Source organism: Lithobates pipiens, unplaced genomic scaffold (assembly GCF_037356315.1).
Source record: "Lithobates pipiens isolate NorthernLeopardFrog02 unplaced genomic scaffold, aLitPip1_a1.2 Scaffold_8, whole genome shotgun sequence".
Classification (NCBI taxonomy): domain Eukaryota; kingdom Metazoa; phylum Chordata; class Amphibia; order Anura; family Ranidae; genus Lithobates; species Lithobates pipiens.
Window position 1 is genome coordinate 308,520,883 of NW_027507903.1, and position 72,089 is coordinate 308,592,971.

Genomic DNA, 72,089 nt, shown 5'->3' on the forward strand with positions numbered 1-72,089 from the left:
ACACACTACGCTGTGAAGGACTAAAATCCTGCAGTGCACGCAAGGTCCCCCTGCTCAAGAAAGCACATGTACGGGCCCATCTTAAGTTTGCTAATGAATATCTGAATGATTCAGAGGAGAACTAGGTGAAAGTGTTGTGGTCAGATGACACTAAAAATTAAGCTTTTTGGCATCAATTCAACTCGCCGTGTTTAGGGGAGGAGGAATGCTCCTGATCCTGGCCAGGTACACAGGGTGCACTGTGCCCAGGCGCGTGCAATCTGAGGCTGAGGAAGGGCGCCAAAGCTGTCAGTGTTTGCCCTGTCTCCTATCATGAGATCTTCACACTAACAGATCAAGTCTCTGGGAGCTTCAAGCAGCTGTCGGGGGAGGGGCGCTCATGTCATTCAGCAAGAGCCCCTGAGGAAGAAAATCTACCATGCTGCTAAGATGAGGTCAGTAGACAGGGAACATTGTGCAGAAACTGACTTTTGGAGGTGCAAGGAATGATTGCATTCATTGCACCCCCATGTCATGTGCATTGCGGTGCCCACCATGTCATCTGCTGTGCCCACCATGTCATCTGCTGTGCCCACCATGTGATGTACTGTAACTGTGCCCACCATGTCATGTGCTGTGCTCACCATGTACTGTAATGGTGCCCATAGTGTGATGTATTCTGCCCACCATGTACTGCAACTGTGCCCGCCATGTGATGTACTGTGCCCATCATGTACTGCAACTGTGCACACCATGTGATGTACTGTGCCCACCGCATAATGTGCAGTAATGTACAGTGCCAAATGTGTAATGTGCTGTGCCCATTATGTAATGCGGAGTGGTGGCCCTCTGTGTAATGTATTGTGCCCACCATGTCATGTGCAGTGCCCACCATGTCATGTGCTGTGCCCACCATGTCATGTGGAGTGATGTGCCCTCTCTGTAATGTGCTGGGCACACTATGTAATGTGGTGTGGTGTACCCTCTGTGTAATGCGCTGTGCCCACCATGTAATGCGGAATGGTGTGCCCTCTGTGTGTCAGCTGGCAGGGACACCCACACTATTAATTTTTTATTTTATTTTTTTTTCACATCAATACACACTATTAATTGTATGCCATATAATATTAGAAACATGGTGCTGTCTGTTTACTAGTATCTGTTGTGTAAGCTCCTGTTCTACTACATTATGAAAAGTGTCCACGGCAGCATTACGCACATATATGTGATAAAAAAATGTCTAACCCCTTTGAGCAAAGTGCTGGCAATGACACAATGAGAGCCGCCGAAGGACTCAGTATGTAATTGTTCTAAATATAACTGTGAGTACTGAACAAATCATCAGAACAACTCAGTGTTTAACTGTTCCCTCTGTCCATCCTCAATGAAATGTTTACGCAAAAGGAGATTCCCTACAAATCTATTAATATTAACAATGGTAGAGAAAACATTAAAGTGATGTGTTGGAGAGAAATAAAGTCATCAGGAAAGTAGAGAAAGTTCATTATCAGTCAAAGCCATGACGGATATGTTTACCACTTTATGTGGAGAGGGATTGTTTCCTTTCACAGGGCATATGTTCATTCGGCAGCTTCTTCCATGGTTTCCCCCACTACTTGTAAGTTATCTTCTGTGTTCTTTGCTTTGTTTTTTGCTTTTTTTGTGTTTCTTTTTGGGAAAACGATAATAAGAGGGGGGAGGAGTTTTTGATGAGTTTTTTTGTAGAGACTGCATTCTCATCTGTACTCCCTTCCCACAAGAAAACTGATCCTACTGACACTCTAGAGCACTGGTCTCCAAACTGCAGCCCAGGGGCCAGATGACGCCCTTTCCTTACCTTTATCTGGCACTTTTCCTTCAACTGATACAAGACACTATTCCTCCCATAGACACCAACAAGTAAGCAACATTCATACTACTGACACCAACAATGCTTGAACTATTTCTCCCATTGACGCCAATAATGGGGCACCATTCCTGAAATTAATAAAAAAGATGCACTATTTACCCCCACAGACCCCAGGACAATATCTACTCCCAATAACCACAGTCTGGCCCTCCTAAAGTCTGAAGGACAGTAAACTGACCCTTTGTTTGGAAAGTTTGAAAAACCCTGCTCTAGAAGAGGAGGCTCTGGATTCTGAGGTGTCTGACATCTATGATAGAGAATTAGATATCTCCGGGGAGCTGAGATTTTTTCTGTAATATACAATGTGTTCCCTCTCTCCCCATTCATAAACCATATGATTTAGATAATCATGGAAATGTGTAAGGTATTTAGTCATTTTGTCTCAGTAATAGGTAACTCCAAACCCTTAATTGTCTTTAGTAACTTAGTGTTTAATTCTGCAAAAAATGGTAACGTAAAAAATTTGGGAAAAATTTAGCTTTATATACTGTGAACTATACATATGTATTATATCTGTCTATACCAGCAGGTGGCACTGCAGTATTGTAGTGTGTATCTATGATATAATGTAATGGAAGGAAGTACTGTTTTTCCTCTGTGTGTACTCATTTGTATTTAGTTCATGTTCCTTTCTCCGTGCTCTAAAAGATATGTTATGGTATTTCTCCATAAAAGTAAAGCCGTTTGCTGTATTCAAGAAGCTTCCTGTGCATAATTTCAATACTCGGCTAACCATTGTATAACTAAAAATTACCTTCCCCCAACCTTCCCAGTACAGAGCCCCCCACATAGTACAGGATTCTACCCTCTCACACACACACACACACTACAGAGCTTTCCCACAATACAGGCGACACAAACACACACTTATGCCCTGTACACACGAACGGATTTTCCGACAACAAACGTTGAATGTGAGCTCATTGGTGGAAAGTCCAACCATGTTTGTATGCTCCATCCAACATTTGTTGCTGGACTTTCCGCAAACAAACGTTGGCTAGCTGAATCTCACATTTTCCACCAACAAATTTTTGTTGTCTGACTTTCCGATCGTGTGTACACAAGTCTGTCGCACAAAAGTCCACGCATGCTCGGAATCAAGTACGAGCCGGAAGCCCTCGGTCTTGTAAAACAAGCGTTCGTAATGGATATATCACATATGTTTTGTACGTCACTACGGTCATAATTGTTGGCCAACGTTTGTGTGACCGTGTGTATGCAAGACAAGTTGGAGCCAACAACCTTCAAACAAAAATCCACGGTTTTGTTGTCGGGAAGCCCGATTGCGTGTACGGGGCATAACAGTACAGAGCCCTCTCCCCTGAGAGTGCCCTCCTGACTGCTCCCCCCCTTTCTCTATCACAATCTAGGATGTGGGCCTCCCCATCTTCAAGGTCAGATTGTGAGGCTTAAGGGCACAGGCTGTCTTTGTGTGAGGAAAACCCCTAGACATGCATTCAAGCCTAGCAGTGTTTGCAGGCTCACTGGAACATGCACACATCAGATACAAGGATCATTTTCTTTATGTGGACTGGTAGTGAGGCTTTAAAGAAGATCTATAGAAAGATGTAAAATACTATAATTTATGCAGCTCTATAATAATGAATACATCATTTTTTTTAAATGCACGCTTTTAAACAGAAAAATCATGGACAAAGCTGTAACAACAATCTTGGATCTTGTATTGTTTTTCTTTCTCTCCATATTTCAAAGTCTCCTGGGCAACTACTCATTACCAGGGGTGGACTGACAGCTCATGGGGCCCCCTGGCAATAGGATATTATGGGGCCCTCAGGCAATCCAAGATTATGGGGCCACACAGTATACACACACACACAGTATACAATCACACAGTATACACAGACATGTACACACAGTATACACAGACATGTTTTTATTGGCTGAGAAGGTACTGGAGAGGTGGGGCAGCTATAATCTTGGGATTTTTAGACCAAAAGGATGTTGGTAAGGGACATTTCAAAGACAGACGTAAAAACCCCCCAGATTTTTACATACTGTCCCTGGTTTTACCAAGGCTGGCAAGCCTGATGGGGTCCCCTAGTGGCTCGGGGCCTTTGGGCAGTGCCCGAATGGCCCAATGGTCAGTCCGCCCCTGCTCATTACTCAATTTACAACTATAAACTATAAAGGAGTCTCACTTTTCCTGCTATACAAATGAAAAACTCAATGGAAGGATATGGCAATTCAGGCATAGGGACATCAAACATAGGTCCACAGTAAGGAATAAATAAATAATCATGAGAATAATTAACTAACCATCATAAACATAATACAGTATGCAAAAAATGGCATACCTCAAATTCTATTTTACTAAACAGAATTATTTAAAAGGTTGTTTGTAAGATTAAATCTTTGCTGCTTTCATTTGTGGTTTAATATATCACAGCAAAAAGGGGAAGCTCTGGAATGAATTTTGCAATTATTAGAAAGAGAAGAAACTGTCATTGTTAAGAACGCAGCATACCAGAAGTGACTTGCATCAGATATCTGTGCCACACCTTCCTCCTCTTTAGATTATACCTGAATGACAGAAGTATATCAGTTCAGCTGTAACATTTCTGCACAGACGCAAGTTTTCTGCATGCCTGGTGTATGATATTGGTGAGATATACGGTCTTCATACTTATTTTACATATTTTCATCCTGTTTGAGTCCGACTAAATATTAGAGGAGGACATGCATGCCAAAAGGTAAAAGCATTTCATGTAATGTTTTTATTGGTTTGATTGATGTCTTAATGGGCTTAAGATAAATGCTCTGATATGCTGATAAGAATATTCCTGTTACTTAGCATATAGCCGTTGCAGACTTAAACAGGAACTGTTTTGTGGGAAACCTTGGGAACATTTAGCAAACAGATAAATATACAATTGAAATACACACTTTTTAAACTGTCAAAGGATTTGTATTTGTGGTCATACAGTCTTGCACAGCCCTGCCAAGCAGCAGAGGCAGCCTGTGACCTGACATTTTTAAGCTGCAGCTAAAAGAGAAGTATCGCCAAAGATTTTTTGGCCATTCTCTTGTGGGTAACAGAGGTGTACTTACATATTTGTGATCCAGAATCAGCTGACAGCAGGCTTCAGACTCTGGAAAGAGTCTACCATATTGTTGGGATCCATCCAGATGCCTGATTGACAGCTCATCCTGGCTCTCAGCCGTGCGCTACACCCACTTCCGCTCCAGCTTCATTGAGTCTTGGAGTGGCACAGTAGAGAGCGGTGACCCTCCGCTCAAAGCTGACCGAGAACTGAGTGATCAACAGTCATGTGATTAGTCAGTGCTTGGTCTTAGAGCGAGTGGGGACAGCTGCAGCATCACACCAATGTTGCAACATAGAGGCAGGGCGGTACAGCCGTTACACTGTAAGGGGCCCTGGGGCCCGCCTGGACCAGAAGAAGGCAGGACGGGTGAAGGGGATCCATGCTGTGCAGTATAGAAATGATCTCACAGTTTCTGCTGTTCTCATGTCATTGACTCAGACATCAAGCTCTTTACTGCTACCTCTGGCTACTATGTGCATGTGCACCCATTGTGTGACAGTGATCTGCCTGTACTTTGCTTCTCAGAAACATGTCAGCTTTGGAAAACAAGCTGGGACCAGGTAAGAAGCTACAAGTAGGGGCTGTGAAGTAAAGGGAGGGGGGCTGTTTGTTTACAGGGAGGGGCCAGAGGCTTGTGTGTTTCCAGATTTGTGTATGTTTTGAGGGGGACCCCCACGCCATTTTATTTTTTATTTTTTGGTGTGGGTTTCCCCTTAATATCCATACCAAATCTGAAGGGCCTGGTATGGAATTTTGGGCACCCCCACACATTTTTTTTCTTCATTTTTTTTCTTCATTTTTTTTCTTAATGCTAACATGACCTGTGTGCAAATAGCCTTTAGGCTAGGTTCACATTGCTGCGATGCGGGAACGCCGCGAATCCGCGGCGTTTTCCCGCATCGCATACCTCCCGCCGGCAGTTCACACTGCCCTATGCGGACGGCTGGGGGTGTCAATGTTATGTTAATGACACCCCCAGATCCGTCGGCATATCGCAGTGCGATCTGCCGACTCGCACAGGAATCGGATCGCATGGTGTGAACCCCCATGCGATCCGATTCCGTTGCGGACCCAAAAAAGGGTCCCGTGCGAGTTTGCTGCGGGACCGCTGCGAGTTCAGCCATACTATCTGTATGGCTGAACTCGCAGCGCTACGGAGATCGGATGTGATTTGCTGTGCGAATCACATCCGGTTCTCCCCCCGCAGCGGTGTGAACCCAGCCTTAAAAAAAACCCATAGAAGTGAACCAGCGCAAAAAAAAAAAAGTCAAGTTGAAAGGTGCGCCTGTTCAACTTATGCAAATGAATCTACATGGCTTGACATTTACTAAGATTTTGCCGGAAGCACTTGAACGGGCGCAAATGCCGCTTGCGCATGCGCAGTGCATCAATTGACCTAGCACAGTTCCAAGTGCATTTGCAGGCGCAGCAAGCTTGCTCAGAGAAAGTCAATTTTCCGTTCTATTTTGGGCATATTTGTTACTTGGACAGTCATGTCTATACTTCCTCACATCACCCCACATCACCCCCATAATATTGGCACTTCCAGCTTCTTTTAATTCTGAATTGAAGAATGCGGCCGCCCCTTTGCCGATATGCTCATAGTAAATGGGGAATTGCGCTGTGTTACAGGTGCAAATGCTTTGTGAATACGAAAACGTCCGTTGTGCGTCGGCGTGCGCCGCAACTCATGGCGCAAATGCTTTGTAAATCAGCCCCACTGTGTTCTCAGCTCAAACAGAATGTTAGAAGCATGCTGCTTTCCAGCAGATAAATGTATATTTTTTTTTTTCTTTCAATAAATTTTTATTAGTTTATAAAGGATATACAAAGGTGAGTGGTACAGGACATGTTGATATTACAATTGTAATTAACAGTCAATGTAATAGAGGGAGGGAAGAGGGGAAAGGGAAAGAAAGGGTGAAAAAGAAATGGGTAAGTAGGTGGTTACAAAAACAGTAATGCAAATACTGGTTACTACACAGAAAACATCTTATCAGGGTTAAGATCTAGTTCACAGAATTCTTATATTTGTTGGTCCAAATTTTCCATTGCTTATCAAATAGATCGCACTTCAATGCATTTATGGCAAGAGCACGCTCTATAGTGTGGTGTTGGTTCACTCTTCTAATCAGGTCAGAGATGTTTACCGTCATGGCAGTTTTCCAATGTTGTAATATCATGGATCTAGCAGAAAGAAGGATGTTGGAAATAACAATCCGCATATCATGCGGAAATTGGTCAATACCCATATGTAAAATTCCTAGGGATGGATTGGGTCGAGTGACAATACCCGTGAGCTATGTTATAAGTTGGAATACTTGATTCCAGTAACTAACCAAGTTGGGACACTCCCAAAACATGTGCAGTAGATGTCCTAGCTGTCCACAATTTCTCCAACATGTATTTTGGGCAGATGGAAAAAATGTTGCCAGTCTACACGGTGTGTATTGCCACCTATTAATTATTCTAATAGTCATTGCCCAATGATTAATAGAACGGGAGGCTTTTTGGATTTCTCGAAATGTGGTTGTCCACTGATCATCTATAAATGATTTCCCTAAATCCGTCTCCCATTTATCAATCGGTTTTGTTTTCACAAAAGATTGTTTAGCATGTAGAAGGGAGTAAAAAAGTGAAATGCCTTTCCTGGTGGGGCGTTCTCGAGTTAAGAAGTTCCACGCACTGGATGGCATTGTTATAATAGGGGGAGGGTTACGTTTTAGAAAATGTGCCACTTGGATACATGTAGACTGGTACTTATTGGAGAGATTGTATTGAACCATAATCTGTGTGCTGGAAAGAGCTGTACCATTAGACAATAGGTCTTGTATGGTATGTATACCATGGTTGGGGAACTGTTTTAGGGACAGCGTAGGGATTTTATGCTCGAGCAGGCTAAGCGGAAATTTGTATTCCACAGCATTTTGAGAGTTATGGGTATGATGTATGAAGAACCTCCATGCTTGTAGGGAGGCTATAAGGGTGGGAGCCATGGAATGGAGAGCCCAGGGTTTCCAGACATCACTCGCGAGTAATGCCACTAGATCTGGTATTGGGGCCATATGCCTTTCCAGCTCCACCCAAGGTGGTGAATCTATAGTTTTGAACCAGTGTTGGAGTTGGTCCAGTCTAGATGCCCATAAATAATCAGAAACTTCTATCAGTCCTACTCCACCTACTCGGTTATGCGGAATCAGGTTGCTAGGAGAGCAGCGAGCTTTTTTACCATTCCATATGAATTTCCACAGAGTAGTAGACAAGGTTTTAAGGAAATGGGTTGGGATAGGTATAGGTATGGATCTGAACATATACAATATGAGAGGGAGAACTAACATTTTACATGCTGCCAATCTGCCCATCCAGGATAATTCGGTCTTGGCTATACATTTGAGCGTTTCATCTATCTTTAGAAGCAATGACTTAATATTGACGGAGACTAGAGTTTTCGTGGAATTAGTAATTGTTATACCTAAGTAGGGTATGCCATCTTCTTTCCATACATATGGAAGAGTGGTTTGAAGTTGGAGTTTGGTACGTTTGTCAATTCCTAAATCTAGAATCAATGATTTGGCGAAGTTAACTTTATAGTACGAAATCTCACCAAAGTTTTTTAAAGTTTCATGGACTAAGGGGAGAGATCTGGTCGGGTTCGTCAGCATCAGTACAACGTCATCGGCAAACAGGTTAATAACGTGGTTACGAGATCCAAACACGTGTCCAGCTATATCGGCCTGGGATGTAATGGCCTCCGCCAGAGGCTCTATCATAAGATTAAAAATGGTTGGAGATAATGGACACCCCTGACGAGTGCCATTAGAAATAGGGAAAGGTGTAGAAAGCATTCCAGCTGTTAAGACTTGGGCGGAGGGATTGGAATATAAAGCCAACATTGCGTTAGAGATAAAACCTTGAAAGCCAAATTTTTGTAGAACTTCCTTCATATAACACCACTCCACCCTATCAAACGCCTTCTCTGCGTCTATGGAGAGCAGCAGAGAAGGAGTTTTAGTTAAATTAGCATAATGAACAATGTCAATAATACGTCTTGTAGCATCAGAAGTTTGTCTCCCCCTGATGAAGCCCATCTGGTCACTTTTAATTAAAGAAGGCATAAACTCTGATAGTCTAAGGGCGATAAGTTTGGCGTAGATCTTTATATCTGTGTTCAGGAGAGAAATAGGTCTAAAATTACTAGGGGTAGTGGGATCTTTACCAGGTTTGGGTATAGTGGTCACGTATGCTTTTAACATTTCATTTGGAAAGGATGCTGAGTGTGCTGCCTGTGTGAACATCTTTTGGAGATATGTGGAAAGAATAGTGGAAAAGGTTTTAAAATATTCATTATTTAGTCCATCAGGACCTGGGGATTTCCCATGAGGGAGTGAAGTAATGACTGATGTTATTTCATGATTTGTGAACGGTGAATTCAGCAATTCAAGCTGTGATTCGGAGAGTTTAGGGAGATCTAAATCTTTGAGAAAATGCTGTATTTTGGGAACAGTGGGTTGAGGAGTGTGGGGGTCGGTGTTAAGATTGTAAAGCTCACTATAATATTGTGCAAATTGGTTTGCGATTTCTTGAGGATTGATTACTTTATGAAGGGATGTAGGATGTATCAGATGGGAAATCCTAGTTTTGGTGCGTATTGCTCTAATCCTATTGGCAAGGTATTTACCTGCTCTGTTCGCACAGGCATAGGTACGTAACTTCAAACGTCTAAGGTAGAAATCATAGTTTTGGGCCAAGTGATCTCTCAATTTTTCTCTAAGAGAGGTTATTTGGGTAGTCCGCTGGTGAGAGGGAGATGCTTTGTTGAGGGTTTCTAAATTGTGGATATCGGAAGTAATGGAGTCTATGGTTGCAGTATACTTTTTTTTAGCTCTAGCTCCTAGCTGGATAAGGACGCCTCTAATAAACGCTTTGTGGGCGTTCCAGAGTGTGAAGGGACTCTCTACTGAATGTTCATTTTGTTGAAAATATGTTTTAAGGTTTTTAGAAATCAGTTCTTTGGTATCGGGGTCCTGTAGTAATCTAACACTGCAGCGCCAGATGGGTGGAGAGGGAGAGACACCCTTCTCATGAATAGAAAGTGATATGGCAGAATGGTCAGACCACGTAATATCATGTATCTCAGAGGATGAAACATTTTGTAAGGTCCATTGATCCGACAAAAAAAAGTCTATTCTGGAATAAGACCCATGTACATGGGAGAAGAAGGTAAAGTCTTTCTCGTTGCCATGTGTGCATCACCAGACGTCGTATAGTTTTTCAGAGTGCAGGATCGTATTTAGGCAGTTATTGTTGTTGCGTTTAGCATTAGAAGTGTCAAGTTGTGGGTCAACAATGAGGTTAAAATCGCCACAAAGAATGAGACTGCCGTATTGGATAGGTTGTATCTTACGGAGTAGTCTATTTAAAAACCGAATCTGTCGGGTGTTTGGAGCATATAAAGATACAATGGTGTACCGTTTAGAATTAATATCACCCTGAAGAATAATATAGCGACCATTGTCGGCTGTGATGGATTTCTTGAGATGGAAGGAGACCGTGTCACGGATGGCAAGAAGGACACCTCCGCTTTTTTTATTCGGGTTATTTGCCAGGAATATATGTGGGTAGTTTTTATGTGTACATTTAGGATGGTTGTCCTGTTGAAAATGAGTTTCTTGTACACATAAAATATCCGCTTTTAATTTCTGAGCTTCTGTCCACAGCGAGTAGCGTTTCACAGGGTGGTTGAGGCCTTTGGCATTAATGGAAACAAAGGTAATGGTCATTTTTCAGGTAAGAAAAAAAAAGATGTGTAAGTGTACTCACAGAATCCTTCGAGAATTATTAGAGTCATCTGAGCTCCAGGCGATTGACAGAAGAGATGCCGCTATGGTATTTAGAGATGTAGTAGAACAGGGGATGAAGAGTCCATCACGTGTAGGTCCAGTGCTAATGGAACAAAGGGTGTAACCACAAAAATAAACAATAACATATAGAACAATAAAAATAGAATCATATAAGCGATCCATATGCAAACAAAGCTGCAAAAATGACAAATGTCAGGGGTAAGAACAAGGAAAGATGAAGAGATCCTTGTGCCCAGGGAGAGAACATATTTGTCAACGGTGTGTGATTATTTACTGCCATCAGTGACATTTCTGGGGGCTCTTCTGTGTGAAACTACTTGCCACTCATCCGGAATAGAGCGTAGTTGTGTTGTAGGTGGTTCCAGAGGGTTTTGTTGTGGAAGTATGCCCCATTGACGCAGGAGTGCGATACCTTCAGCTAAAGTAGTAACTGTGTGCGTGGTACCATCATGTGAGATGGACAATTTCGCTGGATAACGCCATTTATGTGGTATATTATGGTTGCGTAAGGCCTTAGTGATGGTTGCTAAGTTTCGGCGCAATTGCAGAGTATGTCTTGATAGATCAGGGAGGAGGATCAATTCAGCATATTGAGATATGTTGTTGCCTCGAGTACGAAACGCAGTCATAATTTGTTCCTTGATATGATAGTAATGCATCTTGAGCAAAACATCCCGAGGGGTACCTTCAGGTAGAAATGCTGGCTTGGGGATTCTGTGAATCCTGTCAATGGTCAGATCCTGAGGAGATAATGTGGGGATAATGGTGGAAAATAGCGTGTGTACATACTGTAATAATTGGTTTGGAGGTATGGCTTCAGGAATACCTCTGATTTTAATATTGCACCTCCTAGAGCGGTCCTCAAGGTCTGCTACTTTACTCTTTAGCCATGTTATTTCTTCATCATGGGATTTGTGGGCCTCTACTAAAGTATTGAAAGAAGTTGTGCATTCCCCTATGTTACGTTCCATTTGGTCCACTCTATTACCTAATGCCAATACTTCTCTATGGCAGTTAGTGATTTCTACAGTGAGGTCAGCTTGTATGGAGGCTTTGAGTGACATAAGCATCTCCTTAAGGACCGTATCTGAGACCGGACGATCGGATGTGGGGTAGGCCGCAATCAGGTCGGATGCCGGTGGATGTATAGCGTGGCCTATGGGAGCGGATCCGCTTACCTCCATGTCCGCTCGGTTTACCTCAGGAGAAGATATCCGTTGCCTTTGTTTGGCTGGGCTTCTAGTCGTGGGGTTATTCGTTCCTGAGGAGGAATCGCTGAGGGAAGTCGTTCTGAGGTGAGATTGTTGCGAGGCCTGCTCTTGATTTTCAGTCACGCACGAACCGGTGCCATTTTGTGAGATTCCGTGCGCCTTGAAAAGATTCGGAAGTTTCCGCGGCGGTTGCTGACTCTTTCTATTTTTTGGCATCTTCTGTAGAAGCGAGGGTGTCTACCCTACGTTATGGATAGGTTTATGTGGAAATATGTCACCAATGGAGTCGTTATAGAGTTGTTCTCTCCGGTGGTCGAACGGAGCTCTCAGCTCAAGCGTCCATCTTAGCGCTCGGTCGCCACGCCCCCCCCAGATAAATGTATATTTTTTGCACTCCCAGCTTTAAAAAAATAAAATAAAATGTGCATATATTGCACAGATGCACTGGGAAAAGTGCCATAATTCTAAAGACACACAACAAAACCTAAAGCCCAACTCTAGGAAGAGTAAAATTTTTCCCTTGCAGTGGGGCTGCATTGTGAGTTTTACCTTTGCAATCCTCAGCTACCCTAGTAGATGGCACTGCCCTATGCTCCAACAGAGGACCATTCCTCTGCATCCTCATGGCCAATGTAGGGCTAGGCTTCTGCATAAGTCTTGAAGACACTGGAGAGTATCTGAATGTTGGAGTGTAGATGTCATGAATGTCACGTCTACTTCAATGCAGGTGGTCAGACACTATAGCTAGCTATTGTGTGCTTTACCTATAGCAGCCCCTTTTCCCTTAAGACAAGCAGGCCTACTGGTACTAGGTTGTCCCCAGGACTTATACAAAATGCTATAGTGCCTGGCCACCACACTAGGGCAGACGCAAGCAGAGCAAACAACAGACTACTTGCAGTTTAGCAGACAGATAGCGTGGTTCTAAGATAGTCCAGGTAATAAGGCAGGTTTAGATCAGGGAATAGTCCAAATCTGATTCTGGGTCATCCAACAGCAAAGCAAGGCAGACAAATGGGAGGCTTGAACAGGAAAAATGCAGTTAACTGTCTCTCTATCACAAGCAAGGAATAGAGTGTTCAGTTTGCTTATATCAGGTGACTGATCAGATCAATCACCTTGCAGGTGAACACAGACAGGGGAAAAGCAACAGCCAACACCTGGGTGCCTGAATGAAGAATAGGGGCACTAAGTGATCATGACAATAGGGGAGAAGAGGCTGTGGGGACCAGTCTTGCAGTGCAGAGGAGCCCGAGGGTGCAGAGAATCAGGTAAGTGAAACTGCTTTTCACAATTCCTTAGACATAAATGGCCATGTAACCTTTGCAGTACAAGGGCAGCCCCACTACAAGGAAGAATTTTTACTTTCCCTGAGTTCAGCTTTAACATTTTCTAAGTATTGATTTGAAAGACTAGGTAGCCAGACTTGGCAAATTCATAAAGGAAGGATACAATGCAGCACTAAATCCAAATACAGAATGCATCTCATAGAATCCAGTCACTGTTCAGCCAACAATTTTCTACCGACTCAAATTGACTCTGGTGGTGTTGACAGGGCTCGAACTTCGGTCAAATCAGCATGAATCATCCAAAATTTGAGCTGTGTATGGTCAGCCTAAATCGCTTAATTATCAGCAGATGTGCAATGATAGAGCCTGAAGAATGTGAAATTTGCATAGCTGGATTAGATGATATTGTCTGTAATGGCTAACTGTAGGATATCACAAAAAAAAAAATATATATATATATATATATATATATATATATATACAGTATATATGAAGGTTTGGTACTTTTTGTCAGCCTAATCAAGTTTTATGATCTGTTTTGAAAGCTCTGTACAATCAACTTGGATGATTTTATGTACTATGAGGGGCGTTCAAATAAAACCTGTTCTTTTGAGTTTATATAATAAAAGATTATACCTGTAAAATGAAAAGTCCCAGTATGAATGAATGAATGAATGAATGAATGAATGACTTGTATAGCGCTACCTATACGAACTGAATCGCCTCAGGGCGCTTTTTCTTGCCACCGGTGTTCATCTGCAGCTATTTGTGTGGTCCTTTAACCTGTAGAGTCCCGACACACTTACAACATTGACATACACATACTATGGCCAATTTTTTGGACAGGGTCTAATTAACCTACCAGCATGTCTTTGGAGTGTGGGAGGAAACCGGAGTACCCGGAGGAAACCCACGCAGGCACAGGGAGAACATGCAAACTCCAGGCAGATAGTGTCGTGGTCGGGATTTGAACCAGCAACCCTATTGCTGCTAGGTGAAAGTGCTAACCACTACACCACTGTGCTGCCTATGACTTGAATGCCCCAATTATTAGTGGGTGTGGATCAGTGTTGGTCATCTTACTTTAAAAAAGTAATTAGTTAAGTTACAAATTACTTCTCCCAAAAAGTAACTGAGTTAGTAACTTGGTTACTACATTGAAAAAGTAATTAGTTACTCAGCAAAGTAACTGTGACAGGGGTGGCAGCGGTGGTACTTGAGGGGTGCCAGCGGTGGTACGTGGGGGGGGTGGCAGTGGTGGTGGTGTACAGTTTTTGAGGGGGGCAGCGGTGGTACTTGGGGGGGTGGCAGCGGTGGTGTACTTGGGGGTGGGGGGGAGGTGGCAGGCAGCGGTGGTACTTGGGGGGTGGCAGCGGTGGTGGTGCTATTCTCTTCCCCCACCACCTCTGCCTCTTACTGATACCATCCCCCACCCCCACTGATCTCATCCCTACCCTATCCCCCCATCACCTCTGATGGTGGGTGGGTAGGGATGGGATCAGTAAGAAGCAGAGGTGGTGGAGGACTTGGGATGGATCAATTGCACTGCAATTCGAATCGTCAGACAGTCATTTACTTGAATACCTCCAGGGATGCCTTTCCTCATGGGGAGAGAGAGAGACACTCCCCTTCAATCGATTGGTGTCAGCTGGTCAGCTGACTTCATTTTTCAGTGTCCACCCCGCATCCCTATATTCTCTCTCTCTGGATAGGCGGGTGGGATGGGGCGGTCCAAACAGTCTCTCTGAGCCTCAGCCTCTTCTCAGCTCAGCGGGTGAAAGCCCCCCTCCCCGCGGCGGAACGAACGGCCAGGCAGCGTGGCCACAGTCGGCCTCCCGGGCGGTAGATGTAATTGCGGTAACGCTGCACAAGTAATGGGAATTGAGTTACCATGAGGGGAAGAGTAATCAGTTAGATTATTTGTTACCCTCTAAAGTAACTGCGTTAAGTAACTCTGTTTATTTTAACCACTTGCCGACCGCCGCACGCCGATGTACGTCGGCAGAATGGCACGGGCAGGCATAAGGGCTTACATGTACGTCCCTTGCCTCCCGCGGGTCGGGGGCCCGATCGGGCCCCCGCCCGGTGCCTGCGGCGGTCGGTATTCGTTCGGGAGCGATCCCGGACGAGGGGACGGCCATTCATTCATGGCCACCCCCTCGCGATCGCTCCCGGCGAATGAAATTGTCCGGTGACATCACTTCCTCTCCTGTAATGTAAACACAGGAGAGGAAGTGATGTATTCTCTCCTCCGTGTCGGTAGTTTTCGTTCCGGCACCGAGGAGAGAGCATCGGTGAGTTGCACAAGCACTACACTACACAGTAGAACATGCCAGGCACACTCACACCCCCCCTTTACCCCCCGATCACCCCCCAATTACCCCTGCCCCCCCCAGTCACAGTGACACAAATTGCTTTTTTTTTTTTTTTTTTGCATTGGTGTCATTTGTGACTGTAATAACTGTTAGGGCAGTTAGGGTTAGCCCCCTTTAGTTCTAATGTGCCCCCCTAACCCCCCCAATAAAGGTTTAACCCCGTGATCACCCCCCGTCGCCAGTGTCACTAAGGCAGGGTTCACATTGCAGCGGTTTATGAGAACGAATGTGATTCGCACCGCACTGCAGTGCAAATCACATCCGATCTCTGTGCGATTCGAGTTCAGCCATTCGCCGCACCCGCCACACCCGCCGCACCCGCCGCAAATTCGCACGGGACCCTTTTTTTGGCCCGCAGCAGAATCGGATCGCATGGGTGTTCACACCATGCGATCCGAGTTTGCAGATCGCACTGCGATATGCGAACTGATCTGGGGGTGTCAGTAACATTTCACTGACACTCCCAGCAGTTCGCATAGGGCAGTGTGAACTGCCGCCGGGAGGCATGCGATGCGGGAACCCGCCGCGCATTCGTGGCGTTCCCGCATCGCTCCAGTGTGAACCCAGCCTAATAAGCGATCGTTTTTCTGATCGCTGTATTAGTGTCACAGGTGACGCTAGTTAGGCAGGTAGGTATTTAGGTTCGCCGCAGCTTTTTATAGCGCCAGGGACCCCCATATACTACCGCATAAAGCCCCCTGATTGCCCCCTAGTTAACCCTTTCACCAGTGATCACCATATAACTGTTACAGGTGACGCTGATTGGTTAGTTATTTTTTTTATAGTTTCAGGGCACCCGCCATTTATTACCTAGTCTCACTAGTGTACCCCTAAATTTAGGGGTGTCTACTTTCCAAAATGGGGTCATTTGGGGGGGGTTTGTGCCATCTTGGCATTTTATGGCCTTCAAAACTGTAACGCCCTTAGAAAGCCTGAAGGCGGTGCTTGGTTTTCGGGGCCCCGTACGCGGCTAGGCTCCCAAAAAGTCCCACATATGTGGTATCCCCGTACTCAGGAGAAGCAGCAGAATTTATTTTGGGGTGTCATTTCACATATGCCCATGGAATGCGTGAGCAATATATCATTTAGTGACAACTTTGTGAAAAAAAAAAAAAAAAAAAAGTTTGTAATTTTCCCGCAACTTGTGGCAAAATATAAAATATTCCATGGACTCAACATGCCTCTCAGCAAATAGCTTGGGGTGTCTACTTTCTAAAATGGGGTCATTTGTGGGGGTTTTGTGCCATCTTGGCATTTTATGGCCTTCAAAACTGTAATAGGTAGTGAGGAGTGAAGTCAAATATTTACGCCCTTAGAAAACCTGAAGGCGGTTCTTGGCTTTCGGGGCCCCGTACGCGGCTAGGCTCCCAAAAAGTCCCACATATGTGGTATCCCCGTACTCAGGAGAAGCAGCAGAATTTATTTTGGGGTGTCATTTCACATATGCCCATAGCATGTGTGAGCAATATATCATTTAGTGACAACTTTGTGTAAAAAAAAAAAAAAAAATTTTTTTTGTCATTATTCAATCGCTTGAGGCAAAAAAATAAAATATTCAATGGGCTCAACATGCCACTTATCAATTTCCTCAGGGTGTCTACTTTCCAAAATGGGGTCATTTGGGGGGGTTTTGTACTGCCCTGCCATTTTAGCACCTCAAGAAATGAGATAGGCAGTCGTAAACTAAAAGCTGCGTAAATTCCAGAAAACGTACCTTAGTTTGTAGATGTGACAACTTTTGCGCAAACCAATAAATATACAATTATTGACTTTTTTTTTACCAAAGACATGTGGCTGAATACATTTTGGCCTAAATGTATGACTAAAATTGAGTTTATTGGATTTTTCTAATAACAAAAAGTAGAAAATATCATTTTTTTTCAAAATTTGCGGTCTTTTTACGTTTATATCGCAAAAAATAAAAATCGCAGAGGCAATCAAATACCATCAAAAGAAAGCTCTATTTGTGGGAAGAAAAGGACGCAAATTTTGTTTGGGTACAACATTGCATGACCGCGCAATTACCAGTTAAAGCAGCGCAGTGCCAAATTGTAAAAAGACCTCTGGTCATTTACCAGCAAAATGGTCCGGTCTGAAGGTGGTTAACTGAGTTACTTACATCACTGGTGTGGATACTAGTTTACTTTTGTATACACCTGAAAAGCCCTTCCACATATGCATTCTAGATATTTTTCATATACTAAGGTGATGATTGTGCATCACAGCAATGAATAACTGCTCTGTACTGTTCTGGGAAATAAGAGACTACAGATTATACAGCAGTGTAAAATTGACCAGCAGTGGGACAATTTTTAATAATCAGGGCTAGGCCCAAATTTACCAGCGACAAAGAGCTTGGACTGGTGCTTGAATGCAAGAGTTAAGATACTGCAGTGAAAAAAATTAGCCAGTATCTAAACAGTTTTAATCAGGGATAAAAGGGCCTAACTGGTGGATGCCTAGCCTATCTTTTGTTATCTTTAGTGATAATGTGGGTGAAGTGAGTGATATAATGTAATGTGGTTTAGGTGCACACTGTTCTAGTCAGTAAAAAGTGAATGTTTCGCTTTAAGCACTCTAAACTTTAAAAAAAAGACCCCATTGACATAAAAGGAAAAAACAAAAACACTAAAGAAATTAAAACTTCTGAAACAAAATCCTACTTTAAAAGAGCAAGTGGTTAAAAGAGAATCTGCACATAAATTCTCCAGGACCACGAATTTCAAATCTGCAGACTTCTCCCTGACCAGTAGCAGCGAGCCTAAACCTCATAACTAATTAAAAAGGTGATATTTTTCCTTGTACTGGACCACATGGGTAGGGCTCTTCTTTGAAAAGTCCTAAAATTCCTCCAATGTATCTCTGTGAGAAAACATTTTAAACTCTTATCTGGGTATTTGCATAAGTCACTCTTAAAATGTGAGCTGAAATTTCATCTAAGTCATAACATTACAAATACAGTATAATACTATTATATTTATGTCCATGGTTAGGAATATAGCACTTGCTGTTTTATATTTAGTTTGATTAAAAGGAAAATATAAACATGCTAAACAAAAAGAAAAAGAAACTAAATACAATATCCCTACCAATAACAAAATGAGTACCCTTCTGATACCCCAAGGGCATAGCACCTCCAGGGGCAAGGACGGGAGAGCATTTCACCCCAGGGTTGAGTCCATGGCTAAAATGGAGGGGACTTTGGGCACCAGTCACTTTTGTCTTTTTTATTGCAGAACAGTAAAGAAGGTGACGGTTAGGTGGTCCCAGATACCGTAGCAGATTACTTTCAGACTCTAGATCCAGGTCAAGTTTCTCAGTATCAGAACCTTTAAGCTGACACGGCAATGCTGTAAACACATGTCCAAGCCTTTGTGCTTGTATGAGAAAGTATCCTGTTCTCTTTGTATTATTTCCTTTAGGTAAAATACCTGGTGTTCCTACTAGTCACCTTGCTTTCGTTTTAAAAACTGACTGCTGGGAGTGCAACCTGCTCCCCCCCAAAAGCTTTTATGCAGCTGAGAACAGAGGAAATGTGATCACTTATAAAATCTATACATCAAATCTATACAAAAATGTTTTTCCTTTCATTTCTATTTTAATCTGAATGGGTTGTTTTGCAAAGTGATCGTCTACAATCAATTTAATAAACGTGTAACCAGAAGAACAGGTAGCTGCCTTACAAACCTATGAAACATGTATCTGGTAAGTACTCTAGCAGGAAAGGGTGGAACCTTTAAACCATAAGCTTGAATTACGAGGTGAAAGTTTTTGTGTCACTAGCGCAAAAAAATATATAGTAAATAATATATATTAATAAATTATAATTTGATCTGCTGCATTTAAATTATCCTATACCAGTGATGGCGAACCTTGGAACCCCAGATGTTTTGAAACTACATTTCCCATGATGCTCCACTCCACTGCAGAGTGCAGGAGCATCATGGTAAATGTAGTTCCAAAACAGCTGGAGTGCCAAGGTTCGCCATCACTGTCCTATACCATAGGCTTAGGAAACGTTGTATTTGAAAAAAGAGAGAGTGTGCTGATCCAAACATTTTCTGGTGTAATATTACCACTAATACGGTGTGTAAACCCTATACAACAACCTCAGTGTATATGCCCTATAAACCAACCTTACTGTAAAGTGCAACGTGACATGTAAACTATCACTCCTTAAGACATCAATATTATTCCCAAAGACCACTGTAAAGTGCAACGTGACAAGGTGCCAAATATAAAAAAATGCATAAGTATATAATATTTCCAAAGTCCGTTTTCATTTGTCATAAATATTCTCAAATTTTCATGCGTACTTTATGCTGGATGTTTTCACCAATTCATGTGCCACCACCACCTTCTAAAATTGGCACTCACCAGAGCCTAGAAAGAGTTTTGCCTTTGGTTCATCTGGGATAACCACTCCGCTGTCCTGGCTTTGCTCCAGCTAGTTTACCTGATGACGCATGTGTGTATGTGAAACGCGCAGAGGCTTCTGTGTAATTACGGACGTCACTTCCTGTTCACGGACCCTACCAAATGGAGGCTTGGAACGCATATAGAAATAGAGCGGCGTGACAGATTCCTAAAACAAATAGCTGGACAGACTCAGTGCCGGTCTCTAGGCACCACAACATGTGAGTTTGCATTTTATACATTGTAAATACTTACCTTTAAGTCAAGATAAATAAATACTTTATGCATAGATGTTGCACAATGATGGATGTTTAACTTTTATGGGATACCATTACTGATATGGAGAAATGAGGAGTACCTAGCGGTAAACTATTGTGGCCCCTGTCCCTCTCTCCTTATAACAGATGATCTGGAAGTGCCCACAGAGAATCTGGCAGGAGTCTGGCTATGTCTGAGTATCACTTTCTGCTGGGTCAGTTCGGTACAAAGAGGAGTACCAGAACACCCTGCATCTCACTTCTGCGGAGCAGGGGAGGAAGGAGATTCAGTGAGGGAAAGACAGAGATCAGGTTGAATTGATTCCACAGTATCACTGAAGCATACACTGCGAAGACCCTAAGGCAGCCTTTCTCAACCTTTTCAACACACAGGAACCTTTCAAATAGCTCTCCGGTCTCGGGGGAACCTCTGCTAAAAATTAAAAATCTACAACTCATGACACAATAGTGTGATGGTCAGTGGGAAGAATGGGCCTCACACTTGTGATCATTGGGAAGAATTAACTCCTTACAGATAGCTAAAAAGATCATTGGTGTCAGTGTGAATTTATCTGAGAGGCAGAAATTGCCCTATGCTGAAGGAATCCCTAGCAACCTTTGGAGGAACGCCAGGGTTCCATGGAACCCTGGTTGAGAATCACTGCCCTAAGGTGTCTTGTGCCAGCGACCAATCTGTCCTGTTTGTTGTTGACCCACTGTCGGGAGGTCCAAGTCTGCCAGCCCCCACCTGCTGCACAGAGCTTGAAACACCTCAGAGTGATGGAACTATTCTCTAAAGTCCAGACACCGATGACCGAGGAAGTCCGCCTGCCATGCCTGAGATGTGCACTGCAGTCACAGCTGTAACATGCTCTGCCCAAGTGAGAATGAGGTTCACTTGTCTTTGATTTAAACAAACAGTTTATGCTGGTTGTATAATTCTATAGTATAAGCACAGACAAAAGTATCAGAACAATGCCATAGATACGTAAAGACCCCAAATCATGTAATACATGTCAAAATGGTGTCTGAATGAATATATCATCTATAGAAAGCTTGTCCCTAATAGTTATATAGAAATAATTATTCACAAACTACACTGATGTTGAATTTGTCCCAGATTATCCTTACAACCAGAGAAGAATATATCATGACTAACAATAAAAAGAAGCGATAAAAAGAGTAAGGGAGGACAAAACGGGATTATTGCGGTGCTAGTCACTTGTTTCTAAAAAAGACCCCAATTGGTGGGTGAAAATACACAGATAGTATGACTTATAGTAAAAGTAGAAAAAGATTTTTATTTATTAATTAATTAAACATAATTCTTTAAAATACAAAACAAGTATTCAAGGTAGCAAATAAACCACTTTGATAATTCAGAATTAGGTATCTATTTCTGAATTATGAAAGTGGTTTATTTGCTACCTTGAATACTTGTTTTATATTTTAAAGAATTATGTTTAATTAATTAATAAATAAAAATCTTTTTCTACTTTTACTATAAGTCATACTATCTGTGTCTTTGCACCCCCCAATTGGGGTCTTTTTTAGAAACAAGTGACTAGCACCGCAATAATCCCGTTTTGTCCTCCCTTACTCTTTTTATCTAACCATTTTGGGATGAGGTGCCTTGATAATTTTTTGCTCTGCCTGATTTTTTTTTTTCTCTTTTTTCTTGCCAATAAAAAGAAGCATCAAACTGCAACTTATAGGGTTGAAAAAATAGAATAGAAAAAAACTACTGCAAACATATCCATGTCAACATGGGCACACTGAATATAGGCAGATGAACTACTATTACTACACCATAAATGCAAAGTTAGCATCTGCATGTATATAACTGACTGGGATTTAGGGGTAGAAACACCATTCTCTCTGTGGAAACCAGGGAATTATAGCTCCATATCCACACATGTAAAACCATGATCCAACAATTTGTCCCAAATTTTATGAAGTTTAGCTGAACAGCCCCTATGAATGTAAAAAAAAAAATTTGATTAAATGTTAGCATTAAAATCTGCTATCCATTGTTTCACTGTTGACACAGACAACGCTGACATTTTAGCAATCACCTTTCTTGCCATAAACAATCTCTCTGAGAAAGGTTGTATAATACCTATCAAGTTATGTATTTCCCAATATACCCAAGAGACATACAGTACTGTGTAAAAGTTTTAGGCAGATGTGAAAAAGAGCTGTAAACTCAGAATGCTTTCAGAAATAGAAGTGTTAATAGTTAATTTTTTGTCAATTAACAAACTGGAAAGCAAATGAACAGAATAGAAATCCAAATCAATTTTTGGTGTGACCAACCTTTGCCTTCGAAACAGCATCTAGGTATACTTGTACACAGGTTTTGTAAGAACTCGGCAGGTAGGTCATTCCAAACATCCTAGAGAACTAACCATATATCTTCTGTCAATGTAGGCTGCCTCAAATCCTTCTGCTCTTTGTGCTATTCCAGACAGACTCAATGATGTTGGGATCAGTGCTTTGTAGGGGCCAAACCATTACTTTCAGGACTCTTTGTTCTTCCTTGCCATTAAGATGGTCCTTAATGATAGTGGCTGTATGTTTGGGGTCTTTGTCCTGCTATAGAAAAACATTTGGGACCAAATACACTCCTTCCTGATGGTATGGCATGATGGATAAGTATCTGCCTGTACAGTGGGTATAGAAAAGAATCAAGCTTTGCAGCCCCTAAAATGAAGACAGACACCTTTTTTGTTTTATCCATCAGTATTTACTTATAACATTGAGTGAAAGATATAACCACAACATGTCAGAATTTTATTTATTTTTTTCAAAGAATCACTGAGTTGGAAAAAGGATCTCCTCCTCCTAAAAATGACACGTAAGCTCAATCAGGTGTAGCTAATCACCTTCTCAATGGCACACAAAGCCATTTGACTTTCAACTGTGATCAACTGTGGATATTTTGATTAGCTCAGCATGAAAAGAGTTTTCCTGGAGCATTTCACTCCCTGGTAGTGCAACTGAAGAAAACATTCAACTATGGGTAGTAAGACTCTGTCAACAGGTATCAGGGATAAAGTTATTGGAGGGCACAGGTCAGAAGATGGATACAAAAAAAAATCAAATGCTTTAGCAATGCCTAGAAACAAAGTGAAGTCTTTAAGTCTATTAGTCTATTTGGTACAACACAGACCCTTCCTAGATCAGAACGTCACTCTAAACTGAATGAAAGAGCCAGGAGGAAACTGGTCAGAGAGGCTACCAAGAGGCCTACAGCAACTTTGAAGCAGTTAAAGGAATTTATGAAAACAATATCACAAATTCTCCACAAATGTGGCTTGTATGGGAAGATTGCAAGAAAAGCCACTCCTCAAGGAAGGCCACATACAGTCACGACTGAGCTTTGCAAAAAAGCACCTTTAAGGTTCTGAGGCCGCATGAAAAAAGGTGTTATGGTCAGATGAGGCTAAAATTTAATTATTTGGCCTCAAAGTGAAATGATATGTCTGGTGGAAATCCAATACAGCTCATCATCCAAATAACACCACTCCTACAGTAAAACGTATAGGTGGTTATACCCTGTTATGGGGGTGTTTCTCTGCAGTAGGATAGAAGGGTAGAAGGAAAAATGGATTAGGCAAAATAACGTCAAATTCTTGAGGAAAATCTGCTGCTCTCTGCCAGAAAGTTGTCAATGGTTTACCTTCGAACATGACAAGCACATAGCAAAAATAACCCCACAGTGGTTGAAGGAGAAAAGGGAGAATTAAACCCCATTGAAAATCTGTGGAATGACTTGAAGACTGCAGTTATCTAGATGTGCAAAGTTAGAAAGTTAGTAGAGCCATATCCCAACAGACTAAAGGCTGTAATTAAAGCAAAAGGTGGTTCAACAAAATACTAACTGGGGGGGGGGGGGGATCTTTTTTCCAACTCAGTGATTCTGTTTTTGATTTATTTTAATTTTTTTCTGACATGTTGGTGTTATATCTTTCACTTGGATGTTATAAAAGTTACACTGCGTAAATACAGCTGGATTAAACAAACACTGTGTCTGTCTTCATTTAAACATGTAAGGCATCAAAATGTGATTATTTTAAAGGGGAGTGATTCTTTTCTATGCCCACTATATTTCTCAGCATTGAGGTCAATAGTGATCCTGACCAAATCCCTGACTCCATTTGCAGAAAGACAGCCGAAACTTGCAAGGAACCTCCACCATGCTTCACTGCCAAATATTTAACTCATCAGTCCAGAGCACTTGCCGCCTTTTTTCTGCATCCCAGTTCCTTTGTTTTTGTGCAGAGTTGAGTTGCTTAGCCTTTTTTTCATGTCTGAGATAAAGCTTTTTGATCGCATTTCTTCCATGAAGATGACTTCTGGCCTGACTTCTCCAGACAGCGGATGGGTGTACATGGGTCCCACTGATTTCTGACAGTTTTGTGCTGTTGGCACTACTGGACAGCTTATAATGTTGAAGAGAAGTACATTAAGCATGATGTGTCTTTCTTCTGCTGTATTAAGTTTACTTGACCTACCATGGCATCTGTGGTTCTCAATTTTGCCCAATGAATGGTGTCCTAAATGCTGAGAAATACAGGCATATACATAATGCCATACCATAAGGGAGGTGTGTGATTGGCCCCAAATGTATTCTGCAGCAGAACAATGACCCCAAACATGCAGCCAATGTCATTAGGAACTATCTTTAGTGTAAACAAGAACAAGGAGTCCTAGAAGTGATAGTTAGGCCCCAACAGAGCCCTGATTTTAGCATCGTCTGGTATTACAGGAAGACACAGAAGGATTTGAGGAAGCATGCCTCCACGGAGATCTGTTGTTCATTTTCCAAGATGTTTGGAACAACCTACCTGCCGAGTTCCTTCAAAAACTGTGTGCAAGTGTACCTAGAAGAATTAAAGCTGGTTTGAAGCCAAATGTAGTCACACCAAATATTGATCCGATTTAGATTTTTCTTTTCACTCACTTTGCATTTTGCAAATTGATCAAAATAAATATTTTTCAAAGCATTCTTACTTTACAGCATTTCTCCACACCTACCTAAAACATTTGCATAGTACTGTATAGTGATGAGCCGAACCCCCCCCCCCCCCCCCCCGGTTCGGTTCGCACCAGAACTTTTGAACGGACCAAAAAATAGTGCGAACTTTAGAACTCCATTGAAGTCTATGGGACTCAAACGTTCGAAATAAAAAGTGCTAATTTTAATGGCTAATATGCAAGGGTTTGGGGACCCGGCTCCTGCCCCAGGGGACATGGGTCAATGCCAATTTGTTTTTAAAAGGCCAGTTTTTTCAGGAGCACTGATTTTAATGGTGATTAAAGTGAAAAAAAAGTGAAATATTCCTTTAAATATGGTGCCTAGGGGGTTGTCTCTAGTATGCCTGTGAAGTGGAATGTGTTTCCTGTGTTTAGAACAGTCCCTGCACAAAATTACATTTAATGGAAAAAAAGTCATTTAAAACTGCTTGTGGTTTTAATGTAATATCTGGTTCCGGCAATACAGATGAAAATCATTGAGAAAAATGGCATGGGTAGCCCCCCCCCCCCTGCCCATTACCAGCCCCTTTGGGTCTTGTACTGATAGTAAGGGGAGCCCCGTACCCAAATTAAAAAAAGGAAAGGCGTGGGGCCCCCGAGCCCTATATACTCAGAACAGCAGTATACAGGCGGTGCAAACAAGACAGGGACTGTGTAGGTTTGTTGTTAAGTAGAATCTGTTTGTAATTTTGAACTGGTACATTTTTAAAGTGTAGCTCCAGTCAAAAAATCTATTTTTAAGCTTTTTGGAAAACATAGGGAAGGGTTATCACCCCTGTATAATTTTTTTTGCTGTCTGTCTTTTTTCATCTCACTTCCTGTTGTCTACTTCCGTTTGCAAGTAGGATAGGTTGGAAGTTGGATGTTTGAAAGTAGGGGCCGGCCCTATATGCTCTGCAGAAATAGGGGCCTAAGGTGTTGGTGTTGCAGATGCCTGTATTAGAGAACACCAGCAATAAAGGGTAGATACAGGTGTATACTGTGCTGGAGGCACACAACACCCACTTTAACTCCTGCAGATGCCTGTATTAGAGAACACCAGCAATAAAGGGTAGATACAGGTGTATACTGTGCTGGAAGCACACAACACCCACTTTAACTCCTGCAGATGCCTGTATTCGGGAACACCAGCAATAAAGGGTAGATACAGGTGTATACTGTGCTGGAGGCACACAACACCCACTTTAGCTCCTGCAGATGCCTGTATTAGAGAACACCACCAAAAAAGGGTAGATACAGGTGTATACTGTGCTGCAGGCACACAACACCCACTAACTCCTGCGGATGCCTGTATTAGAGAACACCAGCAAAAAAGGGTAGATACAGGTGTATACTGTGCTGGAGGCACACAACACCCACTAACTCCTGCGGATGCCTGTATTAGAGAACACCACAAAAAAGGGTAGCTACAGGTGTATACTGTGCTGGAGGCACACAACACCCACTTTAACTCCTGCAGATGCCTGAGAAAAAAACACACTGTCCCTGCCTATCCTTTTCTCCCTGCACGCCAGAACACACTACACAAGGCCACCGCGCTGGCGGCCTTATATCGTGTGGGGCGTGTAATAAACCCCCTGAGCTATAATTGGCCACAGGCATCCTGCCTGTGGCCAATTATGGCTCTCCTCGCTGCCGGCACAGTGATTGGCCAAGCATGCGGGGTCACAGTGCATGCTTGGCCAATCATGAGCAAGCAATGCACTGCGATGGCGCAGTGCATTGTGGGCCATGAGCGCCACACGAGTTTGGCGCGAATGGCCCATAACGTTCAGGCGGTGTTCAAGTCGAACATGCGTTCGACTTGAACACCAAGCTCATCCCTAGTACTGTATAAATATATGTTTATGGGGAGGAGTAGGAGCTGAAGCAGGAAAGATGTAGTGTACAGTGGGAGCAGGCTTGAAGGCCTGGTGGTTCAGAGACCCCAGTGCTGGATAGCAGGAGCGGGTTTGAAGGCCTGAGGGTTCAGAGACCTCAGTGCTGGATAACCCACACAGTCGCTATGTAATCTGGAGGAGAAAACCAGGCGTCCCAGCCTGGGATGTACCGAACCATGCAGAGGAGGAAGTAGATGGAAAAATGGGCAGAGGAAACTGGGATCAGCCTTCTGCAGCAATCATGGACTGTCAGTGGGAGAGAGCAAGGGAGCGCCACCCAGCGGTGCTTATCCGTCAAGAACACTTTCCAGAATTGACACTGGGCAGATTGCAGGAGTCAAGGTAGGCGGTGAGGCCTGGGACTTTTAATATCAATAACCCACAGAATCTTTCAGAGGGGTGCTGGTCGGTTCATCAAATGAAGGTACAGAGCATCAAAAATAGGAAGCAGATTATTAGAGGCAACTCATATCCTCTATTTCATTGGAGCATTACTAAAGTTTGGGCAATAAAGCTTCATAATGTGTTTATTCAATCATTTTTTTAAACTATCAATGCCCTGCAGAGAGACCATTACCTGTGGAAGGGAATTCCGCATCCTTGCCGCTCTTACAGTAAAGAACCCTCTACGTAGTTAAACCTCTTTTCTTTTCATTTTAATGAGTGGCCACGTGTCTTGTTAAACTCCCTTCCGTGAAAAAGTTTTATCCCTATCGTGGGGTCACCAGTATGGTATGTGTAAATTGAAATCATATCCCCTCTCAAGCATCTCTTCTCCAGAGAGAATAAGTTCAGTGCTTACAACCTTTCTTCATAAGTAATGTCCTCCAGACCCTTTATTAGCTTTGTTGCCCTTCTTTGTACTTTGTACTTTGTTCCATTTCCAGTACATCTTTCCTGAGGACTGGTGCCCAGAACTGGACAGCATACTCCAGGTGCGGCTGGACCAGAGTCTTGTAGAGTGGGAGAATTATCACATTGTGTTTGAGCTTCAGGGTGCACACACCTCTATTTGGGAAGTATGGTGGTAGATAGAGATGTCAGAAGCAGAGGTTGCAGAGAGCATAACTAGAATACATAGCTGAGAGTCAAGACTGGCAGCAGACAAGAGAGTATTCTTGTAAACACAGCCAAGAGTCAGAAACGGCAGCAGACAAAAGAGTAATTCAGTAAACATAGCCAGAGGTCAGTCCAGAAGCAGACATTACAGGAACACACTTGCTGGGAAACGCTATCACAAGTACTGAGGCATAGGTTGATGATACTTACCGGTAGGCCCCTTTCACACATGCAGACAGTCCATTTTTCATCCATCCATTGATGGATGAAAAATGGACATCAGTGAATCTCTATGAAAGAACAAATGTAAACGGATGATCATCCATTTATACCTGTTTTCATCTGCTCCTTCAACATCCGTTTTTTGGAATGGATCAAAGCCCTATTTGTCTTCTGTTAGAAACGTAGATGTAAATGAAGAAACTGTGTTTTTGCATGAAAAAAATTGTTCTGGTGGCTAAAGACTCTAGCTGATGGATGTAAAAACTGACTGGACAACGTACGTGTTAAAGGGCCTAATGCTGAATTTATACTGACTTGCAATAAAATGCAGGAAAAATGGATGTACATTTCCATCCATTTTATGCACGTTTTGATCTGCATTGCATTAAAATGCAATGCAACACATTGTAGTGTGAACGGGACACATAAAAAACACCTTTTTTATGTGTTCTGTTCACACTACAATGTGAGAATTTTTATGTGTTGACCTGCATTTTACAAATGAGCTAAAACGCAGACCAACTCAATTTAAAACACACATAAAATGGATGGAATCCTGCATCCACTTTTCCACCATTTTATCGCAAGGCAGTGAGAATTCAGCCTTAGGCTTGCCATACATGGTCGAAGTTCAAAATAATTTTCTGTTGAAAATGAGAAAATTTGTGCATTTTGTGATCCATTGGTGCCACCATTGATTTCGAAAATTTGGCCAACCGAGCCTTCAATTTCACCTCATGTTGCTACAGAAAAGAATTTTCGTGGCTGGGAATCTTCTTTTCATTTCAGGAATTTTCTTTTCTTGCATATGCGCATTTCTTTTTCGATTACATTTCTCGCACAATTCTCCCATCGTTGATTAATTGTTGAAATTGTTTGTTTTTCCAAAAATTTCCAACATTTCTGATTACTCAAATTCGATGGCCGCGCAAAAATCAGCTGTTGCTGCAGCCTACTAATGGTGTGAAATACGAACGAAAATTCTTAGACAAGATTTTTGAAAGAAAATTCTTTCAAAATTCGACCCATGTATGGCCTGCCTTAAATAGGACCACAGAAAAATCCCAGAGCTAGAGGCGTGTGGCCAGATTCATTACTACACAGCTGAGAAAGACAGGGCTGCAGTCAGCAGCACAGACTGCTAAACAGTGTGGCCAGATTCATTACAGCTAACAAGGATAGGGCTGCTGCTAGCAATACAGGCTGCCTAGCATTGATCTGATTGAGAGGAAAGTTCCCATGCTTGCTATAGGGCACAGGACCAATCCCCAAAAAGTTAAATAAATTGACCTTACATAACGTTGTTTCACCCAGCCGTGCCATTCTGCGGCTGGTCAGCATGTGGCTAAAGCGTGACATATTAGGTATCTATTTACTCGACGTAACATCATCTTTCACATAAAAAAAAATTTTTTAGCTAACTTTACTGTTTTGTTATTTTTTAATTCAAGAAACAGTTTTTTTGTTGTTTTTTTTTTAACGCCTTTGAAAAATGGTTGCGCAAATACCATGTGACATAAAAAAAAGTTGCAATGACTGCCATTTTACGCCCTAGGGTCTCAGCTAAAAAAAACATATATAATGTTTAGGGGTTCTGAGTAATTTATTAGCAAAAAATACAAAATGTATCCCTGGTGGCACACTGGGGTGTTTTTTTTTTTTTGGAGTGTTTTGACATGTCAAATCTAATGTCACATCAGCAACAATTGCCGTCAATGGCACTGTTCTAATCGGTGCAAGGCCACATCTGTGGCACTACACCGATTTCAAAAAGTACTTTCTTTACTACTTTTTGAGATTTCGGGCTGAAATTTTCATTGATATCTGTGCAGAAACCCACACAGATGTCTCTGAAATCCTGGCCGAAATCGAGTCTGACATGCGGGATTGAAGTCGTGTGAGTTCAGCTAAACTTGCACGGCTTCATTCCTGCAGCTCAGTGTGAACCTGGGCTCCAATTTCTAAACAAAAAGTTCCAGAAATGCCGTAATAAATGCCAAGTCAAAAATGTAATACATTGCAGCTTAGCAATCCGTAGCTGTGGTGGCTTCATTAGTTTTCTTATTTTAGGCTTTTTTTCTCCTCTGTTTTCATCTGGTGATCTGGTCGGTGACACATCTCTAGTATTAGAGCGCCCCCACTCTAGATGAAGCAATGCAGGGGCACAGCAGACAGCAGCAGTATCAGTCTGGGAGGAGGGTAGTGTTAATTATACTAGCATATTTACACTAATAAATTTAAGCCAACTACATCCTTTTGGGATAAAGGTTTTAGGTAAATAAAAGCTGATCATTGTAAGCACCCTTGTCCAGCAGACATCTTTCCAGCCATAAATGATCTCATTCTATTTTCTGCAAATCGTGAACGGGGCTATTTTAATATGGACCAAATGTATTTGTTTTCTACTAGTATCCCAGTGTGTAATGAAAGTGAAATTATTTGAACTCTTGTTCATCAGCCCAAAGTTAGGTGAATGAATAATTACATATCATACACAAAATAAATTTGCTTTGTTGGGGGTAACGTAACTGATACTGAATAAACTGTTTGAAATATAATCTTAAGATTCGGTTTTTTTTTTTGTGTTTCAGGAAATGAGGCCTCATGGTCACATGACACATGGCTGGAATGTGTCTAACAGTATCTAAAAACAAGCGGAGGGACTTAAGCCATTCCCAAATGTGCACTATATTTATGAAGTAGAAGGAAATCCAGCTAAGTCTTGTCTTACTGTCTTGGACTGCTTTTCTTTACCATTACTGGAAACAGAAATGTTTCTGCCACTAGCATGGACTGTTATGTTTTCCTTCATCCAGCAAGTACACTGCTTTGCAATACAAGGATGTGATGTTCATGGCACGCAAAACCCCAAACTTCTGTGCTATAGAAGAGGCTTGGAACATGTACCTGATCACCTTCCTAACACAACATCCAATCTTGATATTTCTTTCAACCTTATCAAAGTTCTAAAGACTGCAGATTTCAGCAATGTCAGTCATCTGCAACAACTAAATGTATCAAACAACCAGGTCCATATCATTGAGAGGGGATGTTTTCAGATGTTAACTGCACTTGAAATACTGAACCTCAATCATAATATTTTAATGATCCTAAATAATAGTATTTTTGAAGGTCTACAGAATGTTAGCACTCTGTTACTGAGCAATAACAGCATTGCTTCTATACTGCCAATGGCTTTTTCTTCTTTAGAAAATCTGAAGGTGCTTGATCTGTCATCTAACCCACTTCAGACACTTGGATCTCTACGTTCAGTTTTTCAGATAAATAGTTTGACGGAGCTAGGCATTGCAAATATTAGTCTTGAAAACTTTTTATCTTCTGACCTTGAAAATGTTTCTATTTCACTCCGTACAATTGACATATCTAGGAATCCACTTGCTTCAGTCAGTTTTACTTCTGATATCCTAAAGGGTCTTACTTCCTTAAATATCTCATTTTCTGGTCCCCCACTTACATGGACAGTTAAAGACCCATGCTTCCTGAGGGGGTTGAAGGGGATAATCATGGAAGGTGTAAGTTTGAGCCCAACAGTTATATTAGAGGTTATTCGGACCCTTAACTGTAGTTCATTGCAGGAAGTTAACCTCGGCCGTTTAAACCTTACTGACTCTTACCATATTATCCAAGAGCTTTGCCTTAAACACCCCAGAATTCAAGCCCTTTATCTTCACTATAATAATTACAGTACATTTCAAATAAATACTTTTCAAAACTGTTCTGAATTAAAATTCCTAGACATATCTCACAATCAGTTTGTACATGTACCTGCGTCTGCCTTTGACCATCTGACTGCTCTTGAACAGCTAACACTGGCAGGTAACAAATTATCTGTGCTTTCCAGTGACTTATCCCAGATGGCCAACTTGGAAAGACTGAACCTGAGTTTCAATCATCTCACAGAAGTCTATCTAAATGACACAAAATCATTCAGCAAACTGAAAAATCTAGACCTTTCTGGAAACAAGATATCTGTTTTTCACTCCTCCTCACCTAAAAATTGGAGTCTAGACTATTTAGACTTGGGACACAACTATCTCCTTGATATTTCTGAGTCATTTGGAAGCAATCTCAGAAATCTTCAGTACCTGATACTGAGAACAAATAAGTTAAGTTCTCTCTCTGCAAATACTTTTCAAAACTTAACCTCTTTACATTTCATAAATCTGATAGACAATCAGATACAAGACATAGAACCAGGAGCATTCAAAGGTCTGCAAAACCTGAAAATATTACTGCTTGGAAGCAATAAATTAACTCTAGAATCTTTTCAAAGTAATACTTTTCAAGGGCTTGAATTTCTTACTGAACTTCAACTTTTCAGCAATTATATAGAATATGAATCCTCAAAAAAACTAACAGTGCCACCATTCCATTTATTGCAGTCATTAAATATTCTTGCTCTAAACAGTCAGGGTCATAACGGAATGAGGAATTTACCAGTCAACTTACTCGAGGGCTTGGTAGCTTTAAACAAGATTCAGTTAGGAAATCTAGCCCTGTCCACCATTGATGAGAATGTGCTTTCATACATTCCTCAGCTAAAGGAATTGGATTTAAGCAATAACCCTATACCAAAATTGAATGCAACATTGTTAAAGCCAGTTTGTAATTTGACTGAACTTCATCTAAAACAAATGACACTTGAATCACTTGACTTTTTGGTTAGTTTAAATCTTTCCAATTTAAATATTCTTCGAGCTTCAGGTAACCAAATACACACTTTTGAGGAAACGCAACTTAAGGCACTACCTTCTCTTAAATTCCTGGATTTGAGCGATAACCCAATGCTGTGCAGCTGTGACAACAATTGGTTTATAGGGTGGGTCCAAGATGATTTAAAAACCCAAGTACTGAATTTCTATGATTACCGTTGCGCGTATCCCCCATATAACGAAGGACAAAGACTGTCAACTTTCAACACTGATTCCTGTGGGCCTAGTTATGACTTTATTCTATTCCTGTCCACTTGTGTGTTCATAAGCATTTGGTTGTTGTCTTCAACAGTATGGAAATTATGGCGATGGCAAGTGCTATATTTTTATTACATTATCCTTGGTTATTTACATGATAAGAAACACAAAAGGGAAAGAAAAAACTATGAGTATGATGCTTTCATTTCTTACAACTGCCATGATGAAGAATGGGTTTTTCATGAGCTCATACCAAACCTTGAAAAAACTTACCAGTGGAAGCTCTGTCTTCATCACCGAGACTTTGAACCAGGAAAAGCCATTGTGGACAATATTATAGATAACATTTACAACAGTCGTAAAACCATTTGTGTGATCAGTAGACACTATTTAGCCAGTGAATGGTGTTCTAAGGAAATGCAAGTCGCCAGTTATCGTCTTTTTGATGAAAATAGTGATGTCTTGATTCTACTGTTCTTGGAGCATATCCCTAATCATAGACTTTCTATCTATCATCAATTTAGAAGGATGTTAAAAAAGAAGACATATCTCCTGTGGCCTAAGAACATTAACGCTACAGCTGTTTTCTGGCATATGGTGAACCAAGCTTTGAAAGATGATGATGTATTGGAAGAGGAAAATGCTAGATAGGCTACATATATTTTAGTGGATATTTTTGGAGGCTGTTATCACCCCAGATAATACTCATGCAATGTAAAGGGCTTTTTAATTTTTATGTATAAATGTACAGTTGTGCTCAAAAGTTTGCACACTCTTGGAGAAATTGTTACATTTTGGCATTAATATTGAAAATATGACTGATCATGCCAAAAAAACTGCCTTTTATTTAGGGATAGCAATCACCTGAAGTCATTTATTATCGCATAGTTTTTTAGATCCTTTTTAAATCATAATGATAACAGAAATCATCCAAATGGCCCTGATAAAAAGTTTACATACTCTGGAATGTTTGGCCTTAGTACAGACACAGAAGGTGGCACACACAAGTTAAAATGACAATTACATTTCCCACATTTGTGGCTTTTTAAATCACAATTATTGTCTGTGTATAAATAGTCAATGATGTTGTTAGCTCTCACATGGATGCACTAAGCAGGCTAGACACTGAGCCATGAGGAAGTAGAAAAGAACTGTCAAAAGACCTGCGTAACAAGGTAATGAAACTTTACAAAGAAGGAAAAGGATATAAAAAGATATCCAAAGCCTTGAATATGCCAGTCCAAAGCCTTGAATATGCCAGTCAGTACTGTTCAATCACTTAATAAGAAGTGGAAATTTGGGGATCTTTTGATACCAAGGTCAAACCAAGGTCAAGCCAAGGTCAGGTAGATCAAGAAAGATTTCAGCCACAACTGCCACAGGAACTGTTCGGGATACAAAAAAAACCCACAGGTACCTACACATCTACCTCCTCATGGCTTAATGTATAGCCTGCTTAGTGCATCCATGTGAGAGCCAACTTAGTGCATCCATGTGAGAGCCAACAAACTCATTGACTATTTATGCACAGACACTAATTGTGATTTAAAAAGCCACAAATGTGGGAAATGTAATTGCCATTTTAACCTGTATGTGCTACCTTCTGTGTCTGTACCAAGGCCAAACATTCCAAGGTATATAACTTTTTTATCAGGGCCATTTGGATAATTTCTGTTATTATTATTATTTAAAAAGGATGCAAAAATCAATGTGATAATAAATTGCTTCATGTGATTGCTATTCTTAAATAAAATATTTTTTTTTGCCATGATCAGTCATATTTTCAATATTAATGCCAAAATTTCACAATTTCTGCCAGGGTATGCAAACTTTTGTGCACAACTGTATAAATAAACTTACTGTTGTTATTTACATTGAATTAATTCAGTATTTATCTTTTTCCCATTGATACACTCAAGTATTTCAAAGATATAGCATTGACAAGCACTTAAAGCAGTTTACCCATGATCTCACAATGTTGCATTAGGTGGGAAAAAACTAGGGGTGCTGAAATTAATTGCTGCACCGATGCATCGCGTTTCGGGTGTCCCCGATGCGGAATCGGTGCATGCGACAGTAGAAATCGATTGCCGTGACATCATTGTCCCGCCAGAGCGATCCGAGCGTATCCTCTGTTGTGTACAATGCTCTCCGTCTCCCTTCCAGCTCTCCAAACTGCCCCATTGGGCACCAGGACCCCTATCTCCCCTCACTAAGCAATTTAGACTCCTATCTCTCCCCACTAGGCCCCAGGAACCCACCCATCTCCCCTCACTAAGCACCAGGACCCCCCATCTCTCCCCACTAATCGCCCCCTTTCTCTCCCCACTAAGCGCCAGGACCCCCATCTCCCCTAATTGAGCACCAATGATCCCTTTTGTCCTCCTTGAAAAAAATGGTGATTATTTGTTATAGCAAAAAGTAAAAAATATTGTGTTTTTTTTCAAGTGTTGCTTTTTTTTTTTTTTAGCGCAAAAATAAAAACCACAGAGATGATCAAATACCACCAAAAGAAAGCTCTATTTGTGGGGAAAAAAAGGACATCAAAAAGGACGTCAATTTTGTTTGGGTACAACACCGCACGACTGCGCAATTGTCAGTTAACGTAACAGTACCGAATCGCAAAAAATGGCCTGGTCATTCAGCAGCCAAATCTTCCAGGGCTGACGTGGTTAAGTTAGTGAGGTTATTTTTAATTCAAAGTTCCAGTAAATCTCTTTGTTTATTAAAAGTCAGCAGCTACAAAAAAAGTGTATCTTCTTTTAATAAAAAGTCACTCACCTGTCCCACAATCCAGCGATGTGGCCACCCAAACCCTCCATTCTCTCCCCCACCTGTCCACGGCGCTGGCAATACTACTGTGGGCATCCAGCAGTGACAACTTGCAGCTTCACAGCCGGGTGAGCATGTCTCACTGCGCTGTCCTGAATGGCTGCCCAATCTTTTGGGACACGTGATGTGTCCCAGAAGATTGCAGGGTGGAAGGGCCGCCTAGGTGGCCCAAGCAGAAGTGGGAGTTCGTCGGTAATCGTGATGCATCGTGGAATTAAATCGAATCGTTGACCAGATAATCGTAATCGAATCGGATCGTGAGACCAGTGAAGATGCACACCTCTAGAAAAAACACCTGTGCAAAAATCATTAAAAAATATACTCAACCACTTAACAACCGCCCATTGCCGATTAACGGCTTCAGGGCGGTTGTTTAACTCTGAGAGGCCATTAATTAGCGGCCTCCCAGAATTCTGCTCTCGCGCGCCCCCTGGGGCGCGCACACGAGAGCATCCAGTGGACCCGGCGCATCGCGGATCACGGTAAACGGCCGCTCATCGCGGCCGATTACCACGTGATCGCTCCGAAAAGAGATCGGTGTTAGCAACGCTGTGGGCTGCATCTGCAGTGCCCACATCGCTGCTCACCGAAATGTAACCCCTCAATTCCCTGCCATTACTCTGCAATACTCTGCAATACCCTGCAACACTCTGCAATACTCTGAAACACTCTGCAATGCTCTGCAACACCCGCCAATACCCTGCAATGCTCTGCAACAGCCGCCAATACCCTGCAACACTCTGCAACACCCGCCAATACCATGCAACACTCTGCAATGCTCTGCAACACCCGCCAATACCCTGCAACACTCTGCAATGCTCTACATCACCCGCCAATACCCTGCAACACTCTGCAACACTCGCCAATACCCTGCAACACACTGCAATGCTCTGCAACACCCGCCAATACCCTGCAACACTCTGCAATGCTCTGCAACACCCGCCAATACCCTGCAATGCTCTGCAATGCAATACTCTGCAACGCCATACTCTGAGATACCCAGCCATACTCTGAGATACCCAGCCGTACTTGAAGATACCCAGCCATACTCGGAGATACCCAGCCATACTCGTAGATACCCAGCCATACCCAGCCATAGTCGGTGATACCCTGCAATACCCAGCCATAGACCTCCCGCCGCCCTCCGGTGCTTCTACCGACTCGCCAATACGATCAAAGCCAGAATCTTTTTTTTTTCAGACTTCCCAGCCTAGAGGTGAGATGCGGGGTCTTATTGACCCCATATCTCACTGTAAAGAGGACCTGTCATGCCAAATTCCTATTACAAGGAATGTTTACATTCCTTGTAATAGGAATAAAAGTGATCAAAAAATTTATTTTTGGGGAAAAAAATGTCAAACTAAAATAAATAAAGTAAAATGAACAATAAAAAAAAAAATTTTTTTTTAAAGCGCCCCTGTCCCCATGTGCTCGCATGCAGAAGCGAACGCATACATAAGTCCAGCCCACACATGAAAACGGTGTTCAAACCACACATGTGAGGTATCACTGCGAACGTTAGAGTGAGAGCAATAATTCTAGCCCTAGACCTCCTCTGTAACTCAAAACATATAGCCAGTAAAAAAAATTTAAATCGTCGTCTATGGGGATTTTTAAGTAGCGACGTTTAGCGCCATTCCACGAGCGTGTGCAATTTTGAAGAGTGGCATGTTAGGTATCTATTTACTCAGCGTAACTTCATCTTTCACATTATGCAAAAACTGGGCTAACTTTACTGTGTTTTTTTTTTAAAGCAAAAAACTGTTTTTTTTCCAAAAAAAAGCATTCAAAAAATTGCTGCGCAAATACCGTGCAAGATAAAAAGTTGCAATGACCACCATTGTATTCTCCAGGGTGTTTGCTAAAAAAACATATATAATGTTTTGAGATTCTATGTAATTTTCTAGCAAATAAATGATGATTTTTACATGTAGGAGAGAAATGTCAGAATTGTCCTGGGTGCTCCAGAACGCCTGATGGCGCTCCCTGCATGTTGGGCCTCTGTATGTGGCCACACTGTGTAAAAGTCTCACACATGTGGTATCGCCATACTCGGGAGTAATAGCAGAATGTGTTTTGGGGTGTAATTTGCGGTATGCATATGCTGTGTGTGAGAAATAAACTGATAATATGACAATTTTGTGAAAAAAAAAAAAAGTTAAAAAAATCTTGATTTTGCAAAGAATTGTGGGAAAAAAATTACAACTTCAAAAAACTCATCATGCCTCTTACTAAATACCTTGGAATGTCTTCTTTCCAAAAAGGGGTCATTTGGGGGGTATTTGTACTTTTCTGGCATGTTAGGGCCTCAAGAATTGAAATAGGCCGCCAGTACTTCAGGTGTGATCAATTTTCAGATATTGGCACCATAGCTTGTGGACTCTATAACTTTCACAAAGACCAAATAATATCCACCAATTTGTACTTATTTTTACCAAAGATATGTAGTAGTATAAATTTTGGCCAAAATTTATGAAGAAAAAATTACTAATCTGCTAAATTTTATAACAGAAACAAAGAAAAATTCATTTTTTTACAGAATTTTCTGTATTTTTTCTTTTATAGCACAAAAAATAAAAAACCGAGCGGTGATTAAATACCACCAAAAGAAAGCTCCATTTGTGTGAAAAAAAGGACAAAAATTTCATATAGGTCCAGTGTTGCATGACTGAGTAATTGTCATTCAAAATGTGAGAGCACCGAAAGCTGAAAATTGGTCTGGTTATTAAGGGTGTTTAAGTGCCCAGTGGTCAAGTGGTTAAAGAGGAATTCCAGATATGAATATTTAATACGAAGTTACATTAATCCAACTTAGACCATTGTAACTAATTATATACCATACCTATCTGATGTCCCTGTAAGTTAGAAATCACTGAAGTCGACATGGCTACTCCAGTGATCTTCACTTGATCTCTGGTCTCATGCTGAGCGGCTGACCTACTGCATACTGAATATAGGGGGGGTCACCCAATCGGCTCGGGTACCATTCAGAGAATGCTTTGCATTTTCTGAGTTAATGCAAAACATTCTCTGATTGGACAAAGTAGAAAGCATAATGTCACCACCACCCGCTCCCGCCTCTCCACCTCGTACAATCAGAGAATGCTCCGGCATTCAGTCAGGAAATGCAAAGCATTCTCTGAATGGCACCTGTGCTGAGCATCTATTGCAGCAGGCCAATCACTTAGCACAGGAACCTGAAGCAAGTGGAGATCAGTAGTAGCAGTGTCTATGTCAGTGATTTCCAGCTTCCAGGGGCATCCAGGGGTATGGTAGTGCTTACAACGGGGAGTCCACTCATAAATCAAAAGAGGAGTCCAAAAAAGGTTGCTCTGGCTCAAATGGCCTCCATCCATGATACATAATGCTTAACAGAAGAAGAAGAAGCCATCAACTCCATAATGCATATCAAAATCTTTATTGATACATACAAGTAAGTTAAAAAGGGCTAGCGCGTTTCAGCAGTATAGCCTTAATAACAGCTCTGGTAGATATAAAGTTACAGTAGTTATAGGAAAGAATCATTTAAAATTATCACTTTTTGCTGCTCTGCAGCCTAAAATGAAAGCAAACAGTTTTTGTTTTATCCAGCTATATTTACTCAGAGCAACTTATATCATCCAAGTGAAAGATATAACACCAACATGTCAGAAAAAATGCAAAAAAATTCAAAAAAATAATCAGTTGAAAAAAGGATCACCCCCTTGTGTCGGTATTTTGTTGAACCATCTTTTGCTTTAATTACATGATTTAGTCTGTTGGGATATGTCTTTACTAACTTTGCACATCTAGACTTTGCAATATTTGCCCACTCATCTTTGCAGAACTGCTCAAGTTCTGTTAAATTTGATAGTGACCATTGTGGACTGCAGTCTTTAAGTCATTCCACAGATTTTCAATGGGATGTAAGTCTGGGCTCTGACTAGGCTATGTATGCAAGGACATATCAGATATACTGTTGTGACCTGGTTATCGAAGAGCCATCTAGGCTGCTGAAAATCATCTAGGAATGCTAGGAGAATCAGATTACACAGCAGGGTGCATGTAACAAAAGATTGCATGCCAGAATCGTGCCTCTGAAGCAGAATTCACGCATACCCCCTAGCGGTGGGGCAATAAGATTAAAGGAACCAGATGTGGACTGGGATGTTGACCTGGGTCAAGGCAGTTGCTTGCAGTGTAATACTGCTCCCTATTGGAAGATAACAACATCCTTCCTGGAAGATGTTTGGGATAATAACATGCTTCCTGGTGATTAAAAAGGACAGTCCCTTATAGTTTATAGATTGTAGCTCATTGGACAGAGGCGCACACGAGCGGGCAGGGGGTGTTTGTGTGAGAGTGTGCTTTAAAATGCAAAGACCAGCAATGAACTCTCTCTCTTTTCTCATTGAGACTAGCTAAGAGACACAGAACACTGAGGACTTACTTATCATCTCTGCTCTTTTGTTTCTATATACTCTGTAACATTCTTGGATTTCTATGTTAGTGCCCGTTCACACAGGGGCGACGCGACTTGCAGCGCGTCTCACAGACGCGACCTGCACACGACTTCAGCGGCGACTTGCAAAATGACTTCTGTATAGAAGTCAATGCAAGTCGCCTGAAGTCGCCCCGAAAATACTACAGGAACCTTTTTCTAAGTCGGAGCGACTTGAGTCGCTCCTATTAGAACGGTTCCATAGTACAGAACGGAGCGCGACTTGTCAGGCGGCTAAGTCGCCTGACAAGTCGCGGTAGTGTGAACGGGCACTAGTGTTCTACTTTATCTGTAAATAAATAATACCTTTGTTTCTGTGAGCATTGTGTTTATTTTTATAGCTAATATTGTTATTATATCATCACCATTAATATTATGAGAGCTTTAATAGACTAGCTAACTATAGGAATAAATAAGACAGTACATATTTATAATTTAAGCCGGGGAATTAAAAAAAAAAAACACCCCTATTTATTTCAATCTTTAACCTTTTCAGCCCTGGGAGGTTTACACCCCCCCCCCCCCCTTCATCACCAGACCATTTTTGCAATATGGCACTGCGTTACTTTAACCACTTGAGACCCACGCTATAGCCTCAATGACGGCTACAGCGCGGATCTCCTTTTCCTTGACTATGTCTATTGACGTAGTCCCGTGCACGAGCGGCCTGCGCGCCCCCTGAGGGGCGCGCACGGCGCGCTCTGTGATCGGCGAGTCTATGAGACTCGCCTGATCACCGATCAGAGCAAGGGGTCGATCCCGATCCCTTATCACGTGATCAGCTGTCAGCCAATGACAGCAGATCATGTGATATAACGGAGCCGGTAATCGGCTATTATTCCTCCTCGCGCTGACAGCGCGAGGAGAAAAAAAAGAACCGATCAAAAAAAGAGCCGATCAGTCCCGATCACGGCCAGCCCTGCCAGTGCCCACCTGCCCCCTGCCAGTGCCCACCTGCCCCCTCATCAATAAAGATGATTAAAAAATAAGTGCTCCCCGTCAGTGCCACCCAGCAGTGCCCATAGTGCCAGCCAGCAGTGCCCACAGTGCCACCCAGCAGTGCCCACAGTGCCACCCAGCAGTGCCCACAATCTGCCTCAACAAAGGTGCTGCACCCCAGTGCCACATATCCGTGCCCATCAGTGTCATCTACCAGTGCCCAGCAGTGCCACCTATCAGAGCCACCTATCAGTGCCACCTATCAGTGCCACCTATCAGTGGCCATCAGTCCCATCTATCAGTGGTACCTATCAGTGCCCCTTAGTGCCACCCATCCGTGCCACCCATCTGTGCCACCCATCCGTGCCATCTTATCTGTGCCCATCTTTGCCCATCAGTGCCGCCTTATCTGTGCCCATCAGTGCCGCCTTATCTGTGCCTATTAGTGCCTCCTTAACTATGCCTATCAGTGCCCACCAGTGCAGCCTATCAGTGCCCACCAATGCAGCCTATCAGTGCCCACCAATGCAGCCTATCAGTGCCCACCAGTGCAGCCTATCAGTGCCGCCTCATCAGCGCACTTCAATGAAAGAGAAAAATTACCTGTTTGCAAAATTTTATAACAAACTATTAAACATGATTTTTTTTTTTTTTTTGCATCTTTTTTTGTTTGTTTAGCAAAAAATAAAACTCCCAGCTGTAATTAAATACCACCAAAAGAAAGCTCTATTTGTGGGAAAAAAATGATAAAAATTTCATTTGGGTACAGTGTTGTATGCCCGCGCAATTGTCATTCAAAGTGCATCAGCGCTGAAAGCTGAAAATTGGTCTGGGACTGAGGGGGGTTTAAGTGCCCAGTAAGCAAGTGGTTAACTAACAATTTTGCAGTCGTGCAACACTGTACCCAAATAATATTGATGTCCTGTTTTCCCACAAATAGAGCTTTCTTTTGGTGGTATTTGATCACCTCTGTGTTTTTTTTTTTTGCTCTATAAACAAATAAATACAGACAATTTTGAAATATATATATATTTTTTTTACTTTCTGCTATAAAATACATCCAATAAAAAATGTAAAAAAAAATCAAATTTCTTCATAAATTTAGGTCAATACAGTGCCTTGCGAAAGTATTCGGCCCCGTTGAACTTTTCAACCTTTTGCCACATTTCGGGATTCAAACATAAAGATATAAAATTTTAATTTTTTGTGAAGAATCACCAACACGTGGGACACAATTGTGAAGTGGAACGAAATCTTTTGGATAATTTAAACTTTTTTAGCAAATAAAAAACTGAAAAGTGGTGCGTGCAAAATTATTTGGCCCCTTTACTTTCAGTTCAGCAAACTCACTCCAGAAGTTCAGCGAGGATCTCTGAATGATCCAATGTTGTCCTAAATGACTGATGGTGATAAATAGAATCCACCTGTGTGTAATCAAGACTCTGTATAAATGCACCTGCTCTGTGATAATCTCAGGGTTCTGTTGAAAGCGCAGAGAGCATCATGAAGACCAAGGAACACACCAGGCAGGTCCGTAATACTGTTGTGGAGAAGTTTAAAGCCGGATTTGGATACAAAAAGATTTCCCAAGCTTTAAACAGCCCAAGGAGCACTGTGCAAGCGATCATTTTGAAATGGAAGGAGTATCAGACCACTGCAAATCTACCAAGACCTGGCCGTCCCTCTAAACTTTCAGCTCAGACAAGGAGAAGACTGATCAGAGATGCAGCCAAGAGGCCCATGATCACTCTGGATGAACTGCAGAGAACTACAGCTGAGGTGGGAGAGTCTGTCCATAGGTCGTACACTGCACAAATCTGGCCTTTATGGAAGAGTGGCAAGAAGAAAGCCATTTCTCAAAGATATCCATAAAAAGTCTCGTCTAAAGTTTGCCACAAGTTACCTGGGAGACACACCAAACATGTGGAAGAAGGTGCTCTGATCAGATGAAACCAAAATCCAACTTTTTGCCCACAATGCAAAACGATATGTTTGGCGTAAAAGCAACACAGCTCATCACCCTCAACACACCATCCCCACTGTCAAACATGGTGGTGGTAGCATCATGGTTTGGGCCTGCTTTTCTTCAGCAGGGACAGGGAAGATGGTTAAAATTGAGGGGAAGATGGATGCAGCCAAATACAGGACCATTCTGGATGAAAACCTGTTGGAGTCTGCAAAAGACCTGAAACTGGGACGGAGATTTATCTTCCAACAAGACAATGATCCCAAACATACAGCAAAATCTACAAAGGAATGGTTCACAAATAAACGTATCCAGGTGTTAGAATGGCCAAGTCAAAGTCCAGACCTGAATCCAATCGAGAATCTGTGGAAAGAGCTAAAAACTGCTGTTCACAAACGCTCTCCATCCAACCTCACTGAGCTCGAGCTGTTTTGCAAGGAAGAATGGGCAAGAATTTCAGTCTCTCGATGTGCAAAACTGATAGAGACATACCCCAAGCGACTTGCAGCTGTAATCGCAGCAAAAGGTGGCTCTACAAAGTATTAACGCAAGGGGACCGAATAATTTTGCACGCCCCTCTTTTCATTTTTTTATTAGTTAAAAAAGTTTCAAAAATCCAATAGATTTCCTTCCACTTCACAATTGTGTCCCACTTGTTGGTGATTCTTCACAAAAAATTAAAATGTTATATCTTTATGTTTGAAGCCTGAAATGTGGCAAAAGGTTGAAAAGTTCAAGGGGGGCGAATACTTTCGCAAGGCACTGTATGTATTCTACTCCCAACAAGCGTATATTGATTGGTTTGCGCAAAAGTTATAGCATCTACAAACTATAGGATATTTTTATGGAATTTTTATTTATTTATTTATTAGTAGTAATGGCGACGATCAGCGACTTATAACGGGACTGCGATGTTGCAGGAGACAAATCTGACACTAAGTGTCACTTTTGACACTTTTTTTGGGGACCAGTGACACTAATACAGTGATGAATGCTAAAAAATATATACTGTCAATGTACTAATGACACTGGCAGGGAAGGGGTTAACATCAGGGGAGATCAAAGGGTTAAATGTGGGAAGACTTAGCAGAAACACAGGATCTCTATCTTCCCTATTAGCAGAACAGTGATCTGTCTTGTTTACATGGGCAGACTGCCATTCTGCCTCTCTCGGGAATGATCGGTGGGTCCCGGTGGACATCAGGTCTGCCGGACCTGCTGAATCACACTTTGATTGTGTCCAATCACAGTGGGAGTGGGTCACCTGCAGCATGTGTGCGTTCCCCAGACCCGAAACTGCAGAATCACGTACAGTGGGGGAAATAAGTATTTGATCCCCTGCAGATTTTGTAAGTTTGCCTACTTACAAAGAAATTAAGGGTCTAAATTTTTTAGCAGAGGTGTATTTTAAATGATAGAGACAGAATATCAACCAAAAATCCAGAAAAACACATGATACATGCTATAAATTAAGTTGCAGTTCAGTGAGTGAAAACCTCAGTTAGACTTACCGGTGACGGTATTTCTACGAGCCTTTCAGGACAGCACCTTGGAGAGAGCGTAGCTCCACCTCTTCATAGGGAACACTGTGTGACAACGCCCCTTTTAAAAGCAGCTGCTTCCACCATGCCGTCATTTGTTAAAGAGAAATCCTCCGACATGCTGGAAAATATAAGCAGACAGTCACCAAGCCCTATAATTATACATTATACACAATAACCTAGGGAGGGAAGCAGGCTGCTGTCCTGAAAGGCTCGTAGAAATACCATCACCGGTAAGTCTAACTAAGGTTTTCTCCCTTCGCCTTTCAGGACAGCACCTTGGAGAGGATAACCGAGAAATTTACTTCAGGGTGGGACTACTGCCTGTAAAACCTAACTACCAAAGGATTGGTCTGAGGCTGAAAGCAGATCCAAGTGGTAGTGCCTTATAAAGGTTGAAAAACTGGACCATGTGGCAGCCTTGCAAATTTGCTCAGTAGATGCCCGGCCCTTTCTGCCCATGATGCCGCTACTGCTCATGTCGATTGAGGCAAAATCCCTTCTGGAGGTTCCAGACCCAAAGAGGTGTATGCCTCTTTAATGGCTTGTTTTAACCATCTTCCGAGGATGCTTTTGGAAGCTTTACGTCCCTTGTGAGTACCTTCCATTAAAACAAAGACTGAAGATGATTTTCTAAAGTCCTTTGTTATCTCCAGATATTTAAGAAGACACCTCCTGACATCAAGAGTATAGAAGGCTTCTTCCCCTGGTCCCGAATGTAAAGGGCAAAATGTAGGGAGAATGATCTCCTGTGTACGATGAAAGACTGACGCCACTTTCGGCAAGAAGGCTGGATTTGTCCTTTAGACTCCCCTATCCGGTAGACATCTCATAAAGGGTTCTTTAATTGATAGAGCTTGTAACTCACTGATTCTTCGGGCAGAAGTTACTGCCACTAACAAAACAGTTTTGAATGTCAAAAACTTTAACGATGATCCTTCTATAGGTTCAAACGGAGTCTTCATCAGTCCCTGAAGAACTAAAGATAAATCCCATTTGGGAAAACTAACAATAGGTCTAGGTTTTACTTTAGCCATAGCCCTAAAAAATCTGATTATTAAAGGTTACCCTGGCAGGGTTCTTTACAAAAACTGATAAAGCAGCTACCTGCATCTTGGGCATACTTGCTGCTAACCCCTTCTCCAATCCTTCTTGAAGAAATTTCAAAACCGAAATTGTACTAAACAAATTAAAGTTTTTTCTGGAACATCAAGTATTATACACCTTCCAGACTTTGAAATAAATGTCTCTTGTCACTTTTTTCCTACTTGCAAGAAGGGTACTAATAAGTTTCTCTGATAATCCCTTCTGTTTTAAGATTTGTTCTTCAGAAACCAGGCTGTTAGATTGAGATAAGCTGGATCTGGATAGAGGATCTGGCCCTGACTCAGCAGATCTGTCCTGATTGGCAACTTCCAAGGAGGTTTCACTGAGAGGTTCATCAAGATTGAGAACCAGGGTCTTTTTGGCGAATAAGGAGCTATTAAGATTAGTTCCGTGGATTCCAGCCTTAATTTGGCTAACACCCTTGGAATCAGCTGAAACAGGGGAAAAGCGTAAGACAGCTGGAAGTCCCACTTGTGGGCCAACACATCTATTCCGAGAGCTTGATCCTGCCTCTGAAGGGAGAAGAAGTCTGGTACTTTTGCATTTTCTTGTTTTGCAAAGAGGTCCACCTGAGGGAAACCCCAGCTCCTGGAGATTGTCTCGAATAATTCCTGATTTAGAGACCACTCGGCTTCCCTTATTTCTCTCCTGCTGAGGAGATCTGCCAAGGTGTCTGTACCCTTCAAATGGACTGCAAATAGAGAGGCCAACTTGTTCTCTGCCCATATCATATATAGAAGGAGAGAAGACTTAAGCCGCGTACACACGTAGCCGTCTGTCCGACATACTTAGTCTGGCGGACTTCCCGCCAGACTGTCCGTCGGACTTTCCGAACGGGCTACTTGCCCACACACGGTACTTTTTCAGCGGACTAATACGGCACCGTACTATCCGCCCTACTTTTGAAATGAACGGACTCGCCCACACACGCGGAGGAAAGTCCGCTCATTTTGAGCGCGTCTCCAGGTAGGCGGGGCCCGCGAAGGATACGTCGCTGGCCCCGCCGCCTGGTATGGACTTAAAGGGGAACCCCACGCCAAAAAAATCGGCGTGGGGGTCCCCCCAAGTCCACAACAGACCCTTGTCCGAGCACGCTACCCGGCCGGCCAGGAAAGGAGGGGCGAGCGAGCACCTCCCCCCTCCTGAGCCGTACCAGGCCGCGTGCCCTCAACATGGGGGGTGCCTTGGGGAAGGGGGGGCCGCGCGGCCCCCCCACCCCAAAGCACCTTGTCCCCATGTTGATGAGGACAAGGGCCTCTTCCCGACAACCCTGGCCGTTGGTTGTCGGGGTCTGCGGGCGGGGGGGCTTATCGGAATCCGGGAGCCCCCTTTAATAAGGGGGCCCCCGGATATCGGCCCCCCACCCTATGTGAATGAGTATGGGGTACAATGTACCCCTACCCATTCACCTGTAAAATAAAAGTACAAAAAAAACACAACACACAAGATAAAATAATTTATTGCACAGCTCCGGGGTCTTCCGTCTTCGGGGGGGGTCTTCTCGCCGGACTTCTTTCGCTATCTTCTTGTAGCTCTTTTGCTAGCAGAGGAGCCCGGCTTTCTTCCTCGCCGCCGGCCTCTTCTTCCGACTTTGGGGGTCTTGTCCCCCTCTTCGGTTCTTCTGCCGGGCCACCGCGCCTTCTTCTAGCTCTTTTACAGGAGGTGACCTGGTCTTCTGTCGCCGCCGCCGCCACCTTCCGTTCTTCTCTTCTATTCTTCTTCTCTTCTTCTTCTTCTTCTTCAGATGTTGCCTCGCCGAGTCCTCCGCTCACAATGACGAGGACCGGGCACGCAGCGACTTATATAGGGACAAGGGGCGGGGTCTTCGGTTAATGTCACATGGGTTCATGTCACATGGTGACCCCGCCCCCTTACGATGCCACAGTCCCGGAGGATGCTGGGACTGTCGCCATGTGACATGAACCCATGTGACATGAACCCATGTGACATCAACCGAAGACCCCGCCCCTTGTCCCTATATAAGTCGCCGCGTGCCCGGTCCCCGTCATTGTGAGCGGAGGACTCGGCGAGGCAACATCTGAAGAAGAAGAAGAAGAAGAGAAGAAGAGAAGAACGGAAGGTGGCGGCGGCGGCGACAGAAGACCGGGTCACCGCCTGTAAAAGAGCTAGAAGAAGGCACGGTGGCCCGGCAGAAGAACTGAAGAGGGGGACAAGACCCCCGAAGTCGGAAGAAGAGGCTGGCGGCGAGGAAGAAAGCCGTGCTCCTCCACTAGCAAAAGAGCTACAAGAAGATAGCGGAGGAGTCCGGCGAGAAGACCCCCCAAAGACGGAAGACCCCCGGAGCTGTGCAATAAATTATTTTATCTTGTGTGTTGTGTTTTTTTGTACTTTTATTTTACAGGTGAATGGGTAGGGGTACATTGTACCCCATACTCATTCACATAGGGTGGGGGGCCGGTATCCAGGGGCCCCCTTATTAAAGGGGGCTCCCGGATTCCAATAAGCCCCCCGCCCGCAGACCCCGACAACCAACGGCCAGGGTTGTCGGGAAGAGGCCCTTGTCCTCATCAACATGGGGACAAGGTGCTTTGGGGTGGGGGGCCGCGTGGCCCCCCCTTCCCCAAGGCACCCCCCATGTTGAGGGCATGCGGCCTGGTACGGCTCAGGAGGGGGGGGGTGCTCGCTCGCCCCTCCTTTCCTGGCCGGCCGGGTAGCGTGCTCGGACAAGGGTCTGTTGTGGACTTTGGGGGGACCCCCACGCTGATTTTTTTCGGCGTTGGGGTTCCCCTTTAAGTCCATACCAGGCGGCGGGGCCAGCAACGTCTCCTTCACGGGCCCCGCCTACCTGGAGACCCGCTCGAAATGAGCAGACTTTTCTCCGGGCGGGAAAAGTCCGTTCATTTCAAAAGTACGGCGGACTGGCATACACACGGCCGGATTGTCCGCCGAAATGCGAGTCCGGTGGGAAGATTGGAGTGTAAAACTACATTCTAAGTCCGCCGTACTTTCGGGTCAAAAAAGTATGCCGGTGGCTACACACGGGGGGATTGTTTGGCGGACTTGAGTTTGCCGGACTTTTCCACCCGCTTGTTTGATCGTGTGTACGCGGCATTAGGTGAATAGCCTTCAACTCTCTCCAATTCTATGACCTTCTTGCCTCTGGTTTGGACCAAACCCCCTGAACCATTTGTTCTTCTAGGTGGGCTTCCCCCCCCCCCCCCGCTGGCATCTGTGCCCAGTTTTCTGGTTACCAGGAAGGACCAGAGAAGCATTTTTGAGATGTTTCTTTGGTTTTTCCACCACCAGAGCAAACTTTTTGCTCTTGCCCCTATGAAGAACTTCTTCTCCAGAAGTTCCTGATATGACAAATTCATCAAGATATCCGCCTTCAGTGGATGAGCATGGAACCTGGCCCACTGTACTGAGGGAATTGCCACTGTCATCAGGCCCAGAGCTGACATGGCTTGTCTTACGGAAATTTCTGAGTTGACTTGAAGTGCTCTCAGAACTGACTGCATCTTCTCTATTTTCTCCTGGGGCAGAAATATTCTCTGTTCTAATGAATCTAATTCGTACCCCAGAAACCTTACCCTTCGAGATGGTATTAGGTTTGACTTTTGAAGGTTGAGAAGCCAACCCAAACTCTTTAGATGTGCTTGAGTTATTTGAAGATTGACTTCTACTTGACCCTTTGAGTTGGCATACAGTAGCAGATCGTCCAAATAGGGCACTATTGGAATCCCTTTCAGCCTCAGGTGCTCCAAGGCTTCTGCCATCACCTTTGTGAATACTCTGGGAGAGGAGGAAAGGCCGAAGGGCAGAGTTTAGAACTGCGGATGCCAAACCTGCCCCCCGCCCCCCGATTGACTGCAAAACGCAGGAAACTTTGTGATGGGAATGCTATTGGAATATGGAGATAGGCATCTCTCAAGTCGATGGAAGCCATGTAACACTTGGGGGTCAGTAAGTTCCTCATCGAGAAAATCGTATCCATCCGGAATTTTTTGTATTTTATGGATCGATTCAGAACCTTCAAATTGAGAATCAGGCAGAACTTTCCTGATGGTTTTTTGACCAGAAAAATATGGGAGTAAACCCCTTTCCCCTCTTGACCTTTTGGAACCTGGGAGATTACTTTCTGTTGCATCAGCTCTTGTAGAAGAGACTTCATAGCCAGAGCCTTCTCCTGATACCTTGCCAGGTTTGTGATATAAAACCGACTTGGGGGACTTTGTGAGAATTCTAGATGATAACCCTGTTTGATTAACCCCAGAACAAATGGACTTCTTGTCGTTTCTTCCCAAACTGGCAAGAAATTCTGAAGTCTCCTGCCTACTGGAAGATCATCATTGTTTTTTAGGGGATTGCTCAGGGTTTCTAAAAAGTACACAGCCTCTGCCTCTGCCTCTTCCTCTCTGAGGATTCCAGGGTCTTTTCTTTGGCTGGCCTTTTTCCTTATCGGTTTGTCGAAAAGGACAAAAATTTTTCCTCTGCTGCACCACTTTCTTTTTCTGTGGGAAAGCTTTCTTTTTGTCTGCAGTCCTATCAAGGATAGTCTCCAGTTCTGGCACGAACATCAGGTCCCCTGAAAAGGGAATTCCGCACAGTTTTACTTTAGAAGCCGAATCCCCTGACCAAGTCTTTAGCCAGAGGGCTCTTCTCACTGAATTAACAAGCGCTGAGGATCTGGCAGATATCCTGATAGACTCAGCAAAGGCATCTGCCATATATTTGACGGCCTTAAGCAATGTAGGGAGGGACTCCAATATATCTTTTCTGGAGGTACCACATGATACCTGCTACCACATTATTCTTAAGTTGGTCTAGCCAACACTCCAAATTCCTAGCTACAACTGTAGCTACCATTGCGGGTTTCAGATTGGCTAAAGATGAATCCCAGGCTTTCTTCAGTAGCCCATCTGCCCTCTTGTCCATCGCATCTTTGAGAATCCTCATAACCTCAAAGGCTAAATCAGTCTTTCTAGACACTTGTGAAAAGGCAACATCTATTTTTGTTTTTTTATTCCACACAAATTTGAAGGGCGAAGGGAGAAATAAGTGTTTGATCCCCATGCAAAACATGACTTAGTACTTGGCGGAGAAACCCTTGTTGGCAAGGTAAGATGTTTCTTGCAGTTAGTGACCAGGTATGCACACATCTCAGGAAGGATTTTGGTGGACGCTTTTTTTACAGATCATATCTAAATCTATAAGGTTTCTTGGCTGTTGTTTGGCATTGGCAATGCAAAGTTTCAGCTCCCTCCATTAAATTTCAACAGGATTAAGGTCTGGAGACTGGCTAAGTCACTCCATGACCTTAATGTGCTTCTTTTTGAGCCACTCCTGTGTTGCCTTGCCAGTATGTTTTGGGTCATTATCATGACAAACTATCCATGACCCATCTTCAGTGTTCTGGCTGAGGGAAGAAGGTTATCATCCAATATTTCATAATACATGGCCCCATCCATTAGCCCATCAATGTGGTAAAGTCGGTCTGTACCTTTAGCACCTGTACCTTTAGCAGAGAATCCACCCAAAAGCATAATGTTTCTAACTCAGTACTTGACTATAGGGATGGTGTTCTTTGGCTGTACCTTGCACTAAAAATGCAAGATCTGCATATTACATTAGGCCTGCCCTCATCTTAAATCTTTGCAAAAAAGTGGAAATAATATATCTGGGGAAAAAGTTTTTAAAACACTTATCTTACCCCAACTTAAACCTGTGTCAGCTAAGTGAGAATCACAAATCTAGTAAGAAGATACTACTACACTGGAATGAAGAGACTTCTCATGAGATTCGGTATACTCAGGGTTCCCAGAATCTTTACTGTGGAAAATTGTGAGGGGTATGAATACTTTTTCAAGGCACTTTATATCCTACATTTTAGTCGACTAAAATCTCCAGTACATTTTAGTGAATTGAAAAATATTATAAAAGGTTGGCACTAATTCAAGTGAATATACATAAACATACTTTGTACCACACAATTAATTCATAATCCCATTATAATTGGGTGAATATATGAAAATCTAATTAAAAATATATATTTAAAAAAAAGCCCATATACCAAAAGAAAAGAAAATTTTATGTAAAGAAATTGGTGTGATTATAAGTGTTCTTAGTTATCTGTGCTCCACCATCACACTTGCAGGAAAATAAAACTCACCATATAACTGATAAAAATGTAACTTGTATAAAAATCTATTCCTTGGAAGGTAGGGATAGTAGGAGGGAAGGTCCTTGTAACTTAATACTGTCAGCTGATGTATCCTTAGACTCATACAAAGACAGGAGCTCAAGAAAGCAAAGTTCATCACATAGCACAATACAGCCTATAGAGACTCGTAGCCAAAATGGCAAGTAATGCACTTACATTTGTGGCTGCTAATAACCTAGCACTAGCATGTACAGCCAAACAGCAGGGATACACGCCATTCCTAGAGCTCTTGGCGTGTGTTCCAACACACCAGAGATTGGAACCAGGCATACCGAAAGTGACATCAGTGCAGACGAGTGCACAGCTTCAATGCATTTCATGTTTCCACGTCATCAGGAAGATAGTTAAATTGTAATGCATTATTTAAGCATTTCTCTAAAATGTCCAAACTCATTATATATTCCTGGAGTAAAAAACATGTTATTATTTATGGTAATAACCATGGTTCACACTGAGCTGCGGGAATGACATGACGGGGGGAGTGACACAGCCTTGCCCAATTCCTAGCGTAGGAGATCCAGGTGTTCCGAGGTGGGGCACAGGGCGGGACTGGCCTACAGGGATACCGGGACATTTCCCGGTAGGCTGCCTGCTCTGGGCTGCTTTGGGCAGCACAGTGCTCCGCTCCACTCCCTCCTCCACCTGACCTCCTCCTCCACTACATGTCATACAGTACACAGCTCGTGTGATAGACGTGTTCTGTCTCTCACACAAGCTGATCTAGGAGGAGAGCGGGACTTTTCTCACAGCATGGCCAAAGTTTTCACACTCAGCTCAGGGCAGCACAGTGGTGTAGTGGTTAGCACTCTCACCTAGCAGTAAGAAGGGTCGCTGGTTCAAATCCCAAACCACGACACTTCCTGCCTGGAGTTTGCATGTTCTCCCTGTGCCTGCGTGGGTTTCCTCTGGGTACTCCGGTTTCCTCCCACAATCCAAAGTCATGCAGGTAGGTTAATTGGCTTCTGTACAAAATTGGCCCAAGTATATGAATGGGGAACTTGGATTGTGGGCTCCTTGACAGTGCAATGTGCAGGGATAGGGACAATTGTGGCCACTCACTCAGGTTGAACTGGATGGACTGGTGTCTTTATTCAACCTTACTAACTATGAAACTATGAAGCTCCGAGACGCACAGCGGGAGATGTCCACAGACTGTGTAATCCAGGCTGCGATTATCGGCATGGTAGGGCTGAGATTATGGGCACGGTGAGGCTGAGTTCATGGGCACGGTGAGGCTGCAATTATGGGCATGGTGAGGCTGAGATTATGGGCATGGTGAGGCTGAGTTTATGGGCATGGTGAGGCTGTGATTATGGGCACAGTGAGATTGAATTATGGGCACGGTGAGGCTGCAATTATAGGCACGGTAAGGTTGAAATTATGGGCACGGTAAGGCTGCTATTATGGGCACGGTGAGACTGCATTATGGGCACGGTGAGGCTGCGATTATGGGCACGGTGAGACTGCATTATGGGAAGGTTGAGGCTGCGATTATGGGCACGATAAGGCTGCAATTATGGGCATGGTATGGCTGAGATTATGGGCATGGTGAGGCTGCGATTATGGGCATGGTAAAGCTGAGATTATGGACATGGTGAGGCTGAGATTAAGGGCATGGTGAGGCTGTGACTATGGGCATGGTGAGGCTGCGATTATGGGCACGGTGTGGCTGTGATTATGGGCACGGTAAGGCTGTGATTATAGGCACAGTGAGGCTGAGATTATGGGCAGGATAAGGCTGAGATTATGGGCATGGTTAGGCTGCAATGATGGGCATGGTAAGGTTGCAATGATGGGCACAGTCAGGCTGCATTGATGGGCACAGTGAGGCTGCATTGATGGGCACAGTGAAGTTGCATTTGATGGGCACTGGTGGGGCTTAATTGATCCCTTGTACCATGTCTGCAGTCTCTGACCATCTCTTGTTTCATGTCTACATATCTTACCATCTTTAGTATCATGTTCTCAATGTCTAACCATCTCCTGTACCATGCCCGAAGTCTCTGACATCTCCTGTACCATGCCCGCAGCCTCTGCCATCTTGAAATCTTCTGTACCATGCCCACAGCCTCTGATATCTCCTGTACCATGCCCGCAGCCTCTGACATCTCCTGTATCATGTCTGCAACCTCTGACCATCTCCTGTTTTATATCATGTCTGCAGTCTGGAGAGGGAACACCGCCAGGATTGGGGTCATGGGAGAAGTCAGACATGTGTGTGGACTGCGGAGAGGAGACTATAGGAAACCAGAGCCACCAAGCTGGAGCCAACTGACTGAGCCCTGCATGGTGCACCTGAGAGGAGGTCAGTGACAGCACCGCCAGGCCAGTCTGGGGGGGGGTCACTGATCTCAGGGGGGAGTGAATACAATAATGTAAGGGGGCACTGATATAAAGTTTTCCCCCTTATATCAGTACCCCACCCCCCCTTACCTTAGTGTATTCTTTCTGTGGAAGGTTGTCTCTGGTCCTCAGAGTCCCCCCACATTCCCAGGTGTCCCCCTTAATGATTGCTCCACTTTTACCACTTTTAACTGGAATTTGCTGTTATATCCCTAGCCCTATGTGCTCTCATATCTGTCTCATCTATATATAATACGCTCTTCAAATGTGCTTTAAAATGCATGGTTTTCCCATTTATGAACAATAAAATAATGCCGTTATGCCGTTGGGCTGGTATGATAATGCTATGGGGCTGGTATGAAATGTTTTCTAGGGCTGGTTTTTACTCCCAGTCCGGCCCTGGTGGGGCGTCCAGGGTTTTGATCTTATTGCCGCTGATGTTGGTACTGTTGTTGAGGATATTGATTTTGTGTATTTGGGTTCACTGGTTGGGGAAATTGCCTAGGGCGTCTGGGCGCTTTACAGTCCCTTTTGTAACAGTCTGGTATAATACTTTTCTACTGACTCCATTTTGTCTTGAGTAACATCTTGGATTCTGTGGCTTGGTCTGCCAGTCTGTCCCTACATGTAGCAATTATGATTGCTACATGTAGCAATCACAATTGTTTGCTTTCTATCTGTTTTGATTTTTGCATTTGATGGATGGTTTGAATCTTATGCCGCGTACACACGATCGGAATTCCGGCCAGAAAAAGACAGATGAGAGCTTTTCATCGGAAAATGCGACCATGTGTATGCTCCATCGGAATTTAGCTGTCCGAATTCCCACCAGCCAAAAATTGATAGCATGTTCTCAATTTTCCCAATGGAAAAACGTTCTATTGGAAATTCCTATTGTGTGTATGCAATTCCGACACGCCAAAAATCATGCACACTCAGAATCCAGTTCGAGACCGAACCGCTCGTTCTGGCAAAAGTAGCGTTCGTAATGGAGATAGATTCTTCACACTGCAAATTTTTAAATTGTTCAATGCCGCGCATTCTCTTCTTTATAATGCTAGAAGAATGAAGTTGTTTTGCAGCTCATATTCACACAGAGTTATCACAAATGTATTTCTTTATTATTTCTAGGTATCTCCTGAATAATCTTTATTTGAATTTAAGCCAGATCTACATAGTATATATGTTTTTTTTAAAGTCCTTTTTTTCGTAAATCTAAATTTTTGGATTATTTTATTATTTTCTCGTGCTCTCCTTTTTATTTTTTTATGTCACCTTTCCACAACACCGTTATTATGTTGTATTTGTAAACCTGTTTGGTGTTGGTGTCCCTTGTTAATTTTGACATTGTATATTTGAAATGTACCTGCCTACTCACCCAAAAAAAATTATATTTGCTATTTGAAGAAAAACACATAGACATGTATTTTCTGAAAAAAAAAAAAAAAATCACAATTTATTTCCATCTTAATAACAAAATAAAGATGAAGGCAACGCTGGAGAAAGTGCTTGAATTTACAAAGCCTTTGGCCCCCAAGGCACACATCAACTTTGTGGCTCAAAAACTTGGTAGCTTGACAAGTCCATATAGAAAGGAGGTTAATCTGGTCCAGGAATCCAAGGAGAACAGGAACAGCAGCAGATGACATATGTACCCAGGCTGTGGTACTACAACAGGCTGCGTGTTCTGTCAGACCAGACTGAAGCCAGGCAATCACTTTCTTGTCTTCCGTACAGCCTTCCCTGCAGCCTTCCCTGGAGGCCGTGGCTCTAGAGGTAGACTTGTGGCAGGAGGAGGAGGAGGAGTAGGATGGTGGAGCGTACACAGGTGGTCGTCATCAGTTATTTCGCCACTCAACCCCTTGTGGATGGTTGCAAAAATTATTTTCTCCCATTTGCGTGGTTGGCCCTCCACCATTTGATGTAAATTGGAGGCTATGTAGAGCCATAGGCCTCTACAGCATCGTGGGGGTTATTTCAGGGCGTCATTAGCCTCCTTGATGAGGGCCAGTGCTGCCTCCTCTGTTTTAGTCCCCATCCTGTGCCTTTTGTATGGAAGGCATAGGGGAGGCACCTGAGATTGGGTGTTACTGGGCCCTGCCACCTCCTGGCTGACACTTTCCCCCGACTCCTCCTGTGTGCCACTTGCTAGAACCTCGTCCTGGCTGAGGTCTTCCTGTGTATGAAAAAGGGACATAGTTTTAGTATTTTTTTTCATCATACACACACAATTTTCAGCTCATGTCTGTTGCAAATGTAATGTTACTAAATAGAAAAGACTAACATTCTGAGCCCAGCATTTTTCATTCTTGTCACAATCATTTTTGGCCACTACTGTCTATTGATATGTGAAACACTTTTTGTTAAATCATTATTTTATTATCAATAATAACATCTAGTTAACAACCATCATTTTCACATAAAAAATATGTATAAAAATCCTATATCTGGCTCCAACTGGGCTCCTCAATCTCTTCCTGGATGGAAGGCCCAGGTTGGTCCACGGAAGCCTCAGCTGGGGTTGAGGGAAGGCTGGATGGAAGGGTGGAGGGAAGGGGTGCCGGAAGAGTTGAAAGCGATTCCCTGCCCTCAATCTGGTCATCAAGAAAACGCATCCTGTTGTAGTACCACAGACAGGGTACATACACCTTATCTGCTGCTGCTCCTGACCTCAGGGACTGCTTGACCTTCTGATACTCCTTCCTATAGGTGCTTCTCAAGCTACAAATTTTAGTTTCCAGAGACCTCATGTCTGCATTGGGGGCCCGTGTCTTTACAAATTCAAGCAATTTCTGCAGCGTTGCCTTCCTAGCTGCTTTATTGTGATATAACAGGTTTTTCACCTCCCATAAATTGCGCATATCACGATAGTTATCCAGGAAATCTTGGTCTTTAAATGGATACATTTTCTCTGCAAAACAAAAGACAAAATCATCTCAGGATAATCTTTTAACCCAATATAGCCATCAATCTAGATTCAGTATAGTCCGCTCATGTCACCAAAGTTAAAATCTTACCTTCGTTATAACGTTCGCCGCTTCCGTGACTCCTTCCACTGCACACAGAATGTAGTTACGACACACAAATGTTAAGCTTTATATACACTGCGCTTGCATGAAACCCCGCCCGCGTCGCCCGCCCCTGACGTTCTTTCTAGAATATTCCCCGCCCCGTCTCTTTCATTGCAGTGGGAGAGGAACATGGCAGAGACACAGCAGGTGCATAATTCCAGTAACGAGGAGGAGGAAAGCCCGGAGCCAGAAACATCCCGATCCCGGAGGAGCCACAAATATGTCCTTTGGTGAGATGTTGGAGATGGTCCCCAGCTTGAGGAGCAACGACTATGGTGGGAATTATGGTCCGTACCCAAACCCAAATCTGAGAAAGGCCAAGATCATGGCTAAAGTTGTGAAGAGTCTGTAAAGGAATTTTGGGGTACGACGATCCAAGGATCAATTGAGGAAACACTGGTCAGACCTCAAATTAAGGGAGCAGAATCAGTATAGAAAGATCAAGAAAGTTCTTCGAAAAAGTAAGTATTTGTTGTGTGTTCCTATTATTATTAATATGGCATGCTGCGCCATGTGTTTTTCTTTATGTTTACACATCTGGACTCAGGTGCACTAGTGTGGGACACAAGCACAAACTTTTTAGGGTGTCCCACACAGGTACTCCATCGTACACTTGGGGTGTCTCCAGGAGTGAAACTTGTCCAAAAAAGGTAAGTATTCCAGCTTTAGTAAGAGAATAAATCATGTCTTCAGCTTGGAATTCTGCCCATACAGAAAATTGTACCCCATTTCTAAGCAATGTTTATCATTCATATTTGTTGCCTCAGATATCTGTGTTCTAAGTATACCTTTTGTTTCATTCTCATAGGGGAGCAAGGAATCAGGAAATATGACATCACCAGGGACCCCACACCTCCTGAACAAGGGGAACAGAGGTCACAACCTGAGGATGTGGAGAAAGGAGAGGTGGTCGAGATTGAGACCACAACAGGTGAGTGTCTGACACCCCAGCTTCAGGTAATAAGAGATGTATGCCTGCATATTTATAATACATGGTGTGTTTTTTTTTGTTTTTTTTAGGTGATGTACAGGTTGTGAAAGAACAATCAGATCATTTCACCAGTGACAGTGCCCAAATGCTAATCCAGGACATCATGTGGTGTAGTCAGGATTTAGACATTATGAAACAAAAAACTATGGAGATTGAAGTAAAACTTAAGAACATGATTGATGTCCTTGGAAGAATATAATTTACAAAAAAATTCTCACCATTTTGTGAATTTTTTTTTTACATTTTGAAAACATTTTAAAAAGACTAATTTTGAAGATGCACAGAGTATATCAACATCTGTTTTGTGCCTGCAATCCCTTCCTCAAAACTCAAGTAGGTGAGAGAAAGGGGTTGCACCTCCAAAACACATCCATTTATCCCCCATGATGGGAGATAGCACATGTTGACATTAGGCATGGGATCCGGATGTAAATCCCCAGTTTGACTCCCAATTTGTGTGCATATTCAAAATTAGGCTTTTACAGGGGTGACTTCACCCCATCTGTTGAAGGCAAGAGCCACACATTTTGGACAATATAATGTGTGTTCTTGCCTTAAGTTTTTCAATATTGAACTTTGTAAGTTCCAGAGTTGTGTATGTTCTGTTTTGAAACATGGCTGTTTATGTAACCTGAAAAAAAAATATGTAGATAACTAAAAATGTTATATTTTTTTACCAAAAAATGTTTTACAACGCACATGTAAATGTGTGTGAAGTAAAAGGATTTATACTCAACAATGTGTGGCTTCTTTTTTAAAATATTTGGCCAACATCAGTATAACATCTTCTCCACGACGTAATGGAGTAACAAAGTAATGTGTGTTACTTTGGCCAGCCCCTCCTTAATTACACTATTGGCAGCCCACTGGACAGGTAATAAGAAGTGGCATCAAAACAACTTAATAACTGGAAGCACATTTTTAGATTCTGCAATTACCTATCAAGATAATAATAGGAGAAGAAAAATTTAAACAGTAGCATTTGAAAGTATTGAAGCAGGCCCTTGCACTACATGCTTTGAGAAATTCATCCATAAATCTGACCACAAAAGAGGAAGGTATAGTGTGTATGGGTTTGGAAAAGTCAGCAGATACAGGATTGGTATCAGCTGACTTAGCGGTTGTGGGGGGTTCCAAATGATTTTTGGCCCCCAAAAAAATCCCTAAGGCACTCTGCATGAATTTAAGGACAACAATAACATTTTTACACATTTTAGGGGGTCTTTAGGGTAAAGCATTACAATGGAGCTGACAAAATGCATTGTTAAGTGAATAGACTAGGAGTATATGGGTGCAGGATAGCATGCTGGGTAGGTTAGTGAAGGCAAATATGCATGAAGGACAAAAAAAGAGCATACAAAAATCCAACATGCATGAGGACAAAGAGGAAATTCCCAGCTTATTACAATTATGTTAATTATAGAATGATGAAAGAAATACTATACATTAGCAAACAGTAAATAAATATAATGTGATGTTAAAGGAGAAAACTTACCCTCATATATTCCTTCTGCAGGACCTGGATGATGGCAGAACAGGTCTCTGGAATAATGATCCCCAGAGCCTGGGGGAGATGCCTGTAGAGAACTTGAGGTCCGGAAGGCCTCTCCCTGTCGGCAAGTACCGCAACGCGGCAACTAGCCTCTGCTCCAGAATGATGGCTTGCCACATGCAGGTATCCTGCCTGCTGATATAAGGGGTCAGCAAAGCCAACAGATGGTGAAAAACGGGGTCCGTCATCCTGAGTTAATTCCTGAAATCATCAGGATTATTCTCACGGATCTCACGCAGCAAAGGCATAAGAGAGAATCGGTCACACTGGAGCAACCAATTATTGTTAGTGATGGACGAACTTCGGACGGGACGTTTCGCAAACGCGAACCGCGAACATGGCCAAAAGTTTGCGAATCACAAGGTTTGCAGCGGACTCCATTCGCTTTAATGGCAGGCGAACCTTAAAAACCTCCAGGTCATATTTTCAGCCACAAAATACTTACTAGCTGTGCACACATAGTCCCACAACATAGACACTGACATAACAAAAGTATTAAGTGAATCTGGGATCGACAGCGACAAGCATTAATTTTTTATCTGTGAAATTTTGACAATTCAGGAGCGCATAAAGGCCATGGAGGAGAGGCAAGGTCAGGCCAGGCTATGAAGGGGGTGCAGGAGATTATCAGTGCCACAGTCAGGGCAGCGCAGTCCTGTGCCAGTGTCCCAGTGTGCCAACCTGTGCTTGAGCTCCTCCCTCTGCCCGGTCCTTACCCTCACCTATGCAGGGCTCCACTGGGGTGGTCCGGAGGTGTCAGGCTAGTGCTGATCCTCAGCCGTGGTGCTGGCACTGCCTGCTGATTGGCTTCTCCGCTGCTATCTCCCTCACTGTCTGAAACCTGAGCACTGACACCAGCACCGTGATAGAGAGCACTGACACCAGCACCGAGATAGAGAGCACTGACACCAGCACCGTGATAGAGAGCACTGGGACCACACCAGCACAGAGACAGAGAGCACTGACACCACACCAGCACCGAGATAGAGAGAAAGCACTGACACCAGCACCGAGATAGAGAGAGAGCACTGACACCAGCACCGTGATAGAGAGCACTGGCACCAGCACGGAGATAGAGAGCACTGACACCAGCACGGAGATAGAGAGCACTGACACCAGCACCGTGATAGAGAGCACTGACACCAGCACCGAGATAGAGAGCACTGACACCAGCACCATGATAGAGAGCACTGACACCAGCACCGTGATAGAGAGCACTGACACCACACCAGCACTGAGATAGATAGCACTGACACCAGCACCGAGATAGAGAGCACTGACGCCACACCAGCACCATGATAGAGAGCACTGACACCAGCATGAGATAGAGAGCACTGACACCACATCGGCACTGTGATAGAGAGCACTGACACCAGCACCGAGATAGAGAGCACTGACACCACCCCAGCACCGTGATAGAGAGCACTGACACCACACCAGCACCGAGATAGAGAGCACTGACACCAGCACTGATACTAGCAACTTGCTGCGGGACCCAAAAATATGACACCGCTCAACCTCTTCAAACAGAAGGGTACGGGCATATGGTACGGTGTGCTTTTTTTGTACAAGGAAGTGAGCCAAAGGTAGAAAAAAGGTCCGTGTGCTAGATTATATAAATCGTAGCATAACAAGATATTCATAGTGGTCAAATCTGGATCTGAAGGCTGTCTTCCATTCATCCCCAGCACAGATTCTAATGAGATTGTAGGCCCCCCGCAAGTCCAATTTGGAAAATATTTTGGCAGATCCTAAGCGCTGGAATAACTCAGGGATGAGTGGAAGTGGATACCGATTTTTGATTGTGACTTTATTAAGTTCCCTGTAGTCAACACATGGCCTAAGGGATCCGTCCTTTTTTCCCACAAAGAAAATACCCGCCCCTGCTGGGGAATAAGATGGGCGAATGAACCCCTTTTCAAGATTTTCATCAATGTAGGCTTTGAGAGCCTTTAGTTCAGTCTCGGATAAGGGGAATATTCGTCCAAATGGGATCTCAGAGCCGGGTAACAGTTCAATGGGGCAGTCATATGGTCTGTGTGGTGGTAGACGGTCAGCCTTCTTTTTATCGAAGACGTCCTTAAACTCGAAATAGGCCTGAGGAATGTGCTGAAGGTGATTAGTGGTGGGGGCCACGGTCATACAAGGAACTGGAACGGAATCAAAACAGTGCTGCATACAATAGGCGTATGTAAAGGACACTTCCTTCTTGTTCCAACTGATCTGGGGATCATGAGCCTGCGACCAAGGAAGTCCCAGGATGATAGGGAACATGGGAGATGATATTAGATCAAAGCATAGGAGTTCTCTATGGCCGGAGTCTGTAATAGTAAACAGGGGTAGTGTCTCCTGTGTTACTGGACCTGAGTGTGGCATAGATCCATCTGCTAAATGGACTAGAAGGTGTGTTGCTTTATTCTGGCTTGGAATGAGTAGTTGCTGTGCAAGGGATATGTCCAAAAAGCAACTACATGCCCCCCCAGCCAATCACGGCTGGGAGTGGGATCTTCTCTTCCGCCAGCTGTAGGGAAACAGAGAGAGTCACATACGTTTGAGCAGGACCAACACTCTGGTAGTTCATTATACACCGTGGGGGCAACTTACGGGGTCTCACGGGGCAGCTGTGAATGAAATGTCCAAGCCCCCCACAGTATAAGCACAGATTGGCTTGGCATCTTCGTTGTCGCTCTTCTGGGGTGAGACGAGGACGGACCAAACCCAGCTGCATGGGCTCCCCCTCTGAAGCCGAGGGACCCGAAGGAACCGGGATGGGCGGATACGAGACAGTGTCCTTAGGAAGCATCCAAATAGGCCGAGGGGCCTGGAGGCGTTCGGAGCGCCGCTCGCGCATCCGTCTGTCCAGTTTTGTGGCCAGCTGGATTAATTCCTCCAGGGAGGCAGGAGTCTCTACTCGGGCCAACTCGTCCTTTAGGTTTCCCCAGGCCAGGCGACTACTGCCAACTGACAGCGCACTCTGCCCACTGACACCATCTACTGCCCATTGACAGCGCACTCTGCCCACTGACACCATCTACTGCCCACTGACACCGCACTCTGCTCACTGACATCATCTACTGCTCACTGACACCGCACTCTGCCCACTGACACCATCTACTGCCCACTGACACCATCTACTGCCCACTGACACCGCACTCTGCCCACTGACACCATCTACTGCCCACTGACACCGCACTCTGCCCACTGACACCATCTACTGCCCACCGACAGCGCACTCTGCCCACTGACACCATCTACTGCCCACTGACACCGCACTCTGACCACTGACACCGCACTCTGACCACTGACACCGCACTCTGACCACTGACTCCGCACTCTGCCCACTGACACCATCTACTGCCCACTGACACCGCACTCTGCCCACTGACACCGCACTCTTCCCACTGACACAATCTACTGCACACTGACACCGCACTCTGCCCACTGACACCATCTACTGCCCACTGACACCACACTCTGCCCACTGACACCATCTACTGCCCACTGACAACGCACTCTGCCCCACTGACACCGCACTCTGCCCACTGACACCATCTACAGCCCACTGACAGCGCACTCTGCCCCCTGACAGCGCACTCTGCCCACTGACAGCGCACTCTGCCCACTGACACCATCTACTGCCAACTGACAGCGCACTCTGCTCACTGACACCATCTACTGCCCACTGACACCATCTACTGCCCACTGACACCGCACTCTGCCCACTGACACCATCTACTGCTCACTGACACCGCACTCTGCCCACTGACACCATCTACTGCCCACTGACACCATCTACTGCCCACTGACACCGCACTCTGCCCACTGACTCCGCACTCTGCCCACTGACACCATCTACTGCCCACTGACACCGCACTCTGCCCACTGACACCATCTACTGCCCACTGACACCGCACTCTGCCCACTGACACCATCTACTGCCCACCGACAGCGCACTCTGCCCACTGACACCGCACTCTGCCCACTGACACCATCTACTGCCCACTGACACCTCACTCTGCCCACTGACAATGCACTCTGCCCACTGACACCATCTACTGCCCACTGACAACACTCTCTGCCCCACTGACACCTCACTCTGCCCCACTGACACCTCACTCTGCCCCACTGACACCATCTACTGCCCACTGACAACACTCTCTGCCCCACTGACACCGCACTCTGCCCCACTGACACCGCACTCTGCCCCACTGACCGGCACTCTGCCCACTGACACCGCACTCTGTCCACTGACACCGCACTCTGTCCACTGACACCATCTACTGCCCACTGACACCGCACTCTGCCCACTGACACCGCACTCTGCCCACTGACACCGAATTCTCTGCCCACTGACACCGCACTCTGCCCACTGACACCATCTACCGCCCAATGACACCATCTACTGCCCACTGACACTGCACTCTGCCCACTGACACCATCTACTGCCCACTGACAGCGCACTCTGCCCACTGACACCATCTACTGCCCACTGACACCGCACTCTGCCCACTGACACCATCTACTGCCCACTGACAACACTCTCTGCCCCACTGACACCTCACTCTGCCCACTGACACCTCACTCTGCCCACTGACACCATCTACTTCCCACTGACAACACTCTCTGCCCCACTGACACCTCACTCTGCCCACTGACACCATCTACTGTCCACTGACACCATCTACTGCCCACTGACAACGCATTCTGCCCACTGACACCGCACTCTGCCCATTGACACCGCATTCTGCCCACTGACAATGCACTCTGCCCACTGACACCTCACTCTGCCCACTGACACCTCACTCTGCCCACTGACACCATCTACTGCCCACTGACACCACACTCTGCCCCACTGACAATGCACTCTGCCCACTGACACCTTACTCTGCCCCACTGACACCTCACTCTGCCCCACTGACACTGCACTCTGCCCCACTGACACCGTCCCCTGCCCACTGACACCATCCCCTGCCCACTGACACCATCCTCTGCCCCACTAACACCATCCACTTCCCTACTGATAGTGTCCACTTATAAGGTATATTTTAACTGTGACATTTCTTTTAATAATCTAATCATATTTTATGGTCACTCAAATGCTTTTGTTTTATTTAACCATGTCCCTTTAAGTCTACCCCCCCCCCCCCCCTCTCCACTGTTAACACACTTTGGCCACAGCAGCGCGCTATCCGCGCCTCCTTACTACTCTCCTAGGGTAACTCAAAGGTGTCCCAAGTCTCCTACAATCATATAGAGTGTCTATAGCGTGTACTACAAAAAAAATTTCCATGCGTTGCTAAAGTGTTCGGGTTTGGCTTGACGAAAAGGTGGCAACCCTAAGGATACCTCATCCGCAAATGACGCTTCAAGTATGTTGCATTTTTACCAGCGTTTGTCACGCCACATGGTTATCAAAGTGTCTTGTCCTCCTTAGCATCAAATGTAAAATGCATCCATAGATCTTCTCTTTTTCCCAGTTCCAGATGCTAACATTTCTATACAATTTGTCCAGCAAGTGCGGATGGTTAGTAAATAGGAGTGACTCTGGCATGCCTCGGTGAGGTCAAGATAGTGAGGAGGCCTGCAATGCCCAGTGAAACAGTAAATACTTGTGCTAAGGTGATTGACAATAAACTGTTGTTGAAAATAAAATAAATAAATAAAAATGAGTATAAAACTTGCAGCTGCTGTACACAAAGTGCTATTCACTTGATATCATACAATAAATAAATGATGGTCTAAATATGGTCTAAGGAGCTCTCCTGTGGACCTGTCCATATCATCATCATCAGCCAGATTTCAGCTTGTTTGACCCCTAGACTGAAAAGCTAGTAGTACATTACTTCTGGTGACTGGGGGGGGGACACTGAAGGGGAGTGTGTCACATCACACAGTGGATGTTTGAAGCATTATGCACTTCTCAGTGGATTGGAGCACTAGTGCACTATCAATGGGACGTTTTTGCAATTATATCATATAATTATGTGTTGTTGTTTACATGTCAATTTTTGCACTGTCGCAAGCGTTGTATTTGCATGCAGCATTTAAAGTTTTTTGGAGCACTAGAGCACTTTAATAAAGATAATTTGGGAATACACCCAACACAATTGTAATGAGTTCTTTGATGGTATTTGCTTCATTTGTACTGTTGCAAGCACTGTAATTTATTTATTGTCTGAAATGCACAGTGCTCTGGATGGTCTTTGAGGAGGCCTCTAATGCACAGTAAGTACTCTGGATGGTCTGAGGAGGCCTGTAATGCACACAGTTCTCTGGTTGGTCTGAGGAGGCCTGTAATGCACAGTGAGTGCTCTGGGTGGTCTGAGAAGGTCTGTAATGCACACAGTGCTTTACTTAGCAACCCTGCCTAAACACCAGGGTACTACATCTATTTTTGCTGCTTAGCTTCTTGAATTAGTGCATATCAGTGATAAAGTATGCTAATTCAAGAAGCTAAACAGCAAAAATAGACAGATATGCATAAGTGACTATCCATAATCCCTAAAAACAAAAATACAATATGCGATAATATGTGAAACAGTGATAAACATGCTTGAATCAAAAGCAGATATTCATCTGATTTTACATAAAAAAAATAATAAACTATCTGCTTTTGATTCAAGCACTTTTATCACTGTTTCAAATATTATCGCATATTATTGTATTTTTTGTTTTTCTAAATTAGAGATAGTCATTGGTGCATATTTGTCTATTTTTGCTGTGTAGCTTCTTGAATTAGTGCACTAATTCACATGTTATCCCATATTACTGCAATTTATTTTTTTAATTAGGGATAGGCATTCATGCATATTTGTTTATTTTTCTGTGTAGCACCCTCTAGTTAGTGAGGTGCTAGAGTGAGTTTTTTCTCTGGCAGTGTAGGTAAATTTAGGAAGGCCTAGCTGGCTGCTAGGCCTGTTTGTTTTCATTCTGGGCTGGGAGTGGCTCAGGGCAGCAGCTGATGACACAAAGGCAGTGTCACTTCTCAGTTACTTTCTCTTCCTTCTGCCATTTTTTAGAAGGAGAGGAGAGGAAGAGAGGTGGAGCTGCCTGTGGTATCTTAAGGAGCCCTGATCAATCCCCAACTTGGGTAGGCAGGGGGAAGGCCTCCTTAAATACTGGGGGTCGGCCCAGATAGGGAGGAGTTGTCAGATGGAAGAGATGAGGCTATCGGGACCACGGAAGCTCCCCAGTCTGGGGGGGGGGGGGTGACCCTGGGTTGGGGCTCGGGTGCATCCTGGAGGAGTGAAGAGATCCTGGAAACAGAGGCACATGAGAGAGCAGGAAAGAGGACAGCAGGAGAGAACCCTCTAAGAGTCTCAATGGAGAACTACAGGTTGCAGCCAAGAGGGCTGGTGAGTGAGCGCAGTCGAGAGAAATGGGAGACATGCCTGAGAGAATGGGAGATTGCAGTTTGAGAGATGGATCTTTGCAGCCAGGCTGGCTGGCAGGCCCTGAAGAGAGCTATCTGGGAGTGGTAGCTGAGCAGAGGACAGCTAGCACCTGAACTATTCTACAACACAGGGGCCCGCAGCCCCTGCCCGCAAAAAGGCAGTTCATTGAGAGAAAAATATAATGTTGTGAAACAATGATAAAGTGCACTAATTCAAGAAGCTATGCAGCAAAATAAAACAAATATGCATGAATGACGATCCCTCATTTAAGAAAAAAAATGCAGTAATATGCGATAATAAGTGAAATAGTGATGATATTTGCTAATTCAAGAAGCTAAGCAGCAAAAATAGATGTAGTACCCTGGTGTTTAGGCAGGGTTGCTAAGTAAATTTAGTTTGCCAGGCAGCAGTTGCCCTTGTTAATTGTTAGTAGAGCCACTGATTCCTTTCTAGATCTAGACTTGCTGCACCTTCTCTCTTCTGTCAGGTTATGAATGGAAGGGGTGTCTCAGCCAATGGGCAGGGGTTTCTTTAAGCTCCTTGGCCTGCTGGGAAAGCCTATCTATTTGGGTGGAGTCAGTTGATCAGGGTTCTGTGCCACCTGGACGGCTGTCTGGGTGTGTGTTATGCTGCCCCGGGCTGCTAGGCCGGAATCCTGAGGCCTATCCCAGGGACTGCTGGCTGCTAGGCTTTCTCAGGCCTATCCAGAAGCAGCACAGGGTTGGGACTGCAGGATTGGAGTTCAACGGAGAGTAACAGTTTAGCTAGGCAGGGAACCAGTTGTGGTCAGAGGTAGAGGGGAAGCTGTCATCACTAAGGTTACCAGAGACCACTGTGAGTAAGCTGGAGTCAGTACCAGAGCAGTATTCTCACCAGCCAGGGATAGTAAAGAAGTGGGAAAACTTCAGCAAGTGCCAAGCCAGGGACTCAGCAGGACAGCAGGCGTGAAACTTGAGGAGCATCAGTGGGTGCCAAGCCAAGGACCTAGCGGGTCACCAGGGGTGACGCTTGAAGAGTATGTGTGAGTGCCAACCCAGGGACCCAGCAGGGAAGTGGGGGGTGACACTTGAGGAAGATACAGAGTTATGGAAGGGGAAAAGCGCAAGGGACCCAGTGGCAATTGGGTCTGAGTGAAGATCTACAGTGAGAGACTGTAGAGTGTGAAGAGAACTATTCTGTGTTACCAATAGTTAAGTACAATACCGTTAGTGACTTACCAAATTGTTGCCATAGGAGACAGTGGCCCTACCTATACATAAGTTGTATCTGGCTGGAGGCCTTCCCCTGTATAGCTGTCTACCCATAGAAGTCTACTTAAGGGTGTTCCAGCCCTAACCCGCTCTCCTACAGTTCTGTTCAGAGACAATAAATCTCTTTTGCATTCAAAAAGTGTCTGGCGCCCATCACTCCATCTTGCACTACACTGTGCCTTGTAATCCACTCTATAAAGAAGGATGTCAGCTATCCCTGTCTCTGGAGGTCACTATTGGGCCTTTGGAGGTCAGGGACCTAGCTACATAGACAAATATGCATGAATGCCTATCCCTAATTTAAAAAAAAAACATAAAACAAAAATAGCTTTTTTAGGTAGGCTGAAGCAGCCATAGTAAAATTTAAGTTGTTTGTCGCACGTGTGAGCACAATTTTAAAGTGTGACATGTTTGGTATCTATTTATTTGGCGCAACATCATCTTTTATATTTTACATTAAAAAATTGTGTTTGTTTTGCATTAAAATTCATATATTCCAAAAAAAAATAAAAAATTTGTTTGAAAAACCGCTGCATAAATAGAGTGTGCATAAAAAATTGCAACACCCAGTAAACAAAACTGTCAAAAAAAGGCCTGGAGCTGAAGTGGAGCACAATGTAATGTGGTACATTGGTACTGTAGCACTACCCCCGAAGGAGATGCTAGTTAGATTTGGGCTTACCATTACCTTCTGTTCGCCTCGTTTCATGTCTAGAGGTGTCCCGTGGTAAATGACCCAGTAACTCGAGAGACTGACAACAGATCCACTTGAATGGATTTTATTTGCAAAATGTAGACAATGAACAGTCTCTTAAATTGGGATCAGAGGGTTGGAAAGGAAATTCAGGTGCTCTTAGTGTCAAAGTCAAAATGTTGAAGAACTTGCTTACTTTGACTGCATCCAGAGAATAGCCATTCGCAGCTGGATGATCACTCAGGTTGGACAGTCCCTCTCTCACAAGGCCTAGCAGCCAACAAGGTGCTTACTCAGGAACAAGTCTCTGCCACAGACGTGGTTGTAGAACGTACAAGATAATGTCTCTGCAACAGACGTTTTTGTAGAACACATAGGGAAACTAAACTTGAAGAACACTCGTAGGATATCTGGATCTTTCGGCCAGCTTGGCGATATTCACTAGACCGGATTTTCTTGGGTACTTCAGCCCTTCCAAACCGGAGACAGCACCCAACCACCTCAGAATCCTCCTTTAGTTTCCTTGCCTCGGGCTAGACAGCCCCAAGACATCAAAATCGGGTGGATCCGCACCCCAGGCCAGTCCTGGGGGCTGGTCAGGAGGACCAGGACCATGAAGTCAGTACATCATTCTGTACCGGAACCCTGAACCACGTGACGTCCGCATCTTGAATACCCTCTCCCAAAAAGCACAGCAAGAGCGCCCACTCCCACTGGGCAGGCTCCGAAAGAGAGTAACTTAAGGACCTCATCAGACCAAAGTTCCATGCCTGCCAGAAGAGACAGTGCCCCCTGTGGCCAGGCTGAACTTCTCACAGTCCAGTCAGACTGATGCTGAAGTCTAAATTTAGACAATTGTACCCAAACCAAACTGCAGTTCAGGCTTAACTTTAACTTTGAAAAACGCATAGCGCGTGCTCTTCAGGAGCCGCCACTACAGTACATTAGAGCGGAAGTAAACTTATCAATTTAACATTTAAAAAAAACAGTAAGGGCCCGTTCACGCTGGCTTTTCCGTGTACGGACTCTGCTTTGCTCAGCCGGGATCGATCCATTGATCCCAGCTGAGCAGGTGGATGACAAGTCTGTCTCAGTTCACTGTGCGGAGATGGACCTGTCAAAGCCCTGCTGTCCTCTATGGAGATCGGATGAAAACGGACCACCTGACCATTTTCATCTGATCCAATTCACCAGATGGATGGAAAATAGAGTTTCCACCCGTCTGGATTTCACGGACAGGATCTGATATCGGTGGATGTCAGCGGACATATCACCGCTGACATCCGCCACTCCATAGGGCCGAATGGAATGTCCAATTTGTTCAGCCTGATAAACTGACAGGTGGACCTGATCGGAAAGCGCGTGTGAAAGGGGCCTTACATTCCTAGCATGTGGCGGGAATGTAACTGTCACATTGGTTGTGCTCTCAACCAAACTGTCAAACCATCCCATGGCTGATGACAGGGGCGGATCCAGGGGGGGGGCAACAGGACAATTGCCCCCCCCCCGAAAATATCACACTGTCACCGACTGACTTGCAGGCTGCAGCGCTGCTATGCCCAAGTCTCTCTCTCTGTCTCATCAGCGATCAGCGGCGCAGAGAGAGAGAGAGACTCTGGTGTATTACACAGCGGGACTGGACCAGGAGGAGCTAGGAGGTGGGTGGAGCTGAGCCGTTGGCTTGGCAACCCTGCACTCGTTGCTAGCGCCTGCCCGCCTGGCGTCTAGCAACGAGTGGTGTCATTGAGACAGTCACGTGACTCACGTCAGACTCGGAGTCTCAGACTCAGAGCCGACGTCACGTGACAGGAGCTGCCTGGAGGAGCGGTGTAGTGTCATATTTTGCTCCCCATCATAGAATGCTCCCGAAGTGACGTTGCGGCCAGAAATTTAGCACTGCGCATGCGCGATGCGTTCCAAATGCTTGCACATGCGTTTCAGAGGGTTTCCGACAATGTAGGTCAGTGAAACCGTCAGATAATGTCACGGAAGTGAGGGGAGGTAATCGTGACATTAACTTTAGACAGAGCGGCGAAGAGAGAGCAGGTAACTGTGGCTCAGGGAGGGGATTACCTCCCCTCACTTCTCTGACATTATCTGACTGTTTCACTGGTCTGCATTGTTGCAAATCATTTGAAACGCATGGCGCAAGTGTTTGGAACGCATCGTGCATGCGCAGTGCTAAATTTCTGGCTGCAACATCACTTCCGGAGCATTCTGTGATGGGGAGCAAAATATGACACTATAGGGGCAC

General features: G+C 43.9%; 1 protein-coding gene across 2 annotated transcripts; it reads left to right on the forward strand.

The window, feature by feature from the left end:
- Nucleotides 1–4,390: 4,390 nt before the first annotated feature.
- LOC143963145 (uncharacterized) lies at nucleotides 4,391–34,332 on the forward strand. Of its 2 annotated transcripts, none has more exons than XM_077472709.1 (2): nucleotides 4,391–4,510; nucleotides 31,155–34,332. In XM_077472709.1, exon 2 carries the CDS (start codon nucleotides 31,335–31,337, stop codon nucleotides 34,143–34,145), a length of 2,811 nt encoding a protein of 936 aa, XP_077328835.1. In that variant the 5' UTR covers nucleotides 4,391–4,510; nucleotides 31,155–31,334; the 3' UTR covers nucleotides 34,146–34,332. The 2 variants fall into 2 exon arrangements, with proteins under 2 accessions (XP_077328835.1, XP_077328836.1); XM_077472710.1 differs by having other exon boundaries at nucleotides 4,429–4,599.
- The last annotated feature ends 37,757 nt before the right edge of the window (nucleotides 34,333–72,089 follow it).

Bases quoted from the DNA above. Each gene is read 5' to 3' on its own strand.
- LOC143963145 (XM_077472709.1), top strand. From the start codon at position 31,335: ATGTTTCTGCCACTAGCATGGACTGTTATGTTTTCCTTCATCCAGCAA.